Genomic DNA, 72,089 nt, shown 5'->3' on the forward strand with positions numbered 1-72,089 from the left:
CATTGAAGACTCCAAGGCATGAGTTCCCAATATCCAATCTGATCCATGGAACCCTCCCTCTCACGATCGTTCTGTGGTCTCGTACAGAGGCGGTGAGGCTTGGGCCAATAGAGGTGTATACACCACTCTTGCCGTGGGCATCAATGGCGTGCTCCTAGTAAGTGTGTGAACTACCGAGGAGTACCTTCCCTACTTGCTGGGCCTGGGCGGAAGTGGGCTTGTGCTCCTGTAGAAGTAAGTTATCGATCCATTCAGCAAGGGCAGGCTGCAGCTCTTGTCGAACAATCAACTTCTTGGAACCACGTGCTCACTGTAGTGGAGGCTATTCACATTCCAGGATGCAAGATGTAAACTCATGGAGAAACCTGTGACTGACCGAACAAACATCTGTTGAGTGTGGAAGTTGTTGACGAAGAAGAGGAGCTATGAGGCATGCGGATACGCTTTGCTGTCGGCCTGGACAGTGAACTCCATTTCCCCAGGGTAGCCCTCGGGTGGATGGGGGTGATGGATGCGCCTGGTGGTACCACCAGGGCATCTATTAGCGAGGCTGAGAGGGTGAGACTCTGTACATTGGTAGAAACGGGCCGTCTCTGCTAGGGGCCACTCGATCACATCCATTGGGGCTCTCCACTGCAAGGGGGCTCGAAAGATAATGCTCAGATGTGGGATCTCGGCCCCAGCTCACTAGTTAATGTCCATCATGCAACCTGGCCACTGCTGGGAGAAAAGTGCCAGTCCACCTTCTCCCATCCACTGGGAGATGTGATCTGCTACGTAGCTTTTCCACCTTCTCTATCCGAGTCGACGTCCAGTCTCCTGTGTGAGACGTCTGAAGGAAGAAGGCGTAGTTTGGTCCATCCAGTGGTGCCAGTAGATAGACCTTGCCGCTCCTTGACTTGCCTACCACGAAGATTCTCACCTCCAGGGGTAGTGAGAACTCTCTGCGCTCTGCAACTCTGAGGTAAGACCACGACCCACTGCAGAAAAACTCCTGTGGTAGCAGCTACGCCAGTCTCGGGAAAGTGTGACAGGTGGCATGGACGGAAGCGCTGGTGATTGTGTGGGGAGGGGAAGGGGGGCTAGACTGTCGGTGAGTGGAGGATGTCGGTGTATGGGGCTTCTCACCTCTTGTGGGGGGGGGGGGGGGTCACCTGTGCTGGGTGGGGATTAGGCGTATTGGTCGGTGGGGGTGATGGTGGAGAGGGGGAGGATCGAAGGATGGTGGGGTGGTCAGAGGCACACGGTGGGTGAGGGGGGGCTAGTAGCTCTGGGGAGGGGGGGCTGTGGACTAGGGTTTGGGGGGGGGGGGAGCCGTGGGGAGGGGGGGGGGGAGGGATGTGTGCCCTCGGGTGAGGTGGCTTGTGACGCCTTTGTAGGAGGTGGATGTGTAGGTATGTAGTCCTACTGGGTGGGGTGAGGAAGGGGGGGACACGTGGTGTTCTGCCGAGGGGGCGACGCTTGCCCTCCTGCTTCCTATTACCGTGGCTATCGGAGGGGCTAGTTGTGCCCCCCCCCCCCCCCCCCGTTGTCTCCCTCTCTGTCGTCTCTAGACCCGTGTAAAGCTGTCCGCGTCCACCTGTGGGGGCCTGTCGGTGAAGCTGCCTTGGCTCCGAAGCGCGTGCACTCTGTGCCAGATGCCCAATGTCATGGGAATGCAGGTACTACTCGGGCTGTGCCTAGTCACAATAACCTATTGCCTAAAGGAATATGCGCTTGCCTCAATCTCTAGAAACTGTGGTATGTTCTTTGTCTCTTTCATTGCCACCCGTACCTTTGGGACTTTTGCGGCTATCACTGCATTCGCAAAAGAGGCGGGAAGGACAGTGTCGAAGAGCCCCATCCAAAGTCTTCCACAAGCTAGTGATACTCTATCGCCAGTTCGAGGAAGAGTAGGGTGACTGGGTGTCTAATGAAATTGTTGTGGAGCGTGAATGCCTCCACAATGAAGCCACTGTACCAAGGGACCACGTATATGAACCCCTTCGTGGAGACATAGGGTGAACTGGCCACTAACTCATGGATTGCGTCTGCCGAGGTGAGTCGTACCATGAAGATCCCTTGCCCTTGAGAATCGCCTTCATGATCTGCGCCGTGCCGATGCGCAGTGTGGAGTGAAGCCAATTCCGAAGTTGAGCCCTGGATGGAGAGTCTCCTACGACTTGACTGAAGATCGCTGTTTCTTTTAGCTCCAGTTCTATGGTACGGACTGCTAAGAGTTGTTTCTCAGAGAGGACTACACACAAGGTATTTGACTAGGGGGCACTTGCAGAATGCACCACCAGAGGTTTCCATTGCGTGTCCCTTCTGAGAACCTACCAAACACACTACTGTACCGCCAGAGGGGGGGGGGTGTTGCTGCAAGTGGAGGGAGCTATGGGGAGGGGGGGGAGGTGTGATAGTGAGGATAGCGGGGTTTGTTTTCTGACGGCGGTGGAGGCATTGGGCGCCACGGGAGATTATGTCAGGCTGGAGCCATGGGGGAACCTGGATCCGCAGGGTGAAGGCCAACAAGTGCCTGGGGGGTCAGAGTGGCGTTGCAGTGTGTGGTGGGTCTGGATCGTCTACTTGAGGGCAGCGTGGGGGAGATACCAGGGTGGGGAGGGGAGGGGGGGCAGCGCGAATGGTTATAGGTGGGTGGAGCCACAATGCGAATGGGGTGCAGACGGGGAGGGGGAGCCTAGGAGGCGGCGCAATGGGGATGCAGGCGGCAGGAACCATAGGGTGTGGGGGGGGGGTGCACAGCGGGGAGGGGGGGCAACGTGATGGCGAGAAGGGAGGGCGTAGGGGCCTAGTGTGATAGCAAGGAGGGGGAGACGTAGCTTGATGCCGAGAAGGGGGGGACAGCGATGGCCTTGAGGGACGGGGGGGGGGGGGTCCAATGGGGTTACGATGGTGGGGGCGAGAGCAACGGGGCGTCGGTAGGGCCTTCTCCTATTGGTATGGATGATTTTCATGATGAAAGACGTATGTAAAACAATTTTTGGTTTATGAGTAACGAGAAAGACATATATTTCTTTATGAACTCAAGACTAGGTAAGCAGTTGAAACAAGAAACCGTGAGTACTCCTTCCTTTTCCTTTCCTTCAAACAATTTTGTTTTCAAATGTCAAAATAAAGTAGGTGCATCTTCATGATCGTTATTTCAATTTAATGCATTTAATGGACAAAACGAACTCACATTATTTTCCACATCTATATCTATCACAAATCCATTTAATCTCCCTCCTATTCCACCCTCTTATTCCGTTGCTATATTCTTTCAACCTCCATTGAGTGTACCGTATGTAACCTCTCATGTAGGATCACATGTGTTTTCATTCACCACACTGGGGGGTTCTTCAAACTTAGGCATAGTGGTTAGGACCTCATCTCTTCCTTAGCTGGGTGATGTTATACCTTTTCCTCACACACTTTCGGGATCATTACAGCTTGGGTATTCCTCCTAGTCTCTCTGGAGTGTGGATTAGTTGGTGCCATAGTTTGCCTCCATGGCATTACCTAGTGGACTCTCTGGTCATTATGCTGTGTCCTAGCTGACATTTGGACAGGGCTTACGTATCCCAGTGCCTCCATCTCCACCGGCACCTTACGAAAACATTCATGTTTCAGTGCCCTCGTATAAATTGACACTCATTGGACACTCATAGCCTATTTTTGCTTACGCATCTCTTCCCCCTCCTTATTAGACACCACCACCACCATCTTATTCTCCACATCCATCTTACCCCGCATTCCCGACACCTCATGGTTCTATCTCATCTTCCGCCAAGCATGCATTCAATGACAAGACTCGTTTTAACGGGTCAAACTTTACAACTTGGTCAAACTTGATGAGACATGTCCTTGACTCAGAGAAGCTATGGGATCTTGTGGAGGGGTTGAAACCCCAATGCGATTCCGCACTTGTTTCATATGAGGTCATCCGCTCATGGAAGGCTAGGGATGCCTTGCTATTGTCGAGCTGATGCAAGGATTATTGCATGAGTTTTATTCTCGACTTCAGCATTTTGACTTAGCGCAAGAGCGATGGCCACACTTGACTGACCACTATGCAGCTGGGGATAGGATCCCTTAAATAAATCTTGACTACGAGCTTCAAAACTTCAAAATCTCAAACTAGGATGACTTGAAAGTTAAGTTGGCTGAGTATCGGCATCTTCTTGCCAAATTCTTAACTACAGGGACTCCTAAGTTCTCTGATGATTAGGTCACATTGTTTCCTAACAAGCTTCTGCTTAAATACTTCAATTTTTTGCAGTAAGTGGTATCTCTGTCAAATTTACCCATATTCTATGAATTTGAATGTTAGCTATTGCGTTATGCATGGCTGTTTAATCAATTTCATATAAATAATCCCTCAAAGGGGGTTCTTATTCCTCATTCTCAGAAGGGATAGTAAGGAAAGGGTAAATCAAATCAAACTTCAAATCAAAATCAAGCAAGGAAATCACAAGGAAACTCCCTGTCTCAAATCAAACCCGGATGGCAAAATGTACCCAAGAAAAATAGGTATTGTCAACATTGTCAAAAGGTTGGCCATTTTGATGACAAGTGTTGATCAAAGGTAAGAGGCACAATATCAAAACCCAAGTCACAGACCCCCGCTCCTCGGTCGGGCAATCTCCATCAGGGGAGACAGGGTGATGGCAAGGAGTAGTAGAAAGGTTAGACTCACATTGCCATCGGTTTACCATCTCAGTTGACGATGTTCTCAGCTCTAGAGGGCTTATCTGGCTGGTTTACAAAGGCCCGCATTGTCTTTGTAGAGATATCCGATGCGAGTCTCGTCCACATCTGTGAGTTGCCTCCTGACGTTATTATCGTAGAAGCCCACTCGTCATAGCCGAGCACATTAGTACTTGTTTGGATTGTGGACAGTGGAGCTACACATCACATGGCTCCTATAGAGGACATCTTTCGTACCCGAGTCCCTGTAGATGGGTGGGTCCGTGTAGGAAACAACTCTTGGTCAAGATCCAGGCTCAAGGTTGCGTCAGTTTTGTTACTGACAAGGGTTCCAATTTGGCTTCATTGGACAATGTATACCATGTTCCTCAGCTTAGGGTGAACTTGTTATTTTATGAGTTGTCTCACCGTGAGATGGTTGAGGGACTTTCTCGCCTAAAGCTAGCTTGAGATGACTGTAAAGCATGTCAGCTCGGGAAGCAACACTGTACCCCATTTTCTTAGTAGTCTACACAGAGAGCTGAGGCGTATCTTAGATTTCTTCACGTTGATCTTTATGGGCCCACATTCCAATGCTGCCTTGAATGGCACGCTGTACTTCTTTTTGATAGTAGATGATCATTCGAGATACATGTGGGTGTACTTCCTCAAGCATAAGTTCGATCCTTTCACATATTTCTCTGGTTGGGTGCTGCTAGTTCATAACCAAACAGGTCGTCATGTTGGTTGCATGAGGAGTGATAGCGGTTGTGAGTTCATCTCCAACGAGTTTTCTAAGTTTCTATAGCAGCATGGCATCTCTCGTTAGCTCACCTCTACCAACTCCTCCTCTCAGAATGGAGTCAGAGAGTGTCGGAACCGGACAATCATGGAAATGGCACGCTTTATGCTATTCGTAGTAGATCTCCTTGAGCCCCTTTGGGTTGAGGCTGCTAACACTACGGTGGACATTCTCAACTAGTGCTCGACTGCGGCTCTCAATGTGGAATTCTTTGGCTCTCGGCCTGTCATATCCCACTTCAAAGTCTTTGGGTGTCGTGCATATACACATACGCTTGATGATAAAATAGGAAAACTTCTTTGGTTAACTCATACTAGGCCAAACTTAGCTTACTTGGTCAGCATTCTTAGTCAATATTTCACAGCATCTAGGATGTCACATTAGATTCCATATCTTCGTGTGTTGCGTTATATTTGCGGTATACTTATTCTTATGGCTTCACTTATGGTTCTGGTTTATGTTTGTAGGGATAGACTGATTTTGATTGGGTAGGGGATTTTGATACCCAGCATTCCCATGGCGGCTATCTCTTCACCTTGGGCACGGCTCCCATTTCTTGGTCGAGCCGTAAGCAAGAGATGGTGGTGGCTTCCATAGTCGAGGTTGAGTATAGGTCTCTCTTCGATGGCACCATCGAGGCCATCTACCTGAGGAGCTTACTTGTGGCGCTTCACTTCCCTTGTGACTCTCCTACCATTGTCTACTATGACAACCAGAGTGCCATTGCCCTTGCGGACAACTTGATCAGCACACCATGAACGTGGCATGTGGGAGTCCACTTCCATTTCTCCAAAGAGCAGGTTGAGTTAGATACTATTTCTACAGTTCGTGCCTTCCCTTACTTCTTCAGGTGGATGGGGAGAGGGTGCTTCCCTCTTGCTTTCCCTTTCAGTTTGAGAGGGGGCGGCCACTTCTCTTAATAGTGACAGTGATGGTGCTTACAGTTTTTAGACATTCATTCATTTATTCTTTTGTATTGTACTTATAGACATTTGTAATTTCATCTGCACTGTTAGGATGACATGATTGTAAAAGGACACTTGGACAAGTGAACAATTCCCCTGCGAGGGCATTGTCCAAGTGGCACCATTGCATTGCATTTTGCATGAGCATGACATCTTACATCTCCCTTTGCATTACCCCATGCATTGGCATTCTGTTTATGTAAACATGCATGTGTGCGCATTTATCCCTTTTTGGTCTTTTGGAGTAGTCAACTCTAGATCCACCATATTCGTGGCATTGCACATGGCAATCTCCAAGGTAGTTGTCCCTAGCTTGCTTGCTTGCTTCACATCTTTGCTATATTTGTGTCATCCACACCTTAGCCATTTTCTTTTTCATCGACACCCAATGATAAAAAGAAATGCGTTCCTAGAGAGTGTCTGTATACTATAAGCACAAACCCACTTGGGAGGGCCCAAACTTTCTATAAATAGGTATGCTGCCCTCCATTCAGCCTTAACCTCGTTTTTGCAGATTTAGGTATTTCTGCTTGCTACCCACATCCCGGATCTGAAGGACATCGCAGTCCAAGTTGGCCATTATTGTTTACAACAGTTTATCACCAACCTACCACACACTGTTTGGAGCTGATTTCAGCATGTTGACTGTTGCTGCTGTGTTTTCTCCTGCGTTTTTAGTATTTCTCTCTCCTCATCTACGGTTTTAGTCTTTCTTTCTTGTATTGCTGTTTGCATCAGGTTTAGCCTTTCTTGGCTGCATTTATTGGTGTTCGACATCCGGAGGCTACCTTGCTACAATTGGGATTCGTTTGGAGTACGACATACTCTCTAGCTCATTATCCTTGCCCTGATCCTTGAGATACAGGAGTTCGAGGTACAATATTCATTCACTACATAGTGTGTTTGCTGCATGAGAATTGTATGTTCAATAGTCATATCACTTCATTTCTTTGTATTCATTGTCTTTGAGTTACCCTAATTCTAACTGTGTTCTTCTATCAATTTGTGCTTTGTCGTACGGTGTTATTTTTGTTTCTGTGTCAGGGTATTTCTTCACACCCACCACCTATAGAGGAATGCCCATTGGTGAAAACTGTGCCGCCTACACATCTCTTGGTTGCATTGGTTCTTTGCTTTTCTTTGAAAGGGGGGGAGGGCTAACTAATTTTGGGGGGGTCGCCACATCAACCTCCTTTCTTCTAGCCTCTGCTTCTCTCCAGCATCTTGTTACTTGTACAATCTCTAGGTCTATGATCTATAGATGTCTTCTAAACCTTGACAGGTCGGGTAGGGCTAGCCTGCTAGCCAGCCCACCGGATATGAGAGCACTCCCCTAGTTACATCCTGTCATGATCTCACAGTCAATCTCCTCTTGGCAAGCTGGGGCCCACTATTGTAGGGCCTTACATTGGCTCCACTAGTTTTTGGGCATGTAGCAGGTTGTGGAGAAAGGATGATTTGGGTAGTATAGACAATGTTGTAGTGGAGACCCATTTTAGATAGGGTCTCCACTTCTCGCCTAGATGAGGTCTCACCTCTTGAAAGCCTTGGGAGAAGAAATTTCCATGTTTACCTACCGCAAGTGAGTCTTGGGATCTCTAGTCTACCTAACAAGGCAATCCCTGGAGGTGTTTAAGCAAGGCCATAGGAAGTTCTGAACTAGGCGGTGTAGTTGAGCCATGCATGACGAAGGAAAACACCAATAGGAGGCAATGTGCTAGGCTGTCACCAAAAGAACCTAGTTGACCACTAGCAACTTGCTCGCTAGGAAGAGGCATTGTGCTCCAGTAGGTCAACTTCCATTGAATAGAGTCAAGAATAGGGGTAAACTACTTTGCTGCTATGATATCAATTTCCAGTTGGAACCCAAGTTACTTGATTGTCTAATTGACAACTGTTGCTAGCTCATCCGAAACCCAATTGGATATCCACTTGATGCTAGAATCTATGTTTGTAAGAAAACCAACGGCCATCCTTCTACACTAAGAAGAAAGTGCATGGGGGGATACTTTGGAGTCTACCTAACACCTATAGAGGAATGTCCATTGGTGAAAACTGTACTGCCTACACCTCTCCTGTCCGTGTTGCTTTTTTTTTTTTTTCATTTTTTTGGTTTGGAGAGGCAGGGAAAGGGGGTTTAAACAATCTTGGGGGATCATTGCATCAATCTCCTTCCTCTTAGTCTTTGCCTCTTTTTGACGTCGTGCTGTTTGCTATAGAATCTTCAAGGTTGCAATCTATGGATGCCATTTCAAACCTTGATGGATCGGACAATCTAGCCTCCTAGCCAAACTAGTTACATCTTGTCATGACGTCAGATCTATGGGTTCTAGATAATAGGCTGCTTGTCAATCTCCTCTTTCTTTGACATGCTCAATGCCCCACCCTCGTAAGGTGTGGCGAATGATCCATAGTGATCTAAGTTGTAAGGCCCCCATTATGAGGAGAAGCCATGTGTCAGCACGGTTGGGTCTTGACTTGTATGCCAAATGAGGTCTATGTGACAGGATGGCAAAAGGGTGACCTTTGTGGATCTAGCCCGACGACGGTAAGGGAATATTCCTAGGCCGACTAGGAAAGGTTCATAATATGGTTGGATAGGCCAACTAGACTACCTTCCCGAGCTATAAAAGGAAGACCCCTCAAAAGCCATCATCAATCTATCTTTCACCCAATCAGAGTTCTTCTAGCTAGCCTTGAGCTCTTCGCCTATCATCTGTCTGGATCGCCATCTAAACTTGATAGTGGAAGTGTACGGGTGGATAGAGCCATCTATATATCAGTTTGTTCAAAGTTAAAGCAATCTTTGTTCTTATTTTATTTTTTGTGTATTATCTACTCCTTGCTCAAATTTTGTTTGTTGTACTGTGTAATTTCTACACTCTTGGCATGCTAGGGCCCATTGCTGTAGGGCCTTACATTATATCTAGATTTGGAATAGGCTATGAAGAAAGGATGATTTGGGTAGTGTAGACAATGTTGTAGAGTGGAGATCTGTCCTAGAGACTGTCTCCAGTCCTCACCTTGATGAGGTGTGAACTCTTGAAAGCCCTCCTAGAGGACTTTCCATGTCTACCTATTGCAAGTGAGCTCTTGGATCACTAGCAAGCCCGATAGGGCATGACTTTGGTACTTAAGATCAATGATCCCTAGGACCCCTTGGAGCAATGATGGATGCTAGTATTATAAGCCACCTTAGCATAGGAATCCTTGGACCCGCTTGAGTTGGGGCCATAGAAAATTTGAACTAGGGAATATAGGTGAGCCATGCATGACAAAGAAAAACAACAACAAGAGGCAATGTACCAGGCTGTCACCAAAAGAACTTGTTTGATCACTAGGGCCTTGCTCGCCAAGGAGAGGCATCATTCTCTAGTAGGTTAGCTTCCGCTGGATGGAGTCAAGCATAGGGGCTGTATGATATCAAGTCCCACTCAGAATCCAAGATACCTGATTGTGTGATTGACAACTATTGCTCGCCTATCTAAAACCTAAGTGGATATCCCACTCGGTGCTAGAATTTGTGTTTGTAAGAAAACCAACCAACTTTCGCTATTTTATTTTTGCACTTGCTACTATGTAGAACACCTCTAGTGCTAGGCTCATTCTCTCAAGCATCACCTCATCATCCTCAACATAGAGGGGTGTATTGTTTGTATACTCTGAATCCAACATGTAGGGGATGTTGAGCTAAGACACGCTTTATAGCTGATTAGCATTTTTAAATAGCCCCAAAATACACTTAATTAATGAAAAACACAAATTTGGTGCACGGTTTGAGAGAGTTTCAGTGGTCCCCCAAAATCCAAAATTTTGGGGCACCCTTTAACATCTATAAATAGACAGGATGGCCACCATTCAGCCTTATCCTTTTGTGTAGGTTTCTCACTCTACAGTGCAAATTTCAGCCATTAGCCACCTACCATTTGCTGTCCAGCCATCACGATTGCAGCCCATCACTATCCAGGCGGCTTGTTTCAGCCATTGTTCCGTTGTTTAAAGGTCCCCATTTATTGTGCCATCATAGCACTTCATCAGCTTGTGTTTTCAACATTTGGGGCTAGGTGACAAGCTGTTGACATCTCTCCCACTGGGCGACTACTGTAGTATCTCCGTTTTTGCAGTCTAGCAGGCCATCTACATCAAGAAACACCTCTCCAGTTATCGCTTGATAGTTCTTTGCCTCGTGATCAGTTTTTAGCCTTCCTCTGGTGGTACACTGGTGTGTTTACTATATTTTATTCTCCGACTGCTGTGTTTTGGTGAGCAGCTTGCTGCCCTTCATTATTTAGCTTTCTCTGAATGGTGGTTACTGTAATTGGGATTTGTCTCCGGTGGACGTCACTCTTCGACAGTGCATCGCTCTGCCCTTGGGCGTTCTATACACTCTTATATTCATTTACAACATTCATTCACTTTAGAGTTTCTTCTCTATGTGTTTGTCTCTGTGTTTGAGTTTTGAGTTTTTGTGTTTTGTGTTTCGCGTTTAGGGTTTGAGTTTTGCTTTTTGTCTCTATCTGAGTCTTTGTGTTTTAGTCTTGGTGCTACATGCTATGTTTCCTAAGTGCAAACCCTAGCATATCTTCACATGGTATTAGAGTCGGTGCTCTTCTAAAGAGTATCCTATGGTGTGACTGTGGAGGCTAGTCTTTGTGTGAGAGCCACACATGACTCAATTTTGACTCGTAACATCTTAGGCACCTTCTTCTTTGGATCTTGTGACGCCCTCTCAGGCTTCTTCACATGTAGACCAGTTTACATACATTGGACTTGAGTAGATCGTTGGAAGAATGTACAAGGGATTTAGCAGAGGCCATACATGGATCGCCTATGTATGCATTCCCACACACCTTGCCCCGATGTAGATCCACACGATCTATTGCTCACCGAAATAGCTGGTATGATGATGAGTGTAGTCACCCGAGCTCGCTTACAGAGAGAAGTGGAGCTAGACACTTAGACACATCGCCAAGCAAAGGTGTTCTTCAAATGCCTCGTGCGGACGAAGAAACGAGACTACTTAGCGAAAGCAGAAGCATAGATATATCAGCTATTTTTGGGGCGGGATAGCAAGAGCACATGGAAGATGTTTCATGAAAGACAACCCCCCATACAGATTACATCACTAGATGCTTGGCTTGACTGGAGACAGTTGTATGGCCTGCCAGGACAGCCACCTATGCAGCCCCCACAAGCTTGTAGGCCAACATAGTGGTCTTTCTTCACATGGAAAATGGTTAGGGATGCAATTTATAGATTACAAAATGGAAGGGCATAGGATGAGGATGGACTAGTAGTAGAACATTCTGACATGCTTGTGACATATTAGCACCCATATTAGCACATATGTTCAATAGAGCAGTATGTGAAGGTTTCCCTATGAGTTGGTCAGACAATACTATATTTCCGCTATTTAAAAGTGGTGATCCCCTGATTCCTAGCAACTACAAGACTATCATGATCGGTCATACTTTGGCCAATATATATGGATCTATATTGGAGCATGAACTTAGTGAGTGGGCTGAAATGCAAGGCAAGAGAGCACAAGGACAAGCAGGTTTCAGACGAGGATATACCACGCTGGACCATATTCTCACACTTAGAGCCATTATTGAGGAGGGCTGAGCCCGAGACAAGAGGATCTATTGTTGCTTTGTAGACTTTCACAAAGCTCTCGATACAATGCCTCGTACACGCATCATGCAGAGATTGCAGGACATTGGAGTACCAGAGGGTATACGATGGGGTGTCCATGCATTATATGAGGCAGTGATAGGTCATGTACGAGCACCTGGGGGGACTATTAGAGAGGATTGACAGTACCATCACCCACATTGTTTGGTCTATACATAGATGAAGTGTTTGATTACATAGATCAAGGAGCTAGAGCCAGCTTGGCAAGGGTGCTGATACCGATATTACTGTATACAGATGATATTGTTTTCATTTCAGATTCACTAGAGGGATTGCAGTGCCATGGTGCTGATACCGATATTACTGTATGTAGATGATATTGTTTTCATTTCAGATTCACTGGAGGGATTGCAATGCCATCTAGATGCTTTGCATATCTTCTGTAGAGATAAAGATCTCACAGTGAACCTTGGGAAGACCAAAATCATGGTTTTCAATACTTTAGCAGCATAGGTGACTAGATCTATGTACCAATTCACATTTGGGGGAGACATATTGGAGCATGTGAGGGAATATGTCTATTTGGGAGTCACCTTCTCTAGCCCATGTTTTTCGTTGAGAGGGGCATCAGAGGCACGTTTGGCATGTGGATACGCAGCACTAGGGGCACTCGAGAGTCAATGTGCTCACATATAGTTCCAAGAGCCCCGCACCAAACTCTGGTTGTTTGATACCCTAGTCACACCTACATTACTATATGGAGCCGAGGTATGGGTTGCAGCTTGTACCACAAATGTCTTAGCCCACTCACTATTAGATTGGAGTAGAGAGGGATTATTATGATGGTTGGGATAGCATGGAAAGGCCATTGATCATTATGATAGCACGCATGGTTAGGAGTAAGCCCTCCACCCCACATCCCATTGTTAGAGCAAAGCTAGGGGCAACACCTATAGTTACGGAGGCACTCTTCAGGGCAGTGACCTTTTGGCACAGACTATGGGAACCTCTAGTAGGAGGTGAGAAGAACTGCTGGTTTTCACAGATTGTTATTTGGATCAGCCTATATGGTTTGGATTTTGACTGTCTTCCACCTTTGGATTAAAGCCTTGAATGCCCTACACTTTCTCTCAGCTGATCAGAGTTGAACCAGGTGATCAAAGGTGATATCTTGAGGATTGAGATAGCAAGGATATGGATCCATCCACCACTCCCTCTAGGATCAAGGATGAAGTTCTACAAGAGTCATTTCTTGTGTCTCTTTGATGATGGTTTCACTATTCGGCCAGCATATATGGACACCCATATATCCCATAGCGTACGGGTTGCTATCGGACAGATTCACACCTCCTCACATAGGCTTTAGATGGAGACAGGCAGATGGACAAATACCCTAGCAGAGGATAGGACTTGCCAGCTTTGTGATCGAGAGCCTGAGACGGAGGAGCACTACATATGCAGATGCACAGTATACTATGATATACAAGGACGGTGCCACTACCTTTTCCCTGATGGATTTGGACCTCTTTGTCGCGTCATGGAGTACGAGGACCAGAGATCCCTAGGTCTTTTCCTCCTGGAGCTCGAGAGGTGCCAAACTGTACTATTGCGAGACGGGAGGCCAGCTCACCCAGAGGGACACACATAGAGAGCAGTGACAGACTTTTTCTACAGAGCCGACCCTACTGACACTACCAGCCTAGCAGAGACAGAGCCACCCCGCCACACACCTTACAGGCCACACCGTGGAGTCACATTAGATAGAGCCATTTCCCTTTGTCGAGCATGACGACCCCGTCTACCAGGACCACGTCCGAGGAGGCCATATCACAGTTGGAATAGAGCCATTATCACGAGACACTGAAGATTCACTACCAAGCATATCAGTGAAGCAACTAGGGACCGCATCATAGCTGAGATCATGTGTAGATCTTGAGATCAGCTACAGCCCATAGTCTCCAGCACACTTTTGTACATGGTTCTATCAGATCTGGTTCTCCTTTCCTTTCCTTTTCTTTTCTATCGATGGAACAACACTACACATGGTTCAACCCTAGTATAGTCCCATCGTATAGTTATTTTCAGTATTGTTTCATAGGCCACCCACTTCTTTGTAATGTTATCTTTACCTTACTGATGAGATGACATTAGATATGGATGTACTCTGGATTTTGTCTCATAGATCACATTGGCCTTATGTAGATGTTAATATATCTTTCTTTCTTTCTTTCTCTCTCATCCCCCCCCCTCTTTTCCTCCTCCCCCCCTCCATGGAGTTCCATTTGCCATAGCTTGGTAGTCAAACACGTGAGCTCTATACTCAACAGTGGTATTTGAGCCACATCTCACCACTACTGCATTCATCTCACCTCTGCTGCTGTTCATGTAGTGCCTCAGATAAGGTATTAGGAGCAGCATATTGGGTGTGTTGCTTGTCTTGCTGCTTATCTTTCTTCTTGTAGCATTGGTCAATAGTATAACCAATATGCTTGCAATATTGGCACTTAGGTGGTTGTTTCTTGGTGTAGAAGGCAGATGTTGCTATGTGAGCATCTTTGTTACGCCTTTAGTCATCCAACAGGATGGTGACCATCTCCTCATATTTAATCTCTTGAGCCACCTTGAGAGTTGTCACGGTTTCATGGAATTGTGCTTCTTTCATCAAGCTATTAAGAAGTACAAACTTTTTATCGTCGTCATCCAAATGACCATTGAGAGTGGTCAATTGTTGGTACATGAGACTTAGATGATCAAGACGTTGTTAAGAGTCTCCGAAGGATTGTAGGAGATACTAAACAATTGCATCTTCAAAAATAATTTGGGAATTATTAATATCTCCCCCAAATGTGACTTGAAGGCCACCCCATACTGCTTTTTGCTGTTTTTGTGAGATCAAGGTGATGAAGAGGGTCCCGATGATGGCGAGCACACTTGCTCTTCTCGAGCCATTCTTGATGATGTTGTGGGTTGTTCCGAACATGCTCTGGCTCATCAGTGGACACAACTCTCCATATGCCTTCCCCCATAATTACGAGCTGAAATTTTTTCTTATAGATGGAGAAGTCCACGCCTGAGAATTTTTGGATGGTGATGCCATATCTTGACATCCCGATAGTAGATGCAGTCATCAGTGGCAATACTTTTGAACAATAGTGTGAGTTGAGGAAATAGTGTTGAAGATAGTATCACCAATCTTGCAAGTGAGTGATGGGCAGTAGAAAAGTAATATTGCAACAGTTGTCATGAAGACCACAGTGCAGAGTAAGAGGCAGCTAAGCGTGTAGGGCAGCCATGTGAGGAGAGTGATTGGCAGGCACTTCATAAATGGGGCAGGTGGTAGGTTTGTGGACTCAGGCAACTGAGGGTAGTGAACAGGGCAGGTATGGGCCTTTTTTAAATCTTTAAATTCAAAATTTATTTTTTTAAAAAAGTGAGCAAACTTACATGTCGAGCCTTTTTTAAATTGTGATGACGTGGATAGATTTAACGGCCGTACGCAGGTCAGTCGACGACAGACAGGCTGCTGTTGACTAGCGCGATAGGATAAGCATGTTTGTGTCAATGGTAGGACTGCATTGTTGTAGATTGACACACAGGCATGTGGCGCACAGTACATCCTGTTGGTGAGGTGTTTGTAGGTGAAGCCACATCAGATTCACAGGGCAGCAGAAGGCGATGGTTTGGAAGTTCAACTTTCCAGGGTGGCTCTCAGGCTGTCTTTAGCAATACTCTTCTTCTTCTTCTTCAGCTTCTTGTTGTTGTTCTTCTACTACAGGGGTACTGCTGATGACAGGTAGCTGAAGCAGTGCACAAACAACAGCAGGCATGTGATGATGGATGGGCAGTGTGCCATTCAAGCAGCAATTTGATGATGAGAAAACAAGTCTTACTCTACATTTAACCTTTAATCTGAATAATCTTATTAATATTAACCTCTAATCTGCATAATTTTATTAAGTATTAATAGGAATAGGTTAATTTGGATTGCAAAAGAACCTTCATTAGGTATCGACCCAATGGTTATATATCTATCTCTAACAAGGCCTTATTAAAGTAATAGTGTTGCAGCTTTGTATAATACCTTGTTAAATATAGTGGGTGGATGTGTGTCTACATGCATGCTTGCATGCGTGCATGGGCGTATGCATGTTTGTATCCGAGTAATCTGTGTTGCATGTATGTATGCCACGTGGCTAAGGGCTGAACATGCGGATATTCAAGAGAACAGTTGAACATGGGTCCAAAATGCAGAATGCAGATGCCTGATTTTGCACAGCATTTTATTTGATGATGTGCCTCCACTGTTAATGCTGAGGGAATGGGCTCTCTGTCATGGGTGATATACATGGTGCAAAGGCATGGGCTGATAATACCGAGAAGAGGCTTAGTTCTTTACTGGATGAAAAAGTGAGATTAGTAAAGGTCTTAGTACACATTGCACGAGCTCTAACATGGATGAACAACGCTTAGAAGTTTTTGATGGCTCCAGCTTGGAGAGAAGTTTGATGTTGAGCTTTGGACACATGCTCCATCATTGCAAAATTCAGTTTCTTCCTAGTGGGTGCTTTGTGGAGCACCTGGCTATGCCTTAACGATTATTTTCAGCCAATTAGAGGATAGTGCAATCATGATCCACGTCTCAGAAATTTTAGTCGCACTCTTTGCAGCTGTTGCTGGACTGAGGTTTTACCCGTCTGCATGGTTTGTTGAAATTTTGGTAATGAATACATGTATTTCTATGCTGTTTTTGCTTATGTCTGTTTCTCTAATGCAAGCCCTAAAGCTTGTGCTGCAACAGGTGTTAAAGGACTGAAAGATAGATCTATGTGTCCCATGTTGAGATTTTACCAATAGAATATATGCATTCTCAACTAGAGGAGCATCTTGAGAAACTTCATTTGGGTTATTTGAAATTACTATCCACCGTGAACCATAAAATCATAATCCTGCTGTGCATGTTCATGCAGTGCTTATGGTTTTCAATAGTACTTATTCTCATATCCAGACTAATACGTCACCTTATTTATGTGGTTATGCAGGAATATGTAAGGAATATCACAGCGAATGGCATGCAGACGAGTTATGGACAAAGTGGCCAACTAAATGCTTGCTGGAAACATCAAGTAACCTCTGAGGAATACAAAAGAATATCGTCGTCATCTTTTCTGGTCTCTGTGATTCATGGCCGGTATACTTATTTGCTTGGCCCACTGAGCAGGATGTATTATGTTGTTAGCTCTGAGAGATTATATCGAATGACATTCTACACTAATGTCGTATCTTTGTACATTCTTTAAAGACAAGTGTGGAGAGCTTTGCCATTATCCAAAAATGTGCTATTCATATAAGATTCCTTGTAATGCTTGCATAAGCAGAGGTGATGTCATTGCCCAGATACGACATGCTAGAGCTATAGCAAAAAGGCTGCATCCAGTTGCTCGAATGGTGGAACTTGATGGAGGACATCTTATCACACATCAGAACGTGGATGAGGTAATGATCGATTGGCTTTTGAAGTTTCATCAACAATTGTCACATGCACGTGATATATCTAGCTTGATCCTTTTTTGACTAAGCACTTAACGTAAAACATTATTTTATTTTCCAGCTCTGAAAATGGAAACTTTTGAGATATTGGTTTTTTCCTTTCACCTTTTGATTAGGTAAATCAAGAGATTATGAGTCTTATTCAAGCAGCAGAATCTAAAATTCATCCATCTGACTGGACAAAAGGTTTGTGTATTATTCAGACTTTTTGATTGTATCTCTAAGCCCCAAGCATGTATCCTAGAAGGGAAATTTTTTGGCTTAACCATGGCTGTTTGTTGCACAGGAACTGCAATGCCTGAGGTCTGTTTAGAGAGCGACTATAGCTGTTCAGCATTTATGAGGGCATTTTGTGAATGGCTTGCATGTGGATGTTGCTGCTCTGCTTTGAGTAGACTGCAGAAATTGTTCATTAAGCAGAAGGTATAACTTGTGAAGTTGTTCTTGGATCTGCTGGCCTAGCACTTCATGGATTACTCCAGATGTTATCATTGTGGATTGTTGGAAATTGGAGATACGTAGATTTTCACAAGCTAAGCCTAACCTTAATTCTTGGAATCTGGAAGCTTCAATCATTGTAATGTGCTGGTGAGTAATCAAAATGACATTCACCAATCCAGAGTGTACATACAGCTGTTCTCCAAGGTCACACTGGTAGAGTTCAAAATATCTGGTTTGGATTTGGCATGTTTTAGAAAGCAAAAATGCTTGGCAGCCATTTTCGATTTCTTGTTACAGCACATAAATTTTCATTATTCTGGGGGACTATTCGATACCAGCCAAAATAACCACTCATTTACCCATTGTAGAACATTGTCAGCATATATATTGTTTATTGGAGCGTGCTAGAAACTTTACAGTCTCAACATTCAATCATTCCTCATCACATCATTTTGTAATCAGTACACACTGAATCTAGCATTTGATTCGATGTCTCATTACAGTTGACAAGGACAGCATATTGAGAGTTTTAGTTGTAAGCTCTCCCCTGTGTTGAGGCCACTCAGTGTGCAAAGTTTGAAAAGGATATTGAACTTCCATGACTCCACTCACTCATTCGCACTATGGTCGGTCGGTTTGTTGATTTGTGTTTTCGTGTTAACTGAAAATGCTAGTCCTGAGGCAAGAAGCAAGTGTATAACAGAGCATTTATATATTTCCTTGAATTTTGGAAGGAGAAAGCATTACAGTATTCTGAATGTATGTATCTCCTCCAATTGGACTCAATGCTGCAGTCGGCAACTGAGTTTTCAGTTTTGCATGCTGTCCCATCTAAGTTTGCACCTCACTAGATATTTTCAAGTGCTTCGGTTGAACGAGATTCTCAGGCCTCCAGTTAATGCTTGCATACTCCCTCATTCCCTTTACACAGCCCTCAAATTGGAAGGGTAGCTGAGACTCTCATTTTGAAGGGTAAATTTAGAGTAGCTCTTTTACATCTATAGTTTCTGGAAGGTTTATACAAAGAGACTTTCTTGCTAAGGTCCTTTTGAAGGTCAACATCTACTTTGCTCTTATGGGGAAGAGTGAAAGCCAGGGCAAAGCCTACTGCAACAAACTGACAATGCTACTCAATTCTTTTTGTCTCACCACTGAGTTGCATTTGTAATTCTTTTGGGAGCTTAAGACCATTATTGTGATATGATAGTGAGAAGGTAAATCCCTAATATTTCACCTCTTTGAAAACTAGGGGAAATCTTGTGAACCTGAGATCTCCTTGGTCCAAAGTACAAATCAACACCCCTACTTAAGAATGCTCTCTCCATGGGTGAACCATACATGGAGTAAAGTCAACTGTATGGATTTCATAACTCTTGCTCCATAGGCGAAACACGATCTTGGCTTTGTCTCTTCTCACAACATGACCTTTCACCATAAACTAAACAAGAATGTGAAGAAATAGATAATTGTTCAACTGCTCAACAAAATCTCATAGTGGTCTCTTATATGCACACATGTTCTAACATAAAAGTTTGTATTGAGTGCATGCATGCAACATAGACATCAGTCTTACTACTGATCTTGAAAGTTTGTTACCATATGGTTGTTTGAGACCCTTACCAAATGAACACTGCTCTTAAAATTTCACTAGTTCCATGCACATGTACATGTGTTTGCATACACACATCTTAATGATACACTTAGCTCACTTGGTATGTACTTGCCACATCTTAAGGTCACACACACACACACACACACACACTCTCTCTCTCTCTCTCTCTCTCTCTCTCTCTACTACTACTACTACTACTACTACTACTACTACTACTACTAACACTACTAACACACACACACACACACACACTCTCTCTCTCTCTCTCTCTACTACTACTACTATTACTACTACTAGGTCCATCTTAAGTACACATGCATGTTATCACTTAGAAGCTTTTTTGTGTACACAGACACACTCTCTCTCACATATGATTGCTCTATTCTTATCTTAGTATTATGTATGAATAAAACTAGGGGGAATCTTGTCAACCTGAGATCTCCTTGGTCCAAAGTATAAATCAACACCCCTAATTAAGATACATGGAGAAAGATCAAGTGTATGGATTCCATTACTCTTACTCCATAGGTGAAACATGACCTTGGTTCTCTCACAACATGACCTTTCACCATAAACTGAACAAGAATGTGAAGAAATAGATAATTGTTCAATTGCTCAACAAAATCTCATAGTGGTCTCTTATATGCGCACATATGTTCTAACATAAAAGCTTGTATTGAGTGCATGTATGCAACATAGACATCAATATTACTACTGATCTTGAAAGTTTGGTACCATATGGTTGTTTGAGACCTTACCAAATGAACATTTCTCTTAAAATTTCACCAGTTCCATGCACATGTATGCACATGTACATGTGTTCGCATACACACATCTGAATGATACACTTAGCTCACTTGGTATGCACTTGCTACATCTTAAGGTCATGCACGCACGTTACTACTAGGTCACACACACATGTTATCACTTAGAAGGTTTTTTGTGTACACAAACACACTCACCCTCACACATGTTTGCTCTATATTCGTCTTAGTATTATGTATGAAAAGTGCAGCCTTGCCGCCCCCAAACCCAACAACCCCCCCCCCCCCCCGCCCCCCTCAAAAAAAAAACACACACACACACATACTTGACAACACATACATGTCTGCCAAAAAATTCACTTACATGGCCATGGAAAGGTTTTAGGGAAATGATTTGGAGGATACTAATATCAATGAGATTATGCTTCACATATGTATACAATACTTCTTATGTCCTCATTGGCAAGCAACAATTCTAGTTGCATGGACCTTACTTAATGAGAACTTTCAAGGCTCACAAAAATTACTTTAGTTGGCTAGCCGATGTGGAAATTATTGTGTATACTAACTATACACATGTTTTCATGTCAATCCTCCATTCTTGCAAGGAAGTCATGATGAAACTATCAATTGATCTTAACAAGAAGTTTCAACTTATTTCTAGCACCTTAGCTCAAGCATATTGGATTACTAACTTTGCAAAGGACATCTTCATCAACATCCCAACCCCATTTTTAATAATTTCTCTACTAACATTACTAAATGTTGTGAAAACATCCCACACCATGTTATCCATCTTGGAACTTGTCATTATGTAGGCTTTTTTCTATAATAAATTTAAAAGCATTTCCTTCCCTAGCCCTTATTTCAAAGGAACATGGACAAATGATGCTAGGAAAGATACACTCAACCTTACGCTTGATGAATGCATCAATTGTAACACTTGGATAATGAGAAATATCCTTGTATTTTGAGAGGGTTTATAAAAAGACAATGATCACAAAAGGTTTATAAAAAGACAATCATCCTCTTGGTCACAAAAGGTTATCCTCTCTCATATTGAACCAATCATCTGCTCAACAATAATGCTCTACGAGTTGTGCCTTGCATTTGTAACTTGGTTGGTCACCTCACACAAAATGATTGAAAAAGCTTGCTTATGGTAATTCATTTCTTCATATATTGATTACTATCACCCATTGCTCAAAGTAGTTAGTCAAGAATTATGATTGTTGTGGGAATTGTGGAAGGTCTACTATACTTATAGTTTCAATCACTAGGCCTACTATGAATTGTAGAATTCCAAATGTTTTTGGGGAGGAATATGTTCATATCAAAGAATGAATGACCTATGAAAAGCAAAAAATAAAAGTTGTATTTGAATACATCACATTTAACAATATTTGGGTAGATCTCAAGAGAGAGCAGATTGTAATGGTTAATAAACTTACCGTGGAAGACTGTAATGCTTATCAGATTGGCAGACCAAAGTAGAGTCAAACCGTTGGGCATCCTCCCATACGTAAAAACAACCCTTGCAGGAAGAGACTATTGGCTGATATATTTGGTGGTCAAACCAAATTATTATGGGACTTCATACCCTCTGCTATTGGGAAGACCTTGGCTTTTTGAAGCAAGAGCCAAGACGGACTGGTTCAAAGGAACCCTAGCCCTAGGCAGAGGATCCAATTAAGTAGTGTTAAAGCTATATGGATCGCAAAAAGGCAATGGATCCACATCCATTGAAGTCATAACCGACTCCTCTAACAAGGTAATAGATGGTACATCAGGAGATGAAGAGGGTGTTAAGCAAATCTTTCCTAAGAAAATAGAGGCACAGTCCCTAACAGTGGGCACTGTAAGCCAACTGCCAATGGAAGTAAAATCCTTGTCCATGGGTGAATATCTCCTGCCTCAATTAGAATTAACTTCTAAAATCACCTCTGACAGTGAAATAGAAGCATGGATGTATTGTTCTCCCTGTTACATGACAGCTGCAGAGACAGAGTAGAGTCAATACAGAGATAGTACAGTTACAGAGCAGATACAGTATAGATGCAGAGCAGATACAGAGCGGCTACAGAACAGAGACAGAGCAGATACAGAGATAGTTACAGAGACAGTAACAGATACAGAGCCAGAGTCAGAGGCAGAAGTAGAGCCAGAATTGGTGACAAAAGCAGAAGCAGATGCAGAGGCAGAAGATCTGTTCTTCTCCTACAGAGCCTCTATAAAAGCAGAGTAAGAGCCTCCAAAGGCTGAGGATGAAACTGATGAGGAAGAAAATGAAGTAGGTTATGAAAGTGCAGATGATGAATTCCCTCTGATAGAGGATGATCTTGTTGATGTCCCTACAGAGACCTCAGAGGCTGAATATCTTCGGGTGCTGGATGGAATGACCATGGTTCCATTTGGGTTGGTCAATGGACCACAAAGTATGCAAAATCTGTATAAGCAATGGATTAAAAGCATAAAAATTAAGTTCACCAGTGGCTCTTGTCGCCCTGACTGTTCAGTTAAAAGAAAAGATGATGATGATGCCCTCTGCCAATAGAAGCCCAAGCCCTCAAAGCCACGGCCTCTAGCAGGTCCGTGCTATGTGACATTCTTGGATGCATCCTCTGAAGATGAAGCCTTGAGTCCTGAAGAGGTCACCACTCAAACAAAAGCAAAAAAATCTCTGATACCCTTTCAACAACTTAAACGGACAAATGAGTCATCTGTTCAGAAGGAGGACATTGGTTTTAGTGGGACATTAGATGAGGATAGGAATCTCTTGAAAGAGTCAGACCTTTACCTAGAAGCAATCCGTGGGACATTTATCCGCGAAGTGGAAGGTGAAAGACAAGTAACGTTCTTGGATGCTGAACGAACGGAACATCACCTGAAAGTGGGTCTCAATCTTCCAGAAGAAGAACTAGTGGTCCTGTGAGACCTACTCAAGGAGAACTTAGATGTGTTTGCTTGGTTCTACAAAGACTTAAAGGGGATTGATCCCATAGTATGCCAACATCACATTGACCTAGAGCCTGATGCCAAACTTGTAAGACAAAGAAAAAGACGGATGAATCCTAATTACTCTGCTCTGGTGAAGGCCGAATTATTGAAACTTCTTGAAGCAGAGTTCATCTATCCCGTGGCTAATAGTGAATGGGTTTCGCCCATTGTGGTAGTACCCAAGAAGAATGGGAAACTTCGAATATGTGTTGACTTTTGAAAGCTCAATTCGAAGATGAAGAATGATCATTTTCCTATCCCTTTTATAGACCAACTGTTGGACACAGTGGCAGGCCATGAGCTGTATTCCCTCTTGGATGGATTCAATGGATATAACCAGGTCCAAATAGCAGAAGAGGACCAATCTAAAACAACCTTCACCACAGAATGGGGGGCCTATGCCTACAAAGTGATGCCATTCGGACTCTATAATGCTCCTGCCACCTTCCAACGAGTAATGATGGCTGCCTTCTAGAACCATCTGCATGATTTCATTGAGGTGTATCTTGATGACTTTTGCATCTAGAGCTTGATCCGAGAGCACTGGGGACACCTAGAGCAATGTTTTGACATATGCCACGAGTATGGGATTTCTCTCAACCCCGACAAATGTGTCTTTGGCGTCTCCTCGGGAGTTCTTTTGGGCCATATTGTCTCTGCACAAGGAATTGCAATAGACCCGGCAAAGATTGAAAAGATTGCCGCCTTAACAACACCAACAAATCTCAAGCAATTGAGAGGATTTCTTGGCCATGTGGGCTATTACAGAAGATTTATTGCACATTTTGCAACCAAGGCAACCCCTCTGCACAAGCTTTTAAGGAAAGAGGTGGATTTCCTTTGGACGGATGGCTGTGAAGAGGCCTTTAATACTCTAAACCAGTGCCTGATCCAAGCACATATTTTACAGCCTCTTGATTGGACGAAGGAGTTCCATGTGCACACAGATGCATCAGTTGAAGGGCTAGGTGTTGTCCTATGTCAAAAGGGCCCTTCTAAATTAGATCAACCGATATATTATGCAAGCCGAAAGGTCACTGATAGGGAACAAAACTACACAGTGAGACAGAGCTTGAGTGCTTGGCAATGGTGTTTGCACTGGAGAAGTTTCGACACTATCTATTGTCCACACATTTCAAGTTCTATGTGGATCATGAAGCCTTGTCCTTCTTGATAAACAAAGCAGATGTTAAAGGACGACTGATGAGATGGTTGCTCCTATTCCACGAGTTCGACTTTGAAGTAGTCACTAAGCCTGGCCGTTCCCATGTCTTAGTCGATCATCTATCACGGATCCCTTAAACAGAAGAAGAGGAACAGGATGATCCAGACCTTCCTGATGCTTCCTTGTTTCTAGTTGAAATAGTTACTCCCTGGGATGCAGACATAGCCAACCTCTTGGGAACCCAACAATATCCTCCTGGCATTTCAAGCCACGAGAGGAAGAAGCTTCTCTTAGAATCAGCCCCCTACACCTTGCTAGGCGGAGCCCTGTATAAGAAAGGCAAAGATGAAGTACTGCGAAGATGTGTCGTAGGAGATGAAATCAGTATAGTATTGAAAGTATGCCATGACGAACCATGTGGTGGACACTTCGCAGGAGAAGCAACAGCCAGGAAAGCTCTATTAGCAGGATACTGGTGGTCGACCCTCCACAAGGATGCATATGATTACTGTAAAAGATGTGATGCTTGTCAGCGAATGGGGAAACCCACCAAAACAAGTGCCATGCTACTGCAACCCATTCTTCCCCTAAAGCCGTTTGAGAAGTGGGGGATTGATTTTGTGGGTCCCATTGATCCACCTACCAGACGGAAGCAGAACAGATACATCTTAGTATGTACGGATTATGTCACAAAGTGGTGTGAAGCTAAAGCCCTAAAGCGGGATGATGGTAACAATGTAGCACTGTTCATATACGAGAATATTATCACCAATTTTGGCAGTCCCCTAGAGCTGGTAAGTGATAGAGGTACTCATTTTCTTAACAAAATCATGGAGGAGTTGACGGAACTGTATAAGATCCACCATCGTAAGTCCACTCCCTATTACCCTAGAGCCAATGGCCAAGTTGAAGTCACCAATCACATTATTTGCTCGATTCTGACAAGAACGATTGCTGCACATCGTCGCAACTGGGACGATCGACTTACAGAGGCCCTCTGGGCGTATAAAACTTCTTATAAGGCAACAACATGACAAACCCCTTTCCAGCTAGTGTATGGTACAGAAGCTGTCTTTCCTGTTGAGCTGGAATTGCCCTCCTTGCGAGTGGCAGTTAAAGAATGCTTGGGAGATAGTGAGTCACTGCAACATCGTCTCCTGCACTTGGAATGCTTGGATGAGATTTGGCGGATGGCCCTACAGTGCATGGAAACCACTCAAGCGTGACACAAGGCCTATGCAAGCACAAGGAGTTTAAAGAAGGTGATCTTGTTCTAGCCTATGATTCGAGATTTGGCAAGTTTCATGGCAAACTCCAACAACAGTGGATAGGCCCGTACAAGGTACTGGCCGTCAATCCTAACGGCTCTGTTCAAGTGCAGACCATTGATGCCTCTGATGATCCTTTCCTGATTAATGGATATCGCCTGAAGAAGTACTTCCCTCCCTGGGGATCTTGACAATCACAGTCAACCTACCCTCTCCCTTTTGGGCATTGCACTGTCCTTCTGGTCGTGCTTCTGATAGCCCTTATGATTCTCCTCATGAGGCGGTCTCGTTTTGCTACCCCCTCACAGAAACATCTCAACCCGACATTGTTCTCTTCTCGTCTGATCCAACAACGGTGGCGAGGTTGGTCCTAACATATGGTATTTCTACCATCCTCTTTCTTAATGAAAAAGAAAAAAAGAAAAAAAAAGAAAAAGCAAAAGAAGAGAAAAAAAAAAACAAAACAAACGAAACTGTTATGGGAGAAAATGAAGAAATTCCTTGTCATAGCAGGCCTTGTTCCAAGAAAAGGTGGAAACACCCTTGGGCGAGAAGCTGACTGTGGAAAAGGTGGTAACACCCCGCAGTTCAGGATAGCTGACTCACCAGTAGAACCTCTTCAGCAAGCAATTTAAAGCCACCTCCCTTGGTGCGCTGTCTCTACAATATCAATCCGACTGCCCTTCTTAACAGACGACTCTTCTTACAAATCATTGATGTACGAGATTTGTAGGCTGCCTCCCTGGGTATGCCTCCTCCTTAAGATCCTAATGACACCAACAGTCGATATGATCTTCATCACCAACCTCTGGAGTGATGTGAGCTTTCATCTTAACAGGATGGGGACGTGAGTATGGGTTACCCTCTGTATCTTTCAACGGAGCGTGAGACAGAGGGTGGGGTGAGTGACCAGTCTTTCCCTTTAAATCAAATGAGAGGTGAGATGTGTGAATGGAGTGTTGCACACACGGGAAGGGCCTCTCAATGCACAAAGCACGATTTGTTTCTATGCAATGCACCATAAGGTTCCCTTGCCTTCCTTCTTGCACTGTATGTCAGCACAGGGTGGAATGCACAGTTGCACCATCAAATGCGCACAAGGCATATAACCTTTGCACAAGTGACCATGAGGATTATATCAACGGGTTTCAGGACATGGCTGTCCTCTCTATCTTTCAATGGAGCGTGAGACAGAGGGTGGGCTGAGTGTGACTCTGGAGTTTCTTCAATCAATTACCGAGAGGTGAGAATTAAGGGACATTACGACCTTTGGAGTCAGGTACATTTCCATTTCCCTATGCACCTATGGGCTGGGTTTCTGCCATAAGCACAAGACACGTCATTCTGTTCTATACACTGCACTACAAGGCTCCCTTGCCTTTCTCCTTGCACCTATGCCAGACGGGTTGGACGTACTGATGCACTATCAATTGTGCACCCTGGCATACTCCCTCTGCACCATTCCTTTATTGATTCCTAAACCGGGTGTGAGCTATGGGTTTTCATCCTGATTTCCTCGAGTGATATTAATAATGGGGTGAGTGACTATTCTTTCATTCCATTTGAGTGATCGTGAGTTAAGTGTAATATCCCTCGTCATCGACGAATTTCCTATGATTCTTTCAACTAGCTATCTCCCTAGGTGCTGCCGCGTGATCCCTACCACGAAGGACAAAGGACGTGTGCTGTGAAGACACCTTGTTATCTCCCGCAGCCGACGACGCCTCCAGATGTAATCTCAATAGTCGATATTCCTCCTCAGCAATATGGGCCAAGTTTTTCTAACCCTACACCTTCTGTTTCTCAGTACTGGTCATGTTTTAAGTGTGGGGACATTTGTGGTTGGTCTGATGTGAGGTACCATGTCCTTGATGTTTGGTTTATCATTCCTACTAAAGTCTTAAGTGTCGGGACGCGTCCCTGCGCGTCTATGTTGTATACCCCCATGCATACACTCTGTTTTGATCATGCATCTATGCCCTGCTTTTATGCTACCCTGACGGGGTCCCTTCCCCACCCTTACGTTCTATTTCACCCTATCCTAGGGGTTGTTCCGTGACTATTTGCCATCATTCTTGGTTTTATGCTTCATACGAACGAACCTTATGCTTATCGAAAACTCCATCCAACCTTACAACCCTGTTCGTCCCTTCAAACTGCCTATTTTTCCTTTTTACCGACCCCTATTCCGCCAGACGGTTTTCAAGTTATTACTTTTTGAAGTAATTTCTATAAATGGGATATTTTCCCATGTGAATTCGTCTTTATTGCTTCGAAACCCTGATCTCATGTGTCAAGCCTATCCTACCCTTTCTCCTTGACATTTTTCCTTTTTCTTCTGTGTCATTTTGATACACGGTTCATCCGTTATTAATTTTTGTGGGTTTTCAGAGTTTTTTTTCGTGCCTATTTTCACAAATTTTCCATGTGAACCTGCCCTATTTTCATCGGAATTCCAATTTGGTTTGACAGCCATGTCCTGCCAGCCTTTCCCCCACTTTTTCCTTTTTCCTCCGCCCTCTTCCGACTGCTGGATTTTTAGTTATTGATTTTTTCGAGCGTTTTTAAATGCATTTTTCGTGTTTTTTCCATGTGAACCCTTCCTAATTCCCCCCAAACAGAGCTTTGCTGTTCCCATCCTATGAATTCCTTTTTTCGAGACATTTTTTCTTTTTACCACTTGCTATTCCGACACACGGTTTTTCCCGTATTCATTTTCGAGTCCATTTTTCGACCCATTTCTGGGATTTTTTTTTTCCATGTGAACGCGTCCTATCTCGATCGGAACTATGTTTTGACATGATAGGGTCATTGGACACATTGTTTTGCACACTTTTCATTCTTTCCATACTTCATTCCGATGTGTGGATTTTTCGATATTAATGCTCGTTTGTGTCTTCGGGTTTTTTTTTTGCATTTTTTCCATGTGAACACCCTGATTTTGTCTCGAAACCGGTGTTGCATATTTCCAATATTTTTCCTTTATCCCCTGGCCCATTTTTCATTTTTACGGATTTTTGATCCGACACACGGTTTGGATTTTATTAAATTTTCTTTATTTTTTCCGTTAACCGTGTTTCTCGCTTCATGCGTGAGCGCACCTGTTTTTGGTTTTACGCGCCCTGGGACGCCCTTGTGGCACCCGTGGCTCGTGCATCCCCGTCCCTGTCCGTTTGCATCCGTCATCGCAAATTTTTTTACCCCTGCCCGCGCATGCGCACGGGCGAGGGATGCGTTCTTTTCTTATTTTTTTTCATTATGTAATATCACCAAAAAAACAAATTAAAAAAAAAAAACACTATCCACACCATTTCAAACAAAAACAAATACAATAAAAACTCCAAATAAGAAAAATAATAAGAAAATAATCCAAAAAAAAAAACATTTAAAAAAAACTAACTTTAATTTAAACAAGAAAAAAAAAACAAACAAAAAGGGAAAACAAAGACCGAGAAAAAAAAAGAGAGAAAGAAAAATGAGAAAAAAAAAGAAGAAGAAAAAAAAGGAGAAACAAACACAACAACCACCCAAACAAAAAAAAAAAGAATACCCAAATATTGAAAAAAAAACATAAACATATAAAAAAACGAAAAAAAAACGTACTTGTACCTAACTGTTCGTGCTCTCCCTCCTTTTTCTTCTTCTTCTTCTTCTTCTCTCTCCTTCCCTCTTTTTCTTCTCTCTCTTTCCCCCCTCTCTCCTCGACCCCCCCGCAGCGGCCGTCTTCCTCCTTCTCCTCCCTCCCCACAGTGCCGCCTCCCTCCTTCCCCTCCCTCCCAGCAAGGTCACCACCGGGCACCTCCTCCTCACGACGCCCTCCCTCGCTCGGCGGCCTCCTGCGCCCTTCTCCCGCTCAGCAGCGTCCTCCGCTCCACTCGCTCCTCCTATCTCCTCCACGCTCCGTCGCTCGCGCCTCCTGCACCACCTTGTCCGCCAGCGGCCCGCTTCTCCTCATGGCCGCTCCGCCGTCTCGCCCAGCGGCCTTCTCGTCCTCCTCTGCCCTCTCCGCTTGCAGCAGCGCCTCCAGCCGCTCCTCCCCGCGACGCTCGCTCCTTCCTGCGTCGCCTGCGCTTCCTCCTCCCCCCCCCCCCTGCCACCACAGGTTAGTTACACTAACCTTCCATTAGTCAACTAACCCTACATTAGTTACACTAACCTTCCATTAGTCAACTAACCCTACATTAGTTACACTAACCTTCATTAAGTTAATCTAACCTTAATTAGGTTAATTTAACCCTACTTAGGTTAATCTAACCCTAAGTTAGTTAAACTAACCCTAGTTTAGTTAATCTAACCCTAAGTTAGTTAAACTAACCCTCGTTTAGTTAGTTAACCCTAAGTTAGTTAAACTAACCTTAGTTTAGTTAGCTAACCCTAGTCTCCTAAACCTAACCTTAATCTAACTAACCTACCTTAGGTTAGTCCCCACTTTACTAACTAACCCTAGGTTAGTTAGCCTAATGTAGGTTAGTTAGACTTGACTTAGCTTACCTAACTAACCTAGACTAACCCAGTTTAACCTAACCTGCCTTGACTTAGCTTACCTAGCTGACCTAGACTAACCCAGACTAACCTAGTCTCCATTGACTAACATGACTTGACTTAGTCTGTTGACTTAGTTTGACTTACCTGATTTGTCCAGACTAACAGGATTTAGCTGACTTGATTTGACCCTACGTACCAAACTAAGCTGCTTTCCCTGATTTAATTGATTTAGTTAATTTATAAATTCATTTCAACTCAGAAAAATTTCAAAAAATTTTCTAAAAATTTCCCTATATTTCTGTAAATTTTTGGAAAATCTATCAGGTGGAAATTTCCACCACTAAAATTACAGAAAATTAAATATTTGATAATTTATCCAAAATTACCTAAAAATTATTTAAAATTAGTAAAAAATATAAAAAAAATTCTAGAAAATTCCACCCACCCCTAACCTTTTTCCTTTCATTTTTAATTTTAACATATTTTCATACAAAGCACCAATATTTAAAAAAAACACACAAAATAGATTAAATATAAAAATCCAAATCTTATTTTCATAACCTAAATTGTGGATATTTTCTAAATGGCTGCAATTTTATTTTTCCTTCATCACATATCCATATTTAATTATTATTTCTTTTGAAAACATTTAAAAAAATAACAAACAACCATATACAATTTATTAAAGAAACACAATAAAATCCATTACCCAAACCACACTATAAAACCAAAACAAATACACCTTAAATATACCCCCCTCCCCACAATCCAAACTTACCTACATAATTTCAAAAATAAATTTTTAATTTTTTTAAAAATACACATAAAAATACATTCCAAATTATCAATTCCACTAAGGTGTTGTCTTTGTTGTTCAATCAGTGGTCTTTGCTTTTGTTTGACTGGATTCATTGCTTTTGGGAGACTCTTTTGTGCGCCTTCTGGCCATTGCATACACACCCCTTCCAGGTATTTATTTTGTGAGCTTTATTTATTTTTATTTCTCCCTTAATCACAAATTAATTGCTAAAATGAACTATTTATTCACCCACATTTTTCATGCGCATTTACGCTAAACACACCATTTCATAATAGTAATAATCAACCAGACGTTCACTTTGCACACGCTACGTGCGCTTAAGAGGCACTTTAATTTGTAATAAAAATGAACGAGCCGCGTCACAAGAGCACGCGTTGGCAAAAAAGCGCTCCACATCATTCTTAATTTTTAATTAAGGAATTTGCATTTAGAGACCCAGTCTGGGCATCGTAGTTCGGGTTGTGTTAACACACCGTTTCACCTTAATAAATTTTAATTAAAATTTTAAGAAGGAACCACCATTTTCTTATTAAGGTTTATAACCTAATAACATGCCACCCATTGTTAATAATTTATTAAAATGAACCCTTCATTAAACTAATTCCCCGTCACTGCACTTTTTTTCCCTTTTTAATAAACTCGCTTCGTGGGATGGGCGCGTAAAAGTTTATTAGTTGACACTGATGGTCAAGTTATGGTCCAGTCTTGATGTACATTTTTATGGTAGTCTGATTTGTCCATGTGTTACGATTACGGGTACGATGTGTACTTTTTTTTTCTTTCTTGCCTGATACGGGGATTTGGGTGCTTGCATGTTGCATCGCATGAAGCTTTCGGTCGCATATGTGTAGAGGTCATGTCGAAATTTTTCCAGGATGTGTATTGTCTGGGGTGGTAACTGGGTTAGTTACGTCTATGTCTGTATGAGTGTCCTTCTTTTTGGATTGATTCCTTTTTAATAGCCCTTTGGTTGTTTTGGAGGCATTCTTTGTGACTGTCTGTGTTGTGGTGTGTGTTTACTATCTGAATGGCGCCTCACGCTCCTCCCCTATCCAGTATGTCCCACTGGTCAGTAGGGATTACTCTTCCCTACTCACTTTTGAGCCTCTCACGAAGGCGGGACTTGCGACTTTCGTGGCTGCTTCCTTTTCATCGATTCCAGAAGATCCATCCATGTGTGATGAGTTCCTGGCCTCATACAGCAAGAAGTCGGGACTGGTCCATGGTACTTCCATGACTTTGACACCTCGAGGCTTAGGGAAGGCTCTGTCTCTTCCCTACAAAGGTGAACCCTTTGTTACAGCTCGCTAGCTTTTCTCTAACGATGAGATTTTGAAACTGTTACAAAAACAGACCAAGGAAATTCTGGATGTCAAGAAGGTGATCAACACTTCAGGAGTCTCCTTTTCCATGATCACACTGATCCTTTATGGAAGTTGGTCTACCAGTTTCTCCAAGACAGGTTTATGCCTGCAAAAATGCCATCCCATTACTTGTCCAAAGAGCTCTTTACAAATTCCAGGATGGTGTTAAAAGGAGTAGCTATTGATTGGAGCACTTACCTACTCACCAAGATGGATCAACATTTCGTTAAAGTAACTAGGGGCAATGTTACCAATTTCACCTATGGATCCTACCTGTCTGGCTTCTTGACCTACTCAGGTTTAAAGAAGAGTGTGCCTCCACCTCCTCCATCTGATCCAGTACCTCCCCCTCCACCTTCAGATGAGTCAGAACCAATTGATATAGAGGATCTGGATTCTCCTCCTCCCCTGGTCATACAACGCAAATGCTTGAAGCGGGTAGCAGATAAAGCTCCTTCAGTTCTTCCTTCCATTACAATTCTTGCTACATCTGGTAGTGATCTTCCTACTTATCTCACATGTAACAACCTGTTCAGAGCACATAGAGAAGGTTCCTTGGACATATCAGTCCCTTCACTGAACAATCTAGTGTCAGGAGGTGCCATTCCATTCCTATGTAAAGACATTCAGAGTTCAATTGAACTGTTAGTGACAGCCTGTGTTCAATAGCTGTATGCATTCTTTTATGAGGAACTGATGCACTCTAAAGACCAGTTGCATAAGGCAACATTTGAATTAGCCTCTGCTAAGGACACACTGGCAGTTCTGTTTAAGCAGATGGAGCAATAAACCCAACTGATTGAAACCCAAAGAGATGAGATATCTTCTTTGAAGATTCAGTTAACAGAGGCTCAATCAGAGGTCAATAAAATCTCAGAGGAGAAGGAGAGGATGTCCAAAGAAGTGCAAGAGTTTCAAAATCTCTTAAATGTTAAACTCTCAGCCTTACAGATTGCTAATGACATAGTGGAATCACAAGCTTCCCAAATCAAGCAATTGCAAGACCAACTAGCACAGTCACGGTCTATTCCTCCAAGCCCTAATGTTCCCTTGATCCCTTCTCTCTCTCAGCAGGACTTGGCAGTTCTCCAGAGACAGGCTACCTTGTGTCCTTTATTCCAAGATAAAGTGGAAAGATTGTAGTCCAGGATGGATTTGCTATGGTCTACCTTTGAGCATTTCCAGGAATATGTTCCTCCGGATAATTCTTTCTTTGTCCACTAATCAATTGCAGAAGTTGACCTTTTACATGAAGCTTTCAACGATGGATCTTCCTCTTCCAGAGGATGGTTGGAGTGGGGCTTGGTCTCTTGAGTTGCTGACAGAAGTGGTCCGTATGGTGTTTGAAGATTCTGTCATGAGAGATACCATGTTGCTCTCATATATGTATCTACGGGGAGACTTGTTGATTCCAGATGAAGTGGATATGGCCTGGTATGTGGGAGATGTGGTTTTACAAGTTGTTTTGTATGTCAACTATTTGGAGTTACGAATAGATGACATGTTCTAGAGTTACTCCTCAAAAGTGGCTACTTGCCCTGATAATTCCTGGCACTCCATGATTGATTCTGTGGTCTTGAATCAACGACAGAATACAGCTTCTACCTATATACAGAGCACTAACCAACTGAGGGTGGATCTCTTATCTCATCTTTCAAAAAATAATACATTTGATTCAACCTTTTTTGATGCCTATCAGAGAAGATCTATCTTAGGTCCCTCTGTTCCTAGCCTACTGTATTACCAACAAATGGCTCACCGTTATGATACCTATCTTTCCCTCTATCAAACCAATTCAACAGCAATCTTACCCCTTCTTTTCCAACCTCAATCTTTTCCTCAAATTCCCATATTTACATATTGCTCTTTTATCGAAGATAGAGTATTTTCCCCTTCTCCACCATGTCCTTCTCCATCCATTCATGTACCTTCTACCTTTCCTATTTATCAATTAACACCCTTTCTAACTGATTCCCTAAAATTTTCAGCCACTCCTTCTTTAACTTATTCCTCCTTTCATGATTTTGCCTACCCATCTCTTCATTCACTTTTACTTATTCCACTTCCATCTCCTGCCACTTCTATTTCTCAACCCCCTCAGTTGGTTAGTGAATATGAAGGGTTTGATCAGCAGATTTCAAGAAGACGAGGATGGAGCTCGAATGATTCTCTTATAGGACCTCAAATAAAACTGGCCAACAATTCCAGGAGATTGGACAACTGCCAGTCAAGCATACCAGAACTACCTTCATTTTGCTCACCAACATTCACAATATCTGGATCCTTCGGTGAGATTGACAGCTCATTTTTCTTGGTATCTAGCATACATGCATAGGCATTCCCATAATGATAAAAAGGCCATTCCAAAACTTTGTATGAATGTCAATGTGAACATTGACTCCCACCAGTTGGATGCCATGTATTTTTATGCCCTATGTCTCCCTAGTAGATATCTTGTCTTGCTAGAAAGGATGTGCTGCTTGCAGTTCTTTCAAAATCCTCCAAAGACATTTGTAGATGAATCTTTCTCCATCGATCGCTTCCGAAACCATCAAGCCTTTAAAAGGGATCATCTTCATTGATGCCTTTGCAATGTATCTTGGATGATTCTTAATGATATATCTCTCTTTTTGGAGGTGTCATTCAGATGGTTGTGTTAGTGTCTGTGTGTGTGTTGTCTTAATTGTATGTGATGAGTTCGTGTTGATTGTGAATAACTTGTTCGAGAGCTCTTTTCAAAAGATTGCCGGTCAATGAAAAGCCTATGGTGGAAAGCTGAAGAGAACCTCTTATATCCTTTCAAAATTTGTTATGGTTTTCAAATGATTCATCCGATGAGTTAATGAATAATGGAAGTTTTCCTTTAGTAGTATTTTTTCTCTCAGATACAGGTGATAAGTTGGGGTCGTGTTTTGGCAAGATTATTGAAGATCTGACAGAAGATAAAAATGAGCTCTTTAGTGAACTTATATTCTTCTTTTATTTAGGTCGCGAGGACGCTTCCTTTCTAAGTGTGGGGATATGTTGAGAGTGGAAAAAGACTAAAATTTTGACTGATTTTTGTTGTTTTTGAGGTTTGAATGATTGATTTTTGATGGATTTAGAGTGATGTATGATTTGTAATGGAAGTATTTGATAGTGTTTTGGATGATATTGATTATGTTTGGAAGTTCATGATGATTCTCAGTGGAGATATGAGGTTCTGTGATGTTTTGATAGGTTCTGATTGGTTATGTATACCTTCTGTATAGCTTCTGTTTTGTTCTGATTGTATTCTGTATGAAGCATGGATTGATGATTGATGAAGATTGAGATCTTTTAAAAGCTTATTGAATAGTTTTTGAGATTTTGGAATGGTTTGAGTATGAGTTATGAGGTTCTAATGACCTTCTGTAGACCCTCTGTAGAGCCTCTGTCTCTGCTCTGTCTCTGTACTGTAACTTTACTGTAGCTGTTATGGTGTTGTACTGTGACTGTTCTGTAAACCTTCTATAAGTGTTCTGTAGAATGTATGTGTGACTTTGAAAAAGTTTTATAACCTTTGGAAAGGATGAATCTAAGTTCAAAAGAGCTAAAACAAGTGGAAGAAATAGCTGTTGAAGACTGAAGAGAAGACTAAGTGACAGTGACAGTAGTGAGTTGTGAAAAAATACTGTAGTGGCTCTGTTGACTCTTCATATCAGACATACCTCTTGGGAGGTGCATCCACGACCTAAGAAGGATTATTGAGGGTTATTATGAGAGAATTTTAGTGAGGATATGATGTACTATTGATGGAGAGAGAGAGAGAGAGCCAGAGATAGTAAAATCTATCAAAACAGTGTAACTGTATATGAGAGATTGAGAGAGAGAACTATGAAGATATTGAAGAAGGATAATATGTGATTGATTTCCATTCAAAGATGATGTATTTCTTTGAATTCTTTGTTCTATTGAAGAATTTTATGAAGATGTTGAAGATTATGGTTGATTCTATCGAATCCGTGGGAGATATCTACTATGATGATACGTGAAGAATTGTTGTTTTCTTTGTTTTGATGATCAAAAGAATGAAATAAAAGCTTGTTGATGTTACAAGATAGATTTTCTTGCAAGAGAATTTCCTTTTTCTTGGTGTTCCTCTTGGGGTTCCAAAGATGTTATATGACTTGGGAGTATAGGTGAATAAACCAATCAAATTATACTATGATAACATGAGCATTGTGCTTGTGGCAACTAATCATGTTTAACATGCTAGATCGAAACACATAGAAGCACATTACCATTTCATTAGAGAAATGGTACTTGGAAACAAGATAGATCCATGTGAAGATAGAAGACTAGGTAGTAGTAAACATATTTACCAAATCACTTGGTAGGGACAAGTTTACTCACTTCAAATTACTACTTGGGATACATGCTGCCACTTGAGCTTGAGGGGGAGTGTGAAGAATCAAGCTTAGTAAATGTATCGACTCTCTCCATTAATAGGTTAGTTGGATGATAAGTGTGCCCTAATAATGTTGGTCAGATAACTAGATGTAGTAGTCAGTTAGTGACTAAGTCTCTTTCACATTGTTATGTAGACTTAGGTCTTACTTGGTTGTGTGTGTAAGTTAGAAAGGAATGAAAATAGAAAAGAAGATGACCAAAGAGAGGATTGGCTCTCTATGCTTCTCATATATCTGTGCCTCTCCCTCTCTCCCTCCCTCTCTCCCTCTCTCTCTCCCTCCCTCCCTCTCTCTCTCTCTCCCTCCCTCTCTCTCTCTCTCTCTCTCTCTCTCCCTCCCTTTGTGTGTGTGTGTGTGTGTGTGTGTATCTCAAACATTTATTCATTCCATTTGGCTACTAAGCTTGTTGAAACATAATGCTAAATCATCCTACTTAACATATGGAGCATATTTGACAAGTGTGTGGATTGATCTTTCACCTTGTTGTCATCCCTCCTTCTTCATAACCCCAAAGGGAAGTAAGAGAACCATTGGATCTTCTTCTAGGAATAAATTTTCTTCAATAGAGCTTCATTATCTACACTATTCATTACTCTAGCAACAACCATTTTTCTCCAATAGAGCTTCATTATTTACACTATTCATTACTCCATCAACAATCTACTATATGGATTAATTATTGGACAATATTTGAGCCCATTCTTAGGGAAGAAATGTCAAAACTCAAAACTTGTGAGGAGGTTTCCCAAACACCTTGAGGCTTATGTACTTTGCATTATCCTTGATGCCTTCATGGAGGAACTTACCTACTTTCCATAACCCCTTCTTTATCTTTGCATTCGACCATGGCCACACTCTCTTGACCATATTAGTGGCCACAATCTTATTAATGTCTTTCCACTACATGTGAGCTAGATTAGCCCATTGTGAGAGTTTTTTGGACTATGTGTTGGGCCTCTCTTCCATCCAATGCCACCACCAAACCTTTTAAGTGCTCATATGCCTTCCAAGCATGCTCATGGTTCATCCTGTCTTTATTTTCTTCACCCTCGTGCCTCGTTCTTTGATAGTTTGAGCCCTTTGCCATGTTGTGTCATGGAGAGGGCTTGGTGTCTATTGATTGTGAATAAGACATGGAGATGAAGAGGCTACAAGTAACTGCATCCACAATGATGCAATCAAAGAGAAGTTGGTAGATATTACAATAGAAACTTTGAGATCCAAAAAGCCAAAGTCTACACAATACATTTCACAATACTTTAAATTTAAAGGAATCAAACATAATTAAATGAACAAGTTAGTATGTATGACATAGCCAATCTCAATAAATAGAGTCACTAGGCAAATTATGTAATAGATAGAGATAATAAAATTACATGATATAGATGACAAATTCAAATTATGGAATACCCATGACAAATTTACAATCAAAGTGTGTGATATAGATGACAAATTGAAAATTCACAATATAGAAAACATATTCAAAATCAAATTATGTGATGTAGATGATAGATTCAATGCCTCATTAGACGCATAGAGACAATGAAAGTTGCTAAGTTGTATTTCCACATTATTTGTTTTATAAGAGAAATTAGGTCCTTTTATAAGGAGATTAGGTCAAGATCTACGAGAGATCGTTGCTTATTTACAAGGTAAGTGCTGCATTTTGCCCTCATAAAATCATTGAGATTGGTAAATGATGGTCACATTTCCATACCCTTTGCTAACATACGAACCTTAGCCTTTGCCTCAATAAAGTATCACCATTTTGTCCAAGGCATCTATCCACTCTCTTTGTAGAAAAAGGCATTGGCCTAAGTGGAATAAATCAATCATATAGATTATGAATTAGCCCACAACATACACATTGGACTCCTTGTTGTAAGTATATTGGCAAAATGGATCATAAATCTTTTTCACAACCCATGGCGTCCTTCTTCACTTGTCCCCTTTTCTTCAACGATCATGAATAACACATAGGAGCTCTTCTACATCACATTTCCAATCCAAACTTGGTCTTTCATGACTAATATGAGCATTTAGACCCCAATCAATTATGCTAATCCTAGGGGTAATATATTTAGTGTGATGAAAAAGAGAGCAAATGATGATGCCTAGCAGAGGCTCTTGTATCCCACATGCATAGTGAGGAGAGTGGAGAAAGGTCAGAGACTATATAATGATGTACTTGGTTTACTTTTCAATGTAATGTTATAGTACTTTTGTCCTTCAATAAAGTATATGTGTCATTGTCTTACTGTAATATCTCCCCCCCCCCCCCCCTGCCCCCCCGTGCTTCCCCCGTGCCTCCCCCCATGAGAACCCCCCTTCAAAAATTTTTAAAAGTTTTTTTCAAATTTTTTTCTCTCACTCTCTCTCCCCCTGCCGTCTGCATGGCGGGGAGAGAGACAAAGATAGTGAGTAGGGAGTTAATGCAAAAGGGGGGCATGCAGCCTTTGTCAACTGCAGCACATCCCCCCCTCCATCTGGACAATGCCCCCCATCCAACTGTAGCACGACCCCCATCGTCCTGGACAGTGCAGCCCCCCCAAGAGCTAAAACGAAACCCCCCCTTTCTGTGTTCATCATGAGGGAGTGAGAGAGAAGGAGAAGAAGAAAAGAAGAAGAAGAGGGAGAGAGAGAGAGGGGAAGAAGAGAAGAAGAAGAAGAGGGAGAGAGAGAAGGAGAAGAAGAGAAGAAGAAGAAGAAGAAGAAGAGAGAGAGAGAGAGAGAGAGAGAGAGAGAGAGAGAGAGAGAGAGAGAGAGAGAGAGAGAGAGAGAGAGAGAGAGAGAGAGAGATGGTGAGTAGAGAAGGTGTCGAGGGCTGTGTTTGAGGAGCCGTGTTCGAGAAGCCACTTTCAACATGACTCATCCATTGCCGCATCCCCAAAGGGACCTCGTTTCAGCCACCCCCTCATCTGCGAAGGTCACCTTACTCATGGCCTTTCCTTTCCCAAGCCTATCATATTGAAGATCCGTTAAGGTCAGGACTATCCGAATTCCGTGTGATGAATGGCTCCCAAAAGGAGAGTAGTGGGAAGTATAAGTGCCAGAGCTACCAATGGAACAGGTAATGTGGGAAAAGCGAGCGGAGCGACCAACGCAAAAAATGTCCCTACGATCACGAATCAAACCCACGTCCTTTTGAAATCCTAGGCTTTATAATTAATTTTGGTTAAGCATATTCTGTATTATTTCAAGAAGAAGAAATAAAGGGGTAGTTACATGCATGGAATAAGAACGAGCCTTAGGATTTTTGTTTACTCCAAGTGATAGGTTGCATGCATGAAATGGTAGAGCATGGAGTTCGCATAAGTTTATATGCATAGAATGATAGCTTTTACACACCTAGAATGATAAGGTTTTCACATTATTTCACATAAAATAATAGTTTTTAAACCAGTTCAGTGCATGAATAGTCATCTAGAATTCATGCTTTGCAATCGTGATTAAAACAAACACATGAAACATTAGTTTCCGTTCATAGGATGCAATTGCACTGATGGATAAAAACCTAGACTTTCATATACGCAAGTCACATGAGATCCAGTGCATCAGGAATAAGTATTCATTGCTAGGTATGAAGAGAGTTAAAGGTCGTTTAGGATGTACTAATATATTAAATGCACCATGTGCATGATGGGTAAGTTTGATTGGAAAATTCTGCATAGTACCGCACTAAGAGAGATGGAAGGAACGCATGCATCTAGACTGTGTCCTGAAGGCCTAGATGAAAAGTCTTGCGTTGCCAAGTGTGTTAACTGAACCTAGTTAGAGGGAGATAAGTAAAGAACTGGAAGAATAAAAGGACCTTGGTTGGGTTGCGAATAAGGCTTGTCCGTTGCCTTGGTTGACCAGTTAATGCTTTGAGTTAGGGTTAAGATACCATAAGGTAAAACCCAAGGGGAAGAGCAAGTCAAAATAAGTTAACTTACCAAGAACATTTGCTTGCATGATCTTGTTTGAGATTATTGGGATCTCGCCAAGTCGTGAACAATCCAGGATCAATGGTGGGAGCATCTGGAAAAAAGGAATCACACCTTAGCAGTTGGTCGTACAAATGGCCTTCGAAATGATCGTGATTGTACACTTAGGTACATTGTTCGAACTTCTTTGCTCAAGGAACTAAATCAAGGCAAAACACTTAATGCTTTAGGTTAAAAGCCTGGAGGGAGAGGCAAGATCAGTTACCTCCGACTGTCTGCCTGGCCCTATCCAAGAGGGTTGTAGCCGCGCTGGGTATATGGACCTAACCCACCGCAAGAGGTCTCTTCGTGGGTGCTTCTTGGAGCAGGAGGACGCTTGGGTGCTAGGGGAGGCTCTGGCTGTAAATTCCTTGCCTCCGGATCCAGCACAAGAGGCTGACGTGACTCGAGATGGGATCTCGAGGCCCGTGTACTAGTCTAACTAGTCTATGGGCGAAACTTGGAGCAGCAATCCCGTAGATTGCTAGGATAGCCTTCAAGTATGATACTTGATGTCTTCCGAGATACGGAGGGATTATTTCTGCGGAGGCAGAAAGGGAAACTTAATTCTCCTATATGGGCGAGAGACAAACATTAATCTGAAGATAAGTTAAGGAAGTGTTTGATCTTGTTTTATCTTGTCTTCGTGTATGTGCCCTAACTTACGTGAAGGAACATGTGATTAACGGGTTAATTAAGGACATTGTTTTTATGTGTCAAACATAATGTGGTAGGTAATTAGATAACTAAAACAACCCCCGAGGGAAGCATGGTGGATGTGACCGTCGGGTCCATCCTATGGCAGGGTGGTCTTGGTTAGCCGAGAGCTTTCCTCAATGGAATTTATTTGATGCGAACGTTAGATAGACAAGGACCTTAGAACTTGTAAGATAAAAACCTGATTCATGCTGTTTTAGGGGATCGGAATGGGACTATGCCTTACGGGTTGGGTGGTGCATCCCTCTCGTTTCCCATTTTCTTTGAAACAAGTGTGGTATGAGTCTGCCTTGGTCCAGTTGAATCTACGCAAAGTGGAGCGGCTGTCGACTGATGATGCTAGAAGGCTGTTAGGAAGACCTGACTGCTAGGAACCCGGACTTCAGGTCGATCCTAGTGGGAACGACCGGATAAGTTCCGTTGCGAGGCAGAATCGAGAGACCCTAGTTGGCAAACCTTGTGTCATTCCTTGGGAGTGCCGAGTGGCGTCTTCTAGATATATCTCTCGATGGACTGCTAAGACGTGTCCCGCAAGCGGAGGAGCGGGCACATTACAGTTGGTATTAGAGAAAAACTTCATGATGATACATGATTGATTAATGCTCGGTTCATAGACATATCCTAAACAGAAATGACCTGAGTGGTATGGCTTGATTGTCAGGCACCTTCTGCATCCACGAATGCTGACATGCAAGAGAAGAAATTTCTTCTCAAGCAAATTAAGGCACCCGAGTTTGATGGAGAAGGGTTAGACATCGCAGCAGAGGCAGAGATATGGATTGAGACGATGGATGACTATTTCTCTACTTCGGAAACTTCCTCCATGAATCAAGCAATGGTTGGAAAACTGAATTTAGTTGGCCACACTTGGTTATGGTGGAAGCAATGGTGCAAAGATCAAGGTATTTCTGAAGCCGCTGTTACGTGGACTCAGTTGAAAGATGCTGTACGTGGACGATACCTTCCGCCAACCTACCAGACCTTGAAGATGAATGAATTCTTTAAGCTCAAGCAGCTGGAATTAACCCTGGAAGCTTACTTCTCAAAGTTTGTAATCCTACTAAAATATGTGCCACCTATGGATATTGCACAATAAGTATCCAAGTTCTGCCATGGCCTGAACACTCCTTTGAACCACCGTCTTGAAGCAATGCGTCCAACGAACTTGCAAGACGCATTACTCCCAGCGAATCCAATCGTCCAAGAACTTAAATCAGGCAATTGTAGCAAAGATGACTATGGAGATCAGGATAAGAGATGCCATACGTGGTGCGGAGAGATAGGGCACATCCGTAGGAGATGTCCCTACCATCAATGCTTCCATTGTAATGAGCTAGGACACATCCAAGAAGATTGCCCTGATCTAAGTCCAGAAGACATTGAGCCTCCAAGAAAACGAAGCTACACAGGTGCAGTCTATACATATATAGACGGATCAGATGAAGACGAAGATCTGGAGCCCACTAAACCTTATTAGGAGGACTAAAATTCCTAGAAGCTTAATCGACATGTAACACAATTGAGAATAGATCCTACTCTTGTACCTATGGTTAATTCGAATAATATGAGTGCACTACTTGAAACATTAAGAGTAGCGTAGCAGATGCATGGTGGGTCTTAAACCACAGGTCATAAGCCCCATTAGTGCTTATCTTCCCCAGGTCTTATCGAGATGAGGACATCTCGATTCTTCTAAGGGGGAGAGGATGTAATATTTCCCCCCCGTGCTTCCCCTGTGCCTCCCCCCATGAGAAACCCCCCTTCAAAAAAATTTTAAAGTTTTTTTCAACTTTTTCTTCTCTCACTCTCTCTCCCCCTGCCATCTGCATGGCGGGGAGAGAGAGAGAGAGAGAGAGAGAGAGAGAGAGTAGGGAGTTAATGCAAAGGGGGGGCATACAGCCCCCCCAGATGGAGGGTGGCGTCGTCTTTTCCCCCCTCCACCTTATAAGAAGCCCTCCCCCCCCTCAGACAGAGTGCCCCCCTCTCCAGCTTCGTCAGCAGGGCAGCACGTCCCCCCTCCATCTGGACAACGCCCCCCCTATGACTGCAGCACGGTCCCCACCATCCTGGACAGTGTAGCCCCCCAATGAGCTCAAACGAAACCCCCCTTTCCGTGTTCATCGTGAGGGAGAGAGAGAGACAAGGAGAAGAAGAAAAGAAGAAGAAGAGGGAGAGAGAGAGAGGGGAAGAAGAGAAGAAGAAGAAGAGGGAGAGAGAGAAGGAGAAGAAGAGAAGAAGAAGAAGAGGGAGAAAGAGAGAGAGAGAGAGAGAGAGAGAGAGAGAGAGAGAGAGAGAGAGAGAGAGAGAGAGAGAGAGTTGGTGAGTAGAGAAGGTGTCGAGGGCCGTGTTTGAGGAGTCGTGTTCGAGAAGCCACTTTCAACAGGACTCATCCATTGCCGCACCTCTGAAGGGACCTCCTTTTAGCCGCCCCCTCATCTGCGAAGGTCACCTTACTCACGGCCTTTCCTTTCCCAAGCCTATCATCTTGAAGGTCCGTTAAGGTCAGGACTATCCAAATTCCGTGTGGTGAATGGCTCCCAAAAGGAGAGTAGTGGGAAGTGTAAGTGCTAGAGCTATCAATGGTACCGGTAATGCAGGAAAGGCGAGTGAAGCAACCAACACAAAAAAAGTCCCTATGATCACGAATCAAGCCCAAGTCCTTTTGATATCCTAGGCTTTAATTAATTTTGGTTAAGCATATTTTGTATTATTTCAAGAAGAAGAGATAAAGGGGTAGTTACATGCATGGAACAAGAACGAGCCTTAGGATTTTTGTTTACTCCAAGTGATAGGTTGCATGCATGAATGGTAGAGCATGGAGTTCGCATAAGTTTATATGCATAGAATGATAGCTTTTACACACATAGAATGATAAGGTTTTCACATTATTTCACATAAAATAATAATTTTTAGACCAATTCAGTGCATGAATAGTCATCTAGAATTCATGCTTCGCAATCGTGATTAAAATAAACACATGAAACGTTAGTTTCCGTTCATAGGATGCAATTTCACAGATGGATAGAAACCTAGACTTTCATATACGCAAGTCACATGAGATCCGGTGCATCAAGAATAAGTATTCATTGCCACGTATGAAGAGAGTTAAATGTCATTTAGGATGTACTAATATATTAAAGGCACCATGTGCATGATGGGTAAGTTTGATTGGAAAATTCTGCATAGTACCGCACTAAGAGAGATGGAAGGGACGCATGCATCTAGACTGTGTCCTGAAGGCCTAGATGAAAAATCTTGCATTGCCAAGTGTGTTAACTGAACCTGGTTAGAGGGAGATGAGTAAAGAACTGGAAGAATAAAAGACCCTTGGTTGGGTTGTGAATAAGGCTTGTCCGTTGCCTTGGTTGACTAGTTAATGCTTTGAGTTAGGGTTAAGATACCATAAGGTAAAACCCAAGGGGAAGAGCAAGTCAAAATAAGTTAACATACTAAGAACATTTGCTTGCATGATCTTGTTTGAGATTATTGGGATCTCACCAAGTCGTGAACGATCTAGGATCGGTTGCTGGGAGGAGCATATGGGAAAAAGGAATCACACCTTAGCAGTTGGTCGTACAAACGGCCTTTAAAATGATTGTGATTGTACACTTAGGTACGTTGTTCGAAATTCTATGCTGAAGGAAGTAATTCAAGGCAAAACACTTAATGCTTCAGGTTAAAAGCTTGGAGGGAGAGGCATGATCAGTTACCTCCGACTGTCTACCTGGCCCTATCCAAGGGGGTTGTTAGCCATGCCGGGTATATGGACCTAACCCGCCGCGAGAGGTCTCTCCATGGGTGTTGCTTGGAGCGGGAGGACACTTGGGTGCTAGGGGAGGCTCTAGCTGTAAATTCCTTACCTCCGGATCCTGCACAAGAGGCCGACGTGACTCGAGATGGGATCTCGAGGCCCTTGTACTAGTCTAGGGGCGGAACTTGGAGCAGCAATCCTGTAGATTGCTGGGATAGCCTTCGAGCATGATACTTTATGTCTTCCGGGATACGAAAGGATTATTTCCACGGACGTAGAAAGGGACACTTCATTCTCTTGTATGGGCGGGAGACAAACATTAATTTGAAGATAAGTTAAGGAAGTGTTTGATCTTGTTTTATCCTGTCTTCATGTCTGTGCCCTAAATTACGAAAAGGAACTTGTGATTAACGGATTAATTAAGGAAGCTACTTTTATGTGTCAAACATAATGTGGTAGGTAATTAGATAACTAAAACAACCCCTGAGGGAAGCGTGGTGGATGTGACCGTCGGGTCCATCCTACAGCAGGGTGGTCTCGTTTAGCCGAGAGCTTTCCTCAATGGAATTTATTTGATGCCAACGTTAGATAGATAATGACCTTAGAACTTGTAAGATGAAAACCTAATTCATGCCGTTTTAGGGGACTGGAATGGGACTATGCCTTATGGGCAGAGGGGTTGAGCGATGCATCCCTCTCGTTTCCCATTCTCTTTGAACCAAGTGTGGTATGAGTTTGCCTTGGTCCAATTGTATCTACGCAAAGTGACCAATGCTAGAAGGCTGTTAGGAAGACCCGACTGCTAGGAACCTGGACTTCACGTCGATGCTAGTGGGAATGACTGGATAAGTTTCGTTGTAAGGCAGACTCGAGAGACCCTAGTTGGCAAACCCCGTGTCATTCCTTGGGAGTGCCGGGTGGCGTCTTCTAGATATATCTCTCGATGGACTGCTAAGAGGTGTCCTGCAAGCGGAGGAGTGGGCACGTTATGCTTACACATAAGATTGTGTTTATGAGTCCAAGTCTTAATCTTGGAGCCTAATTCACTTGTGTGATAGTTGGTCTTGTTTGTGTCTATGTCTACATGAGCGTTGTCTACATCTTCCATCCTCCATAGCTCATGCCATGCTCTAAATCCACATCTTTTGACATGGTATCAGAGCTCAACTGAGCATGGCCAGCTTAATCTGGCTCTTCTCTCTACTCTCTCAAGCTTTCTTAACTTCAGTCTAGCTCAATGCTAGCTTATGACCTCATCTTCACCTCTACCTTCATTCCAACTTTCATGGCTACCATAGCCAGAACAGTACCTACCCTACTTCAAGCAGCTATATCTTCTAAACTAGGCCATATCATTTCAAAATTTTTTCTAAGCACATCTTCCTTAGATCTGAGGGGATAACTCCCCATCACTTCAAATGCCAACATTGAACTCTAGCTGCACCAACATTACACAAATCAAGCTCGCTGAAAGATTTGCACCCTATTCTGGTCGTATCATTTGGGCTCCCGATATGCAGTGCGATTCTTCCTACAAGTATAGGGAAAAGGAAGGCTACCATATGGACTATCTTCACCTCGAGTCCCATGCAAAATTGTTCAATGTATGAGCTACATTAGCTCAGAAACTAGTCGCCTGTCTACAATCTTAATTGTGGAAGCCATAGCCAATCTCACTCAAGTTCATCCCCACTTCATTTTTCCCACTCCACTTAGCTCATTGACCCATTGCCACTCTGATTTGAGCTTGAACTTATTTCCCACCAAGAGCAACACTTTAAATTGGCAAACAAGAAGCAGATCAAGCACCGACATCCAATACTAAAAGCTCAAAGAATAGTATCCATTGATACTCAACTAGTGTCAGTTTAACAGTGATCTATTTGTGTCTCTTGACACATTGAACTACAACTCTTTTGCTAGTTATTTGAAGCTGATCAACATGGTAGAGCTTGAGAAAACAACCAAGTTCAATGGAGAAGGCTTTCATGCTTAGAAGAGGAAGACCATGTACCATCTCATGTGGAAGGACTTGTGGGACCTGTTTGAGGAAGAGGAGGAAGAAGAAGAAAGTGAAGATGGAAAAATCCTTGGGAGGGTCCAAAAAGTGGAAAAATATGCATAACAAAGCTTTTGGAATTATTTCTTGGGGATTGTGTGACGATCTTTTGCACCATAAATCTGGCATCAGAGATGCTAAAAAGGCTTGATACGATCTTTGGAAGTCAAGCAAAAAACTCTAAGGTCAAGTTGTTAATGCGGTTCTATAAGCTTGGCATAAAAGACAACACTTCAATGACTATGCATATTAAGAAATTCAAAAGTATTAAAACTCAATTTGCCACTCTAAAGAAAACAATAGATGAAGATGAAGCCATTGATGTACTCCTTGCTAATGTAAACCAGGATCCTTATGAAAATCTTGTCTCTACTCTTAGCAATGTACCTAATTTGTCACAGAAAGATATTGAGCACTCTCTTCTTGATGAACAGAATAAACAGAAGAACAAGAATGCAAAAGATGGTGTCCCATCATCTAGGGAAAACCTCTGATACACCAAAGGAGTTGCTGGACCTAAAGGAAGAGGTCAAGGATTCATCATCAACAACAACAAGGATCGGATTATATGTCACTATTGTAGTAAGACTGGCCATGTAATAAGTGAATGTTTTCACAAGAAAAAAGGCCAACAAGTGCAAGATGATCACCACCATAATCAGTTCATGAGTGAAAGAGAAGAAGAAGAAGATGCTTCTGCTATCTACAACAACAACTTTGGTAAATTTTTTTGATAAAAAGTTCTTTTCATTTTCCCATAGTGGATGTTGTCTTGTAAAAACCTACCAAGAATGCAAAGTTTCAAGCTTGACTTGACTAGGCTTCCCAAGAGTGAGTCTCTCGGGCCATGTCGACATGTAGGGGGGGAAAATGCCAGCAGGTGTAGGAACTCATCATTTGAGGGGGTGTTGAAAAATAGATCAAATGATGATGCCCAATAGAGGCTCTTGTATCCCACATGCATAGTGAGGAGAGTGGAGAAAGGTCAGACACTATATAATGATGTACTTGGTTCACTTTTCAATGTAATGTCATAGTACTTTTGTCCTTCAATCAAGTGTCTATGTCATTGTCTTACACACAAGATTGTGTTTCTGAGTCAAAGTCTCAAACTTGGAACATAATTCACTTGTGTGACAGTTGGTCTTGTCTATGTCTATGTCTACATGAGCCTTGTCTACATCTTCCATCCTCCATAGCTCATGCCATGCTCTAGATCCACATCTTTTGACATAGTGAAGTCCATCACAATATGTTTTGTATGCAAGTCAAAATGGATGACCTGCACACAATGCATAGCCTTCATCCCATCCATTAATGCATGAGTCATGTACAATATATTATTGATCACCCTTAGGGTTCTCACCCTCTTCTCTTCATCGGGGACCATGGTTGGATCTGGTCTTAAGTTGATGTGGGGCAGGCTTTTATAGGTGCTCAATTATTCTTCTATACTTATAGTTGTGATATGGGCCCCGCAATGAAGCATAATTCAATTTCTTGCCATTGAAGAGAGGAAAAATAGTTGTGATGTGGGCCCCACAGTAAAGCATAATTCAATTTCTTGCCACTGAATAGAGGAAAAATAGTTACCTAGGGTACTCATAAGTGAAAGAAATGCATCAAAATATCGATGCATTAATCTTTTGCATCCCTCACTCCACATGCAATTGTTGCAATTTTTTTTTGTTAGAGTTCTTATACATTTATGAACAATCTTTGGTATCTAAGGAAAGATACCTAATATTATTGATTTGTGAATTCTAAGAAATTTTTGAAGACACCTTGCTTGATGAATGTGCCTATCTTTATTGCATTGAAGGAGATGCCCATGATCACATTGCATTGGTGATTCCTAAGCATACACCATGATAATGTCCCTCATAGTAATGTTCCTGCTTTGGATACATCTTCTTATTTCTTAGTGGCACCTACACCAGGGCTTGGACTACTGACCTTCTTGAGATGCTTTGGAAGGAAGTTTGGGCAAGAGAGGTCATTTTCCCTCTTTGCCACAAAAATATTAAACGTTTTTATGAGCATTGCACCTAGGTGAGGACATTATTTGATTGAATATATGACTTAAATTCCCATTCATCAAATGATACAAAATAATTAGGACATTATATAGCTAAATGCATGACCAAATACTCATCGATATTTATAGTACCATAGCCCATTAGGACACTATCTAGCCAAATTCACAAGCAATTGACCATTAAATATTCCAAGGAGAAAGGCATGGTGTCACAATCAAAATTATACATGTATGCCAAGTTAATTGTGACATACTTACCAAAAGATAGTCACTTCAAAGAGTGCCTAATTGGCAAGCAACTAAACACGCGTGCGCGTGCGCACACACACACACACACACACACACACACACACACTCTCTCTCTCTCTCTCTCTCTCTCTCTCTCTCTCTCTCTCTCATCTATCAAAAGAAGGCACGAGTATGATGACATGTAGATGTTGAATATATGGCACATGCCAATCCATTTGTCTTACACAAACACACATATATACAAAGTGACAAGGGAGAATCACCTTATGACATGGATAGTGCATGCTAATCAATAGGATTTTCCTTGCCACACATCTACATGTGGAGTGTGCATGCATACACATAGTGAGAGATAAGAGAGGAATGCCTGATTAGTCCTCATGACATGTATATGCCAAGTTCTCAACACATGCTAATTGGATAGCTTCTCTTTTCATGCACATGTTTATGCACACATACATGCATACACACTGATAATTGGATAGCTTCTCTTTTCATGCACATGTGTATGCATGCACACATACATGCATACACACTGATAATTGGATAGCTTCTCTTTTCATGCACATGTGTATGCATGCACACATACATGCATACACACTGATAATTGGATAGTTTCTCTTTTCATGCACATGTGTATGCATGCACACATGCATGCATACACACTGAGTGGTAGGAGAAGACTACCTCATGACATGCACATAATGAATACATAGTGCATGCCAGTTTAGCAAGCCCCCTACCATGCATACCACACATGAGAGAGAGAGAGAGAGAGAGAGAGAGAGAGAGAGAGAGAGAGAGAGAGAGAGAGAGAGAGAGAGAGAGAGAGAGAGAGAGAGAGAGAGAGAGAGAGAACCTCAAGAGCTCAAAATGAAACCTTGATGGGCCCCTTATAATTTCTAAGATCGATTTTTGCCCCCGATGGTTTTGATTTGCTTTAATGGGCCCATTGGGCTATACATTTTAATTTTCAATGGGCTTGCTAGGACATATATTTTCTCAGTGAGCTTGATGGAAAAAAAATGCATGTTCAACTTTTTGTGGGTTATTAAGTCCTTGTGACCTGCTCTACGGTGAACAAAACTGAGTGTAACAATATCAACATGGTAATCTCTCACCCTATTTAGGAAAAAAAATATTTGAGAAATTAGGTAAATATGTAATCCTAGCCCACTTGATAAAATATTTAACAAATATGTAATCCTAGCCCTTGATTTTTTTGAGTAATTAAGTAAATATGTAATCCTAATCCTTCATAAAAATTTCAACATATCTATTTTGGAATAAAAAATGTTATTCCATCCTCTCTATCGCTCTCTAACTAAAGTAACTTATTGATCACATTATCGTATGTGGAACCTTTTTATTGAATTTTCTAGATAGCATATCCTCATTGCTACATCTTGCACAATCATAGACTTCTGTGGACTTTACATGGCAAGAAACATAACAAATTTACATAACTAAAAAGTAAACTTGAGATAATTTCTCATATTTCATCACATGCCATTACTAGTTATTATATAATATCTAACTTAAAGTTCATATACCAAGGGCATAGGTCTAGAAATGATGTCTGTTCTTGCAGAAGGATCATGGAAAAGTGAGAGTCCACTGTGAGAACCTTTTCCTACTAATCAAATGGTCGCTTCACAAGCAAAAAAATACACAAAGAAAATACCAAGTGCCCAAGCATATTCTTGTAGGGAGAAACATGCAAAATTTTCTAAGTATCAAGACTCAATCCTATTACAACATTCGTAACACAAGCATTTACTTGCTTATAAAGATCTACAATGTCCAATATGTCTCTAGTATGAGCACGTTTTTTTGCTAACCAAATGGAAACTTTAGAAGAAGAAAGATACAATTCCAATACCAAGTTTCAATTCATGTGCTTATAATGAGAAACAAAAAAAAATTTTCGAAGTATTAAGATCCTATCCTACCAACATTCATAAAACAAGAGTTTACCTTCTTATGATGATCTACAAGGACCAAGATGTCCTTCTCACTAAAATAAATAGCATGTAGTGGCTATTGCTACTACATTTGTAGAGGTAGAAAGACATCAAAACATGGTACTAACCTTTCTAGGGGTGCATGATTCTTCTCATGCATGCCAAGTTCCTCTTTGTGAATAGTCCTACTCTCTATCTTGTGCCTCAGTTTGTGCCTAACTAATTTTCTTTGCCCATCCTTTGTGCATTAGACCTTATTCTATGAAAGTGCAAGGGTCACTCTATCACATTGATGGCCTTCGCCTTCTTAGACTTAAGGGGTGCAACATCCGAAATCCCCTTTATTTTTCTATTGGCAATGCATGCCAAGCTTAGGACCTTGTCATAGCTAAATCTCAATAGCCTAAGCGATGTCAAGTCTCTTAAAGTAATAGTGACTGTATGCACATGAGCAGCCAATCAATAGGTTTCTTGAAAGAATTCCACTGTGAATCCTCCATTACCTCTTGTACGTAGCGTAAAGCCATAGTTTATTAGTAAAAATTGAGGTTGCTCTACTCACATATCTCTTTTATACCCTCATGAATGGTAGCTTGTGGATGACTAACTAGACATAGTTTATGATTCACTTTAGCTCCTTTAGGATTGAGCTATGATACTTGCAATTTCTACATTGAGTAGTAGCATACAAAGAATACATGCTCTTCCCAAAGGCAATCCCTTTTGTCTAATTGTGAATTTCTCATGGACAACATCCTAGTGGTCTCTTTGTGTGGGCCATTTGTACAAAAAAATAGAAGACCACATAAGAATTCAAACCATTAGAAATTGTGAAAAAGAGAAAAATGGGGTCCCAAAAGGGAGAAATGGGATCCAATATCTAGGGACAATCCAATTGGATCTAGCCCCCAAAATTGGAAGGGATCTGCCCTCACATTGTGTAATCCTAGGCTCACAAATGTGACGGGGGAACACTTGAAACTCTTGAGTGCCCCTTGCATTGTGTAGGTCCTAGAACAACACAACATAAAGATGGACCCCTAATAGATTTGGGGTCTCTATGTACATTATCTAGGTCTTGGAATGTTGCCACAACATAATAGTAGAAGCTACATAGTGTAGATATTAGTGTCCCCAAATAGATTGGGGGTCTCTATTTGCATTGTGCCGGTCTAGGCACATATGACATGAGTAAGGATCCTTGATATACCTTGCATGCCCCCTTGCATTGTGCAAGTTTAAGGCTTTCACAATGCAAGAGGGATCTTTAACCAGGGGGGAATGGATTAAGCTAGCACGACATAAGAGGAGGGTATTCAGGAAGCTGCTCAAACACCATTCTCTTGCATATTGTGTTCTGGCTTCAAGGCTCAACAATCCAATGTTACACAACCTTTGAAGATGATATGGGACACTAATCCTCCACAAGCTTTAAGCATGCCATGTGAAATAAAAGTTTGATTTTTATATTTGGCTATGCATGTAAATTTCATGTGCTAACACTGCTAAGCAAGACATCATTAGCCATGAACTCCCACACATGGGAAATTTATTGCATATGTGTTTTCCATGTATGTGTATACCAAGGCTATAAAGGTGTATCGATGATCAAATTGACCTCCATTATTATCTCTCTATCTTCCTCTCTCTTTGTGAGTGTCTTTCATGTTGTACATTCTCATTGTTGCATTGCAACCTCTCCTATGGCATGTTTCCCTCATTGATCTAAACTAGTTAGACATGCACAATGCGATTTAACACCCTCAAGAGACCATTGAGGGTGTCATATCACATTGTTCGAATCCTTAATCTCCCCCCTCCACACTGAGGGGATTGGAGTAGCTCAAGTTGAGGGAGTGGGGAGATGTGCATTGAGACCATCAAAGCCCCTCCTCCCTCATGTTTTGCTTGTTGAGATTGAAGGTCATAGGCATACCCTAGTTGAATAAAGTTGTCATACTAACTAAACCATGGTTAGTACTGTCAAGATTTTGGGAGAGAAGGAAGGAGTCTCACTTGTAGCTTTCTTGCTTGCACAATGGGGGAATACACACATAGGTGGAGGCTGAAAACAATTTTTCTCTTCTTAGTTGTGTAAGCCAAAAGAACTCAAGTACATAGAAATAGAAGAACCCTATATATGGGTCTCAAACCAAACTCAACTAACTAAGGTGGCATACTAACTGAGCCACGAACTAGAGTAGATAAGGATAGGTGTCATCTAGCTATTATTCATGGGCGGTGTACCAACCGCATCTACAGCTAACAAGTCGGTGACATAAATGCACAACGGTCACCCTGGCATATCACGAGTGGAGCTCGATATCTCAACACTCCCCCTCGAGCTCAATCCCAATTCTTGCACACCAAGCAGGTCTCTGAACTTGCACAGCTTCTCTGCACCCAATGCCTTCATGAATATGTCAGCTACCTGATCCTTTGTGCTAACATAAACTAGATCAATAAGACCTAGTAAAACCCTCTCCCGCACATAGCGATAATGTACCTCAATGTGCTTTGTTCTAGCATGATAGAGTGGGTTATTTGCCAAGTGTATACTGCTCATGTTGTCACAATAAATGACAACTGGCCCATCTGTAGGCTCATGCATATCATAAAGTAGCTTATGTAACCAAGCTACCTCACATGCAGCCATTGCTGCACCCTTGTACTCAGCCTCTGCGCTCGACAAGGCAACTGTAGGTTGTTTCTTGCTGCTCCAAGTGACTGCAGCACTCCTAAAAGAGAACACATATCCACTGGTAGATCATCTATCAGAAATACTATCAGCCCAATCAGCATCAGTGTAACCATGCAACTGTATCTGAACCCCAGGCTCATAAAATAGTCCATACTGCAATGTGGACTTCACATACATGAGTATGCATCTAGCCGCATCCAAATGCGGTTTCCTTGGAGCCTGCATAAACTGACTTACCAATCCAACAACATAGCTCAAATCTGACCTGGTAATAGTCATATAAATCAAACTTCCTACTATGCGTCTGTACATAGTAGGGTCTTTGAGAAGCTCACCTGCATTTGCGCTCAGCTTCACATTCTGCTCCAAAGGAACTGAAATAGGCTTACAACCTGTCATCCCATATTTGGACAGCACGTCCAATCCATACTGCCTCTGCAAGAGCCGTATCCCACTTGGTGATCTAATCACCTTAATGCCCAAGAAATAACGCAGCTCTCCCAAATCCTTCATCTCAAACTTCTGCTTCAATAGCATTTTCACATGAAGAATATCTTAATCACTATCACCTGTCATAATCAAATCATCAACATAAATGACAAGTAGCATAATACCTTTCTCTGTTTTTCTCACATAAAGTGAGAAATCTGCCTTGGAAATCTGAAAGCCAATAGTGACAAGATACTATTCTATCTTGTCAGACCATGCTCTAGGTGCTTGCTTCAAGCCATACAAGGCTTTCTTCAACCTACAAAGAAACTCAGGATAAACAACATGCACATAACCTAGTGGCTACTCCATATATACCTCTTCTTGCAAATCAACATGCAAGAAGACATTCTTTACATCCATATGATGTAAAGACCATTCCTTTGATGCAGCCATAGCAATGACTGCTCTTACGGTTGCCATTCTTGCAACCGAACTGAATGTTTCTTCATAATCAATGCCATATATTTGTGCATACCCCTTGACTACTAATCTTGCCTTTTATCCGTTCACAGAACCATCTGCATTGTGCTTCACCTTATAAACCCACTTACAACCAATTGTATTCTTATCTTTAGGCAAATGTACCAATTCCCATGTAGCATTTGCTTCCAAGGCATCCATTTCTTCATCCATGGCTTTCTCCAAATTTTTATTTTCCCATGGCTTGCTCAAAAGAAGTGGGTTCTGGTTCTTGTATCACTTTGACCATATAGGCATAGTGAATGGCTATAAATCCATCATATTTCAGCCAATCCACAGGATACCTAGCTCTGGTAGACCTGTGCAAAGTAGGTTCACTCCCAGGTGCTCTCAAAACATCCCTAGTCTTCCTTACTCCAGGTGTAACAATAGAAGGAATACCCAACTCATCATCAATGCTCTGTTTTGAGCCACTGGATTCACCATCCACATAAGAGTGACATGCATTCACATCAAACATGGGCTGATCTACCTTCTCTTTTCCTTTTCATGAAACATGCATACCACTATCTGCATTGTTTTGAGGAGATTCTCTTGATCTCAATCTGCCTGTCCATGGCGAAGAATGTGAACCACTGCTAGAGGACACTCCAGGTCCATTAATATTTTGTGACTGCTGCTATGAATTCTGTGCAGCATTACCATTTTGTGCATCTACATCATCAATCACATTTACTGGTTTATACCAGCTACTCATCTAATAAAAAACAACATCTCTGCTCACTGTAAACTTATGAGTAGAAGGGTTATAGCATCTATAACCAATAAAGATGCACTTCTCAGCCTTTGGATCCAACTTGGATCTCAACTCATTTGGCACATGAACATAGGCAATGCAACCAAAAATCTTCAAATGAGAAATATCTGGTTTCCTACCAGTATACCTCTCCTCTGGAGTCATCCCATGTATTGCTGCAGTGGGAGTCCTGTTCATTATGTAGACTGCTATAGCAACTACTTCAGGCCAGTAAAAATCTGGCAAGTCTTTTTCGTTGAGCATGGCACGAGATACCTCTTCAATATGCATGTTGTTCCTTTCTGCAATTCCATTTTGTTGTGGGATATGACTGCATGAATATTGCTGCTTTATGCCATGCTCCTGCAGGAACCTTGCAAACTCATTTGAGAGGTACTCTCCCCCTCCATCTGACCTTAGGCATTTTATTTGCAGGCCTGTTTCTTTTTCAACCATAGCTTTAAGAGTTTTGAAATGCCCAAAAAATTCACTTTTCTTTTTCATAAAATACACTCAAACTTTTCTACTATAGTCATCAATAAAAGTGACAAAATAATGACAACCTCCAAGAGATATAGCTTTAGTAGTCCACACATAAGAGTGGATTAATTCCAATGGCTTCTTACTCTCTTGAACATGTCTAGGAAATGGTTTCCTTGCATGTTTTCCAAATTGACAGGCTTCACATACCTTATGCATTTCTGCAACCTTGAATTTAGGCAATCCTGCAACAATATTTTAGACTTGCATTGATTTAAGTCGCTGTACATTAACATGAACAATGCGTTTATGCCAGATATCAATATCTCCAACTACACTGGTCCCATGTGCAAACATTGCTGCACTCAACTCAATTCAGGCATGTCTACATCCAACGTAAATATTCTGCCCTTCTTCTTTCCTTTTGCTATCAAGCGACCTTTATTTTTCATATCCTCAACAAAGCATCCATGAGAATTAAATTTGACCTGCAAGCCCTGCTCAACCATTTGACCAACAGAAACCAGGTTCTTGGTGATATCCGGGACATGAAATACATTCGACAGGTATTTCTTTTTCCCATCCTACATAGACAAAGAAATATTTCCAATCTGCACAATAGGATGTGCAGTATCATCACCAGTCTCCACAAATCCTGGTTTTTCCATTTTCCTTGCATCCTGCATCCATTCTGCATGGCCTGTCATGTGGTTTGATGCACTTGAGTCAACATACCACACATCGTTGCTTTCTTCTGCACTTGTCACAGAATTGGTCATGTGCTGCACCATAAACAAATGCTCATTTCTGTCATCACCCTATCTACTAGAAGATGCATAATTCCCTTGTTGCAAATTTCCATTCATGATGTCATTCTGATTTTTATAGCAGTCTTTAGCCATATGACTCCTTTTACCACAATAGTAGCATTCAACATTGTTGTTTGCATTTTGGCCTCTTTGCCATCCACCACGACCTCTTTGGCTCCCCCTACCTCTAAAGTTACCACGTCCTCCTCCATAGGACTGGTTTTCTTGAGTTTGCTACATATTCTGATTTCTACCATGGCCTCTAGATTAGCCTCCTCTACCTCTGCCTCTACCTCTTCCAGCATTTGAGTAGAACACAGCTTCTTTTGAAGTTCCTCCTGAAGAAGATGCACCATCATTTCTCTGCTCCTCAGAAATTAGAAGAGCAATCAACTCCTCAAAATCAGAAAATCTTTCACAGACAGAAATGGATGTTCGGAACTGTGCATAATCCTTTCCTAGACCATTCAAGATCACAAAAACTAAATCATCATCTTCCACTGGCAACCCAATGGAAGCAAGTGCATCTGCAATCTTCTTCACCTTCATGTGGTAGTCATTGATGCTCATACTTTCTCTTTGCACATTGTGCAACTTTTGCTTGAGCTGCATTTTCCTGGCTTGCATATTTGTGCTATACATTTTTGACAGAGTATCCCATGCCGTCTGAAATACTGATAGACAGCTAGTACATAACTTTTCTGGCTCTCTCATGCCATCCTTTAAATGCCTGCATTTGCTGTTGATTGGGAACATTAGGAAGAACTGGTTCTTCTTCATTTCCTGCAACGAATTCCCAATATCCTTTTCCCATAAGGAAATTCGTCATTCTAAACTTCCATGCTTGGAAGTTATTCTTGTCAAGCTTTTCAGTGACAATCCGTGAAAGAGAATCAGGTGCCATTACAGAACACCGCAAAAAATTCTGTCACTGCAAAAAACACAGCTTCAGCCTCACAAGGACAAATCTACAAAACTGACGAAAGTGGTATTTGACCACACAATCACTTCCTAGTGATGATTTTGCATCAAGAGACAAGAAGGATGATTCTGTAACTCCCAATGCCTCTGCGCACAAGCATACGATGCAATTTCTACAGTAACTTTTCATTGACCTATAGAACTGTGGTTGCACAGCAAAAGCAGGGCCTTTTCCTGAGTGCGTGCGATCTGCCTCCAAAACAGGCACCGAAATGGCCTCAAATCAAAAAAACAGGGCAACCCAGGGCTAAAGCCCTTTTCCCGCAGCATATACTGCCCTCTTGCTACACCGCGAAGGGTCTCTCAATCTGAGACAATGCACTCTTGCACTTTCCGGTTGTGCTACCTGCAGAGACTTGCTCCCAAAACAGAAAAATGAAAGCAACACTGGTCCTCTTACCAGAACACCGCGAACTTGGTTTTCTTTCTTGAGCTCCTTACCACGAACAAGGCTCTAATATCATGTCAAGGTTTTGGGAGAGAAGGAAGAAGTCTCACTTGTAGCTTTCTTGCTTGCACAATGGGGGAATACACACATAGGTGGAGGCTGAAAACAATTTTTCTCTTCTTAGTTGTGTAAGCCAAAAGAAATCAAGTACATAGAAATAGAAGAACCCTATATATGGGTCTCAAACCAAACTCAACTAACTAAGGTGGCATACTAACTGAGCCACGAACTAGAGTAGATAAGGATAGCTGTCATCTAGCTATTATTCATGGGCGGTGTACCAATCGAATCTACAGCTAACAAGTCGGTGACATAAATGCACAACGGTCACCCTGGCATATCACGAGTGGAGCTCGATATCTCAACAAGTATCTTAAGTCAATCTTTGTGAAGAATTTTGCCCCTTGTAATTGATCAAAAAGATCTTCCATTATGGGCATAGGAAACTTATTCTTCACTGTTATCTTATTAAGTGCTCTATAATCAACACAAAGTCGCATAAAACCATCTTTTTTCTTTACCAATAAAATTAGTGAAGCCCAAGGTGAATTACTGGGTTATATAAACCCTTTATCAAGGTAATCCTTAATTTGTCTTTTAACTTCTTGGTGCTGTGTTTCACTTAACTTATAAGGTGGTTTAGAAATAGGGTGTGTATCCCTATCTATGTCAATTGGGTGATTTACATCACCCCTATCTAGTGGAAGGCCACTTGGTAAATCAGAAGGAAAAACATTTTTAAATTCATCTAACAAACCACTTAATTCATTACTTACATTCAACTCACAAATATAAGAAAATTGTTGCTTTATATTACAAAAAGTAAAAGTGTCCTACTAGGTCACTTTGTTTTGTAAATGTGAGGTACACAGTTGACTTGATAGAGTGTGTAATGATGGAATGGATTGAACTGACAGGGAGCATGTTTGCTACCCTGGTGCCTATGCCTTTGTCTCCATCTCTTTCTCTCTGAACTGTAATACGATATTAGAGCTTTGGTACCTCATCTATTGCCAACACTACACCTCCCTGAGGTTTTGACACTGTTGTGGAAGCTCTGGTGATCTACACCAGCTAATGAAGGCTTGATTTGATCATGAAAGGAAGCAGATAGACTCATCAGTTTTTAGGTAAGAAAGCCCACCTTGTTGATGCCACCTTTCTCGGAGCTAAGGACCACTAAAGGATTTGAGATCCGCCATGGCGAAGACGGAGGGAGACATTCGTGTTGCCTATGCTGTAGCTAATACTTATAGTAGCTGCCATCTTCGGAACCACCATAGTCGAATTAAATTTCAACTCTCGATTATACTTGAGCACCAATTTTTTGCCGTCTCAACAGTCATCCTCCAAGTCCTACTGGAACCTTCCATGTTCGTGGCCTTCTCAAAAGACACCTAGCTTGATAGTAATTCCAAGAAGTTGCGGAGGATTGTCCATTTCACTCTAGGCTAAATTTTTAGCCTCTGTGTCATTGATTGGAAGCAGGATATTTTAGGCAGAGAGGATGCCATAATTGAATGAAATCGTTTGTTTCTTGGAGATTTGTGATGCTCAACACATCAGCATTATAGGAAAGGAATAGGACAACATCGTAAGTGAGCAGCCCTATTGAGAATTGCTAGTAATGTAACTTCATCAAGAGTAGGTGCTCTAAGGGGCCTGCTCTTTCTCCTGCCATATAACAGACATTATACGCTGGGGGCAGAAAAGGGATGCCTTTCCTTCCATGTTTTCTTTGGGGGATCTTCTGCAATCATGTGCAGAGATTGATGTGCTTAAAGGCCAATGTGTCTCATTTCATCCACATATAGACCAGTTGAGAAAAGCTAAGTTGAGCTGCAAGCTGGTACCTTGAAAGGAGCAGTCACTTAGCTATCTATTGGCAATAGTTTTCTGGATTAATTGCCAAGAGAACTTGAGAAAAGCATAGCAACCATTTCTATGAACTCCAAAGCAGCTGGACACTGTTTGGACTGACTCTTGGGTTTGGTGAGGTGCATCTACAAAGATGGACATGGAGCCTTGGTTGCACTAAATTGAGTGCTGTAGCCTGTATATTGTCATGTCAGAATGTTTGAAATGAACATGTACACTCTCAAGGCATTTGCCTCATCGTGGTCCACAATAGTTTAAAATCTTGTAGATATGGGCTAAACAAACATACAATAGTCTTTTTGCCAAGAATTGCAATCATCATATCACATTGGAATGCAAAGTTGTTGATGTAGTGTAATTGTAGTTAAATGGGAACAAAAGACATGTACTATCTGAAAATGCAATAGTGTTATTGCTGTAGTTTTACAGTAAAAACTGGTTGCACTACAGGTCACTGAAGTATATTGCCTGCTGGCATTTTTGGAAAATTGACTAGTTTTGTAAAGGTGGAATGTTGCAAGCATTAAATGCTTAGTTTTGAACTAATTTACTATAGCTTTTGCAGTGGAGTTGATTGTTAACAAATTGTGGCAAGCATAAGTGGCATTGTTGCCTAAAGAGCTAGACAAGTATTGGTACTTACATGGTTCGAAGTGTATGATATCGGTGTGAGGGTTCCAACAAAGATGAAAAAAGCAAAGTCCCACTATCCTCAACATAATCATAAATGCAATCTTGTATAGCATTTTCACATGGTTGTTTTCTTTTTGTCTTTTTTTTTTTGGAGATGAAGGGAAAGAGCTAGTCTATGATACAAAAGATACACTTTTGGGGTTTACTATATCTCAACTCTCTATGCCACGTACATTTGAGGCCTATTTAAAAATACCTTATTTATGAAATTTTCCAAAATAAAACACACCACTTTTTATATCATCAAGCATTGCTTTATCTTATGAACAAATCCTGTGCAATAGGATGCATTGCTCAATGATTACTACTACTTTTGGAATTTTACTTCTTTGTGGTAGTATACAAGGGCAAACAACACTAAATGGTAGATCACATGTCACACATATCGATAGGATAAGTTGTTGGACAGGTCATCATAGACTACCTCACCAAATGATGCTAGGATCATAGCCAAGTTATTTTGGGAGCAAGTAATCTCATGATTTGGTTGCCCCATAGAGTTGGTTAGTGACCAAGACACACACTTCATCAATGAAGTAATCACTCACCTATTATCCACCTTCTTAATAATCCTTAGAAATTTTTCACCATATTATCCTCAAGCCAACGATCAAGTCGAGTCCATGAACAAGATCTTGGTAAGTGTCCTAAAAAAAGTAGTCTTTGCCTCACGCAGTGACTGGGATAACAAGCTCATGGCAGCTTTGTGGACATATATGACAACCTATAAAATGACCAAAGGATAGACTCCATTCTCATTGACCTATGGAAATGAAGCTATAATAGTGGTAGAGTCGTCTCATTGCAACACATACTCTAACTTGTGAAAATGCTTGACTCAAGAGTTGGTTGGACAAACACGTCAAACAATGAGACTTTGGCCCAATGAGACCTAGTAATGTTGTACTCTATTAAGGGACACAAGAAAAAAATGAAATTCAAGGGATTGGGACCTTTCAAGGTTTGCAATATCAGTATTGGGAGAAGTTACTATATGTATATTGTCTACATCATGTGTGTTCAAGCCCTATTTGTAAATATCCCTATCTGTGAATTTTTCTTGAATAAAATATAACCTTTTTCTATTTAATATATAAATAATCCCTTTATATTGCACCTTTTGTATGTAAAAAATGTATAAAAATGATATTTCAAAAATACCTTATTTTGAACCCATGTGATGCACACATATATTCATGAGTAACTTACCTGAGTATCAGTAGGACAAGCAATGTGGAACTTGAAACCCTAGAGGGGGAGGGCATAGGCTTTTTCAATGGAAGTCGCATCAAAAGGTATTACCCTCTATCACATCCACTTCATGAACCTCCAATATGATAGGACCACCACAGAATGTGAGAGTTGCGACCATCACAAAACTAGAGGTGGAGGATGAGGAAGCAATAGCAGTAGTCCAAAAGCCATAAATCCTTACTGCGCTAATTGATGAGGGATTTGAATCAAATATCTTAAAGCATGAACATTGGAACACCATGGATCAACCCTAATTGCAACTAGCCAATGCAAAACTTAGCTTCTTTGGGGGCCAATCCTATCTAATTTTGGAAAAATGCAAACTAATGGTTTCTATCGAGACTGAGAGTCTATCCATCATCTTTTAGGTGCTACTTAACAAATGAAGTGTTGGTAAGGAATCATTGTTGGGGTGCATGTTCAGAAAACAAGCTCATTGTAATGTTGACTATGAGTCCAAATGCATCTACCTTGCCATCGGTAATATTGGAATAGTAATGGCTTTTGGCAAGGGTACCACTGTTTTTCAAACACCTATAGTGTCACTGGTAGTTAAGCCTAGTGCCAACCCTAAGAAGGGGCATAGTGCATCACAATGTCCTCCCATCATAAAGTCACATCAACATCAAGAGACTATAACCAAAGCTACAATCCAAACACTCAAGTGGGTCCCCAAGCATAGACCATAGTCTCACAAACACCAAACTCTAGGCCTAGATGGTAGAGTTGGCACTCCTGTATTTCACATGTGATCGGGCAACACTAGGTTCCAAAAGCCCTGTTGTGCGAGACCAAGGCTACTATGAAGGTAAAACCTTGATGTGACTGCCTAAACTCTCAAGTGCCATGTATGATCCTCAATCTCGTGCCCCAAAAACCAAGACCAAAAAACGTCAACTAAAATAGGGGAGGAGAAAAACCAAATGGAAGGGTGCTCAATCTGAGTGCTCCAATGTTCTATCAACCCAAGGCTCAACCAAGAGTCCATGAGCAACTGCTCATGCATGATAAGTGCAAGTTGATTGCAAAAGGAAGTAGAGTTGGCTCTATGTTCACTTTAGATAGTAGAATTCTTGCTATGAATACTACTAGGTATGATAAAGAAAAAGAAGTGGTTGCAGACATTAGAATATTGCAAAATTTGATTAGGCATGCAAATGTGTAAATGCTAATATGATTGTAGTCTAAAGGGTAAGTGCGTGAAGCATATCAGTTTGGTAAGCAAGCATACAACCTTTTTTGTATGAGAGAGATATGAGCAAGAATATACTTGATGTTGTGTATACAAATATTTAAGGGCCTATACAAAACATATATCTTGGTGGCAGTAAATATTTTATCGTATTTATTAATTATTACTCTAGAAAATTGTGGATGTATTTCATGAAGGAAAAGATTGATGTGTTTGAGTTCTTCAAAAATTTCAAGGCTCTTGTTGAAACAAAAATGGGCTTAAAAGTTAAGTGCTTGAGATCAAATGGAGGGGGAGAGTACCTCTCTAATGAGTTCGATGAGAATGAATGCTAGCAATATGCTTAACACATGTAAGTCGGATGTCATTTCACTTTTTAAGATCTCATAGAATAAAGAGACAATTTAATTGCAAGGTATATCCCAGAACAAAATGGGATTGCAAAAAGGAAAAATAGGTATATTGCAGAAGTTGCACGGGCATTGAAGGCTAAAAAGAATTTGCCAAAACTTTTTTGTTCTGAAGTTGTTCATATTCTTGTCTATATTATAAAGAGAATTCCCATAGTTATAGTTCACAGGATGACCCCTAAAGAGTGCTTTATAGACAAGTATGGTATGCCATTATGTAAATCTCTTTTAGGCCATTGGAGCAAAATGTAAAGTTGAATGCTAATGTTGGGGATACTATAGAAGACCCTGATATGTTCAAGAGGATAGTAGGGAGTTTGATTTACATGTCTATCACAAGGCCAAACTTGAGTTATGTTGTTGGCCTTATTAGTCAATTTATGAAGATGCCTAGAGAGCCTCATTTGGATGCCATTAGACACATATTGAGGTATGTGAGGTCCACTTTGCATGATAGATTTTTTAATGAGACATATAAGTATACACAGGTATTTGGATACATAGATGCAGATTGGGCTAGTTGATAGAAGATCTAGTAGCGGATTCATGTTTTTTCTTGGTTGTATAGCAATTACATGGTGCAACAAAAAGCAATTTGCAATTGCTTTATCGAGTATATAGGTAAAGTACAAAGGTATTGCTATGGCAGCATGTGAGATGGTATGGTTGCAAAAGTTATTGGGTGATTTGGATGTGTAGGGACATGGTCCAATTGTTATTCACTATGACAACATGAGTAGCATATAGTTAGCTAGAAACCCAACATTCCATGCTAGGATAAAACATATCAAGGTGCATTACCAATTTATAAGAGAAAAGGTACTTGCAAGAGAGATTAACTTAGTATATGCGAGCACACAGGATTAGATGGCTAATATTTTCACAAATGCATTGGGTATAGAGAAGCTTTGAACTTTTTGAAGCTTACGTGGATTTGCAAAGATATAGTTGATCTTGAGTGGGAGTGTTGAGGTAGCAAGCTCAACACATGCAGATATTGATGATGGACTACCTAGTTAGATGGGTTTGCATGTCTAAACTTAGCATGCTGATGGTCATTATGATCCTCACATGGCCACTAACTTATCACTTATTATGTTTAGTTTGTTGCACCTACCCACAATTGGCATAGTTATAGAGCTAGTCAATTAGTATAGTAAGTTATACACTGTTTAACTTGATAGGCCACTTTCATTTATGATGTATCTTATCTATATGTTGTGAACATTGTCTTGTGTGTGGAAGAAGAAGAAGAAGAATATAGAAAGAAATCCTTTTGGCCTCCATCTCTCTTCTTGTTTTCTTGAGTGAGCTTTCTCTTGTGTGTATGGTGTGTGTTTAGTGTAGAAACTCATGCAACTCCCCCCAATGCAATTCATGACAATCTTTATTGCATCAATTTACACATAGAATGGTTTCAATCAATGTAGGACTCATAATATGGGTGTTATCATTAGAGCCTTCTTTGGTGCTTCATAGGTAGCTTGTCTATATGGTGTGTGTTTAGTGTAGCAACTCATGTAAGTCCCCCAAATGCAATTCATGACAATCTTTATTGCATCAATTTACACATAGAATGGTTTTGACCAATGTAGGACTCATAATATGGGTGTTATCACTAACATTATTACCCAAATCTTCACTACATCACTTGCAATGCTATAGTTGACCATTCTCTTAGTACTTCTAGTGAATAGAATTTGAATCCATTGACTAATTGCATGCTCTCTATTCAAGAGTTTTTCCAAGATTTGAGAACCTTTTTATGTGCAATACTATAACAAAATTGTCACATCAATGGAGGTCATGGTTGGGAGATAGTGCTTGGGTCTACTCTATCTCCATAATCACATTACTGGCCAATATCATTGAGACTCAATAAGTATCAATAATTGACCCTAGCTTCATTGATGCTAAGGAGGAAATAGCCATCTCAAAAGGATTCTTACAAAATAATCTCATTTGCCTTTCTTGTAGTCATTTTTTAACTGCTAAAATGGAAACTCGAAACTCCATCATATTAAAATGTAAATAATGAAATATTGAGAAAATGAATCATTTTTATCTCCTTCATCCAATCGGTAGCTCTGTTATGTAGCAAACTTCCCAAAAGTGTTAGATCAATGTCCCTCACATCAACCATTCAAGCAAGATAGATGCTATTTTTCCACTTCCTCTTTGAACTCCAACATATCAAGCTTTCTCATTTAGATCACATCAAGTTCTCTAGCCAAGAAAAAGGTGCTCCTAGCTTTAAAAAAACACTTGGAATTTTGTTGGGATACCTTTAGGCTTTCCTTAAATGTCATTGTAGTTCATTTGGTAGTTCTTGCTCATCCTCCATAATATGTGTATACCATCTCCTATATCTTCTTTGTCAAGAAGGGAGACTAGAGAGAAGAGATGAGAGTGTATAAGAGAGAGAAGAGATGAGAGTGTATAAGAGAGAGAAAATAGGAGAAATAAATACTTATATAAGGAGAGAGAACTACTAGAATGAGAGAAAGAAGGAGCGTGAAGCCATGAAACCTACAAGAAGATAAAGAGATGAAGAGATTATTTGATTATTCTTAAATGATGAAAAAAATATAAGTCTCTTATCCATTATATCCTATTAGAGTTACTTGGTATTTTATTTTTCCAAAATATTAAATTCTCTTACATTCCATTCCTTCCTAAAAGGTTTCCCCCTCAAAAACAAAATAGGAACTTATTATTATAGCAATTGGAATGTTAGACATGATAGGTTATTCACTCTATTTTCAATCATTATAAAAGATTAAAAAAGGTTTGGAAATATTCAAAACTTTGGCTAGAAGAGAGACAGAAGGAGAAACCTCAATAATACAACATCATGATATCTTTTAAAAAAAATTTAACCACGAAATCCTTAAGAGAAGTTATTTGCATCATCCAATAGATAGCTTGCTATATAAATAGACCTTGCTTGACAAAATTTGAGATCACTTTCCATTGGGTGATCCAAAGGACCATGCTACGTATCAAAACAAAGGTCTTGTGGAGTATTTTTGGGCTATGCAAGTTGCTCTTTACTGAAAATAGAGCAAAATAAAATCTGTTAAAATTTTGAGTGTTGTATGTACACTATTTACAACATGATTAGAGAGAGAATTGTACCAAGTATCAGCCAAAAATGGATCTTAGAGATAGGAAAACTCTTCCAATATGGATGCAAGTCTCCAAGAAGCCTCCATAGGTGCTAGATTGTTCCATTTGATCAGGTACTCAATGAATGGAGCTTCTTTTCTTACTAGCTGATGACCTCCTCATCAAGAATATACTATAATGCCTTCTTTATCAATAAGTGGCAACTCACCCACATAATCAACCTGAGTGCCAAGGAAAGTCTTAAGTTGACTAGTGTGGAAGAATTTATGAATCTTCATAAAAGAGGGGAGTTCTAATGTGTAAGTCAAGTCTCCTATGCACTTAAGGATCTTGTATGGCCCATAGAATCTTTAAGCAAGCTTGTTGCTTGAGCCATCCTTCAAAGTGGAATATCAAGGCTTAGAAACTTTCAGCAATACTAAATCTCCTTCTTGAAACTTTATAGGTTACCTCTTCTCATCAACATATAACTTTATTTATTCTTGGGATTTCTTGAGAATCAATATGAAGCTCAATAATGATTAAAACTTTCCATACCTACATTGAGAAAGAGAATCAGCCCCCACCATATTCTAATTGCCCCTCATATGGGTAATGTCCAAATCATATATTTGCAATATAGCCACCCATCTACACTACTTAAAAGTAAAATTTGATTGAGAGAGAAAATACTTAAGGACCCTATGATCACTCTTAACGTTGAATTGGCTACCATATAAATAATGGTGCCATTTCTTTATTGTGTGGAGGATAGCCAATATTTCTTGGTCACTAACATTCATAGCCATTTTCTTCTCTATAAGCTTACAGCTCTCAAATGCAATAACTCCATGCTTCTATAACAACATTGTGCCTACGTCACTTCCACTAGCATCACACTGGATCATAAAATCCTTAGAGAAGTTTGGGAAAACTAAAATAGGTCAGAAATAGTAAAATTCTTTAATTAAAAGCCTATATCTGCAATAGTATCCAAAAAGAAAACTTCCTTCTTAATCTTATCAATAAAAGGGACTACAACAATTACATAATGCTTAATAAATCTACAATAGAATGATGTCGAAAAAATAGGAGAGAGAAAGACAGATGAGAAGAGAAAAAACTAAAATGAGAGAAAGAAGGAAAGTGAAGCCATGAAACCTGTAAGATAGAGAGATGAAGTGACTATTTGATTATTCTTGGATTTTTCTAATCCCTTACATTGTCATTTAAAATCTCCCCAAATGTTAGTGATTTGGTATTTTATTTTTCCCAAATATTAAATCTTTCTAATCTCTTATATTGTTTTTCAAAATCTCCCCAAATGTTTCATTTCTCTTCTAGTTGTACTCAAGCACCTTCCTTTATTAGTTGGGTTTCCTCTATCCTAGTTAAATTATGGTACTCGAATGTATACAAATCTCAACTTTTCACATGTTAAATGTATTGAGATGGCATGTTCAATATGTACAAATATTGATAGACCACTAGGTTAGATAGATCTGCATATCTACACTTGGCATGTTAGGGGTCATTATAATTCTCACATGGCCATTAACTTATCACTTATTATATTTGGTTAGCTACACCTATCTATAGTTAGTATAGTTATAATGCTTGTCGATTACTATAGTCAATTATGCATTCTCTAACTTAGTATGACATTTTTTTAAATGTTATACCTTATTTATTAGCCTCCATCTCTCTTCTTGTGTTCTTGAGTGAGCTCTCTCTTGTATGTATTGTGTGTGTTTGACATAGTAGCTCCATATGATTTGTGACAAAATCTTATCTCTCACCCAAACTAGGTAATAAGAAAATAAAATTGAAATACTCCTCAAGCCACATATAGAGGATGATGTGAATAAAATATCATTGTCTACAATATCATCCAATGAAATCTCCTCTTCAAGAAGAAGACCAAGATAGTCTCATAGAATCAATGACATTTCGTGACATTATTAATAGTTGTGGATATGTTAGGCCTCCTTGTGTTGAAAATAGTAAACTTCCTAAACTTCAAGTATGTGAAAACGACTTTATTAGAAAACAAAAAGATGTTTTTAATGAGCATGTGACAAATTTTGGGTTCTTGTAGAATAGTATGATTTTCTTTGGATGGAAAGAGAAACAATCTTAGCAAAATTTCATATAACCAAAGGAGGTTTTTTGATATCCCACTTAATTTAGCTATTGGCCTTTGACAAGAAACTCTCTAGGGATAAGTAGAATTAAAAACCATGGTTCATGGAAAATAACATATTGAATGCATCAAAGTATGTGACATGTGTTTATTTCACAATTAGGTGAGGTTGCTTAGGCTATCTTGTGTATGTGTAAAATACCAATCCAAATGGCTACCATGAAGAGAATTGAAAGTTTCAAATTTCTAGAGATGATTTAAAAGAGAAGGATATCTTTACTAGCAAATTATCTCTAGTTAAGGAACTAGATATACATACCCCTTTGATAACTAGTATTTCATTAATCACAAGAACTTACAAAATCTAGAAAATTTCTTTAGATGGATTATCAATGTCCACAATTGCATATTCTCTTTAGTTATATATTCTTAGTTAACTATCTACAAGCATGTTTGTTAGCTAAGTCTCTACAAGCCTTGGATTTAGTAAATTTGGATTATACTAAAACTTCATTTAGTGACTTGATTGTCTTTCAGAGATACAAAAAAATGCATATGGCATAGTCCAAAACCAATATAATTTTTGATTAACATCCACCAAAATTTCTCCATCCAAATCTTTGATATTACTTCTTATTGTTATGAAGCTCTCTCTCTCACAAAGGACAACAAATCTTATGGAGTCCTTCGTGGGTCTCAAAAAATTTGCCAAGAAACTTGTGTATGTTAGCCGAGTCCAAAAATATAATGAGCATGGTTCAAATTTCCAATGATTTTCAAATAGACACATATTCATTTCTTAAACTTAGTCATGAGTCTTAATCATGAGTTACTTTATAAATTCTTTGCAAAAGTGGAACAAGACATCAAAAAAACTAATTAAAGATATACCTATAGCTACCCCTACTATTTGCTATGGTTGAACTTGTACCTTTGTTGCTTTCAAACTGAATATATTAGAAAACTATCTTTTTTGTACATTGATGGGCTATGATTCATTCAAGAACCCTTACATAATCAATTTTTTAATGATAAACCAATATCCAAAAATGATCCTTGGGGTGTTTACATGATGTAGATTTTAACCATAACATATATAGCACATTTGGGACCACATAGTTAAACAAAATAACTACATTGTGTTGAACACATGTTCTTGAATTTATCATAAATACTACTAGGAAGAAGATAAGGTCCCTTTCATAGTGTGAATTGCATCAATGCTCTTAGCAATATGCCTAAAGCATTTGTTTCTTTTTGTATTTATTGCATATTATTTTCATATTTAACAAAATTGGATTCATTAGATAAATATTAGTGGAGCATATCACTAAATTCCTTTAAAAATGACACTTTCTAGGAATGCATTTTTGAATTGAAGATGCCATTATACCAGTTGGCTTCAACCATAATACAATGTACTGCTACTTTTGGTGATATTTGTTGCTAGCAAGATATTAAGAAAAGAATAATGAGGTAAACTTGTATAAATCCTTTATCTTTATTCTCTAGCAATACAAGTTATCCTAAATTTTGGAATCACTGAAAATTGTATCTTCATGGCAACATTGGGGTATTTTTTGAAATTCATGTGATTTACCATTCTCATTTTGGTGAAAAATCACATTTAAATCTAAAGAAAATATGTTCCTATCCATTTTTGCACTCAATCACACCATGTACACAAATCATCTCACTCTAACTTACTCATCTAGAGGTAGTCTCTCTCTATCCCTTCTACACATTGTAATTCCATATGTTACACCCTAATCTTTCTATTTACCCTCAAACACACACATGTAGATATGCATGCATGATGCACACACACACACACACACACACACACACACACACGCACGCACGCACGCACACACACACGCGCGCGCGCGCACACGCGCACGCACACACACACACACACACGCACACATGTGCATGCGTGTGTGCGTGCACACACACATGTTCTATAATAAACACAAATAGACAAGGAAGGAGAGTGCATATGGAAAATATTGAAACCATGGTTTATTTTTTGTTTGTATGTGCATGTGTATTTGTTTATGTGAAAGAGAAGGAGAATGAGAGATAGGCTTACCTTGCTACTCTTTCTTTTCACATCCTCAACTATAGTATTTTAACTTAGAATCAATAAAGAGGATAAGTGCCTCTTTTTTAATTTAGTAGCATTTATATATAGCCCTTAGTATAAGAATTAGGATGTATCTTAGTATGGATCTCTATATGATTGTTAGTTGAAAAAAACGGATCCTCCATATGTGTGTCAAAAGGAGACTTTGTAATGACAGAGATATACAAGAACTGGGGTATAATGGGTGTAAGAGTCCTAGTTTAGGGCATCCACATATAATAAAAAATTGACTCTTCACCTTCTCCTTCAGGCTTCCATGGCTTTCTCCCTCTCTTTCTCTCCTTTTCTATATTTCTCTCTCCTCTCCTTGTCATTCTCTCTCTTCTTCTTCCTCTCTTTCTCTCTCTTTTACTCATTCTCTCTCTCCTCTCAATCTCTCTTTTTTACAATTGCTATTAGAGCATCATGCTTTGGTCCTTTTTCCTTTTTCCTT

The 72,089-nt window shown here is 41.0% G+C and overlaps 1 protein-coding gene across 1 annotated transcript; it reads left to right on the forward strand.

The window, feature by feature from the left end:
- Positions 1–2,181: 2,181 nt before the first annotated feature.
- Positions 2,182–18,761, forward strand: LOC148013075 (uncharacterized). The gene is made up of 5 exons (XM_087668544.1): positions 2,182–2,202; positions 17,109–17,257; positions 17,445–17,562; positions 17,733–17,802; positions 17,903–18,761. Exons 1-5 carry the CDS (start codon positions 2,200–2,202, stop codon positions 18,043–18,045), a joined length of 483 nt encoding a protein of 160 aa, XP_087524670.1. The 5' UTR covers positions 2,182–2,199; the 3' UTR covers positions 18,046–18,761.
- The last annotated feature ends 53,328 nt before the right edge of the window (positions 18,762–72,089 follow it).

The sequence above is a fragment of the Lygodium microphyllum genome, chromosome 26, assembly GCF_053477565.2.
Source record: "Lygodium microphyllum isolate KBCC chromosome 26, Lygodium_microphyllum_v1.1.10, whole genome shotgun sequence".
In the NCBI taxonomy this organism is placed as follows: domain Eukaryota; kingdom Viridiplantae; phylum Streptophyta; class Polypodiopsida; order Schizaeales; family Lygodiaceae; genus Lygodium; species Lygodium microphyllum.

What these genes read in the sequence shown, in the direction of transcription:
- LOC148013075 (XM_087668544.1), top strand. An exon ending in GTCTCTGTGATTCATGGCCG is followed by an intron (nt 17,258 to 17,444) that starts GTATACTTATTT and finishes TTGCATAAGCAG; the next exon opens with AGGTGATGTCATTGCCCAGA. An exon ending in CACATCAGAACGTGGATGAG is followed by an intron (nt 17,563 to 17,732) that starts GTAATGATCGAT and finishes CCTTTTGATTAG; the next exon opens with GTAAATCAAGAGATTATGAG.